Raw genomic sequence first — 72089 nt, forward strand, 5'->3', positions numbered from 1 at the left:
GAATTTGGAGAGTCCAAGTTAGGGACATCCTCATCCAACAAGGTTTACACAAGGCTTTAAAAGGGATTAACTCAAAGGCTGCGACTATGAGTAATGATGATTGGGAAGAGTTCGATCTACAGGCTTGTTCATCAATCCGGTTATGTCTTGCTAATGAAGTCATGTATAGTTTGATGGGAGAAAATACCCCTGCCGGTATTTGGCTCAAGCTAGAGTCTATGTATATGACCAAGAGCATGACGAACAAGATATACCTTAAGAAGCGTCTTTATCGGTACATAATGGTGGATGGTTTAACAATGCAAGAGCACGTTAGTGAGTTCCGTTGATGCCTAGCGGATTATTTGAATGTTGGCATAAAAATGGATAATGAGGATAAAGCGGCATGTTTAATATTCTCTTTGCCAGAAATCTATGAGCATCTAATAACTACATTTATGAACAGAGAAGATGCTGATCTTGATGAAGTTCAGAGTGCACTTCTTTCTTATGAGTTAATGAAGAAGACACATGTAGAGAATAACATTGATGTAGGTCAGGGGCTAGTGGCAAGAGGAAGGTCGCATGAAAAGGCTTCTATAAGTAATGAGAAGTCTAGGTCCAAGTCAAAGAAGCCTTTGACACATGTGAAGTGCTACAATTGCGATGAAAAGGGACATTACGCAAGTTATTGTCCTCACCTAAAGAAAGAGAACAAGAGAGCTGGTAAGAAGAAAGGTAAGGCAAAAATTGAGGCAAGTTATGCTTCAGGCTCTGAAGGGGACGAGTTGAGTCTCTGTGTGTCCACACAAGACTATATGGCCGAAAGGTGGATTCTTGATTTCAGATGTTCCTACCATATGTGGTCGAATAGAAAGTGGTTTACTTCTTATGAGAGCATTAATGGTGGTTCCGTTTTGATGGGTAATGATGTTGCTTGTAAGACAGTAGGAATTGGAACTATATAGGTCAAGATGCATGATGGTATAGTGAGGACTTTAACTGATGTGAGGCATGTTTCTGAGCTAAAGAAAAACCTTATTTCTCTTAGTACCTTGGATTCCAAAGGCCACAAGTTTGTGGGCGAAGGTGGAGTCTTAAAGATTGTTAGTGGCTCTTTAACTGTTATGAAGGGTCAAAGACATGGAACCTTGCATACTTTGATGGGTAGTACGGTGATAGGTGATGTAGCAGTGGGTGCATGTAGTGATGATTCTGAGTGCACTAAGATGTGGCATATGCGACTAGGGCATATGAGTGAAAAAGGTTTGTCTGAGTTGTGCAAGCGAGGGTTCTTGAAGGACTTGAAGAAGCCAAGTATGGGGTTCTATGAGCATTGCGTCTATGGGAAGCAGTGCAGAGTCAAGTTCAAGTCAAGCAAGCACACGACAACAGGCATCCTTGACTATGTGCATACGGATGTTTGGGGACCCTCCAGAGTAGCTTCTAAAGGAGGTAACCGATACTATGTCTCATTCATTGATGATCATACCCGCTATGTGTGGGTGTATATAATGAAAACGAAAGATGAAGTGTTTAAGACATTTAAGAAGTAGAAGGTAAGGGTTGAGAATTGTACAGATAGGAAGGTAAAGACACTACGGTCTGACAATGGTACTGAATATACCTATGGGACTTTCCAAGAGTTTTGTGCACAACAGGGAATTGCCAGACACTGGACAGTCAGGGGCACCCCTCAGCAGAATAGAATGGCAGAGAGGATAAATAGAACCTTGCTTGAAAAAGCAAGATGTTTGTTGTCTAATGCTAGTTTAGGCAAAAAGTATTGGGCAGATACAGTGTCTATGGCATGTTACCTGTATAATAGGTCACCAGTTCCAGCTATAGACTGCAAGACACCTTATGAGGTGTGTCAAATAACCCAGCTAATTATAGTATTATGCGAGTATTTGGGTCGACAACTTACTACCATGTGAGGGAGAGCAAGCTAGATCCTAGAGCTAAGAAAGCCATATTCTTAGGCTTTGCAAATGGGATAAAGGGATACAGATTATGGTGTCTAGAAGACCACAAGTTCCTGGTCAGCAGAGATGTTACCTTTGATGAGACTTATGTGTTATCTTTCAGTAAGCCGGAAGGAGCTGGGCAGAATGGTGAGTCTATAGAAGTTAGCCATTGAGCTTGAGTTATCTGATGCAACAGATGACTGGTTGGTTCATGATGAGGTACCAAATCATAGAACCACACAGCAACAAAAAGAAGAGAAAGAGCATCTGCAACTTGTATTGGCTGACCCTAGGCCAAAGAGATAAGTTAAAGAAGTGCACAAGTATGGGCATGAGAAGCCGGTGAAACACTATGGTCAGGTGGATTTAGTGGCATATGCACTGAATATCGAGGATGATGAGCTAAATAGCTTCAAAGGGCAAAAGGGCAATCTACAGTAAATCACACATGGGACCTAGTTTTATTGCCAAAGGGCAAAAGGACTATCTACAGTAAATGGGTGTTCAGAAAGAAAGAGGTCCTTCCTGAGTCCGACAGTATTAGGTACAAGGCAAGAGTTGTATCAAAGAGTTTCTCACAGAAGGAAGGAGTCGCCTATAATGAGGTATTTTCTCTAGTGGTTAAACATATTTCCATTCGTGTGTTATTGAGTTTAGTTGCTCACTTCGACTTGGAGTTAGAGCAACTTGATGTTAAAACTGCTTTCTTGCATGGGGACTTGGAGGAAGAGATCTATATGAGAAAACCTGAAGGGTTTGTTATTGTTCAGAAAGAAGATTATGTATGTAAATTGAATCGGTCACTGTATGGGTTAAAGCAATAGCTTAGGCAATGGTACAAGCGCTTTGACACATTCATGATGCAATATGAGTACACCCGAAGTAAGTATGACTGTTGTGTTTACTTTCGTAGGCTTCGTGGAAATGACTTCATCTATCTCCTGCTTTATGTGGATGACATCCTTATTGCTTCCAAAAGTATGGTGGAGATAGACAAGTTGAAATCTCAACTTAGCTCTGAGTTTGAGATGAAAGACTTAGGTGGAGCCAAGAAGATATTGGGCATAGAGATTGACAGAGATAGGAAGAAATGACAGATAATTGTATCTCAGAAGAAATACCTTTAGAAAGTAATTTCTCATTTTGGTATGGAGAATGCAAAGTCGATTTCTACTCTTTTGGTTGGGCATTTTAGGCTTTCAGCTAAGTTCTCTCCTAGTTCGGTGGAGGAGCAAAAACATATGGCTAATCTTCCTTATGCAAGTGCCGTGGGCATTTGATGTATGCTAGGTGTGCACACGCCCAAACATTTCCAGTGCAAAGTTAGTGTTGTAGCGGTATATATGGTAAATCCCGGAAGCGAAGATTGGGAAGCAAATGAAATGGGTACTAAAGTACTTGAAGGGTACCTTGGATGTGGGATTAGTTTATAGTGGAGGCACTTGTTATGTCAGTGGGTATGTGGATTCAGATTATGTAGGTGATCTAGATAGACAACAATCGACTACTGGTTATATGTTTATGATGCATGGTGCACCGGTTGGTTGGAGGTTTATGCTATAGGCTACAGTTGCTTTATCTACTACTAAGGTAGAGTATATGGCAGTGGCAGAGGTATTGAAAGAGGCACTATGGCTTCGAGGTCTTCTGGATGATATGGGTATTAAGCAGAATAGTGTTGCTTTGTATTGTGATAGTCAGAGTGCTATTCATTTGGCAAAGAACTAGGTTCATCATGCTCGGACCAAGCATATTGATGTCCGTTATCACTTTATACGGGATGTCGTTGAGGATGGTGATGTAGCACTTGAGAAAGTGGACACCCATGACAATCCTGCTGATATGTTGACAAAGGTTGTCACCGGAGTTAAGTTCCAACATTGTTTGGACTTGCTCCAAATCCTACATGCTTGAAAGGGCCCTTTGTGGGCATGGCCTTTCGGGGCGGTTGACTGTGAGTTCTGGATGGATGTGTTCGGCTCGGTTTTATGTGTTAAAACCTCACCAAGGTGGAGAATGTAGAGAAAAAAAAGACATTTTTCTCTTTCTGGTGTTAAGGGTGCACCCGCGCTCTATGTATGCCTGGACAAGGCGCGCTCATGCCTTTGGCAATGTCACACCCCGAATTTCGACAAAATTGGAAAAACAATATTAGTTTCCGACTCTTCGATTTTTGAGGTATGATGCACTCTCCACTTCCAAAAAACCCATCGTCTATTTAATTATTCTAATAATCTAAAACCAATAAAAATTTTAAATAAACAAAAGTCCTTTTCATTAAAAAAAAATGCACAAATATGATTAAGTTACAAATCTCCTTTCAACAACTCGTTAATTATAATTACAACTGAAAATACAAAAATATTGTCTTAATGAAAAATCTATTGCACCTCAAGGGAAAACCAAACATATCCTGTAATGAGACGCTACGCGAACCACAAGCAGCACCCAACCTTCTTCCACACTAATCCTGTCAAGACTTATCAACTATATTCATTTAATGAACACACCCGATAAACAAACATGCAAATCGGGTCAGCATTATAAACAATGTTGGTATAAGTAGCCCTAAAATACAAAATATACTTACACATACATATACACAATCCATAAGGTAGTTAGTTCCTCCACCGAGGTGCCTTAACTTCCAACGACTAATACAACATTCTTAAATACAATAAGTAAGGCAGTAAGTTCCTCCACTGAGACGCCTTAGCTTCCAACTCAATAATAATAAGGCATTTAGTTCCTCCACTGAGGTGCCTTAACTTCAAACCGTACTAGATCAACAATATCTAATAATATAATGGCCACACTAAAACTTACTCTATACTTATACTGGTGTAAGCCAAATCACAGAGTGGGTTACACCTGCATAAATAATCAATTCAACCTACCCTTCTGCAAAACCATTGTGAATGCAACCTAAATCACAATAAATCATTTATTATAGATTTAACGTACACTTTGATAGATCATCACAATCATTGTTTAGAGTTTCTTCGAGTGTCTCTAGAATCACATCGTCTCTATGTCTTACCTAGTTTCCCTGGCTACCACAATCGCTTTTCAACGCCGAATATGTACATCCACATGCCTCCCCTCACATAATGAACCACTCCGTGCGTAGCTACCCTAAGCGGGATATCGCATACCAGGTAACCCTCACACGAAAGCCATTAGGTGAGTACTACCACTATTCGGTATAAAATATCGCGCGTCTCGTTCTAAAGTTTGCTAACGAGATAATCAAGCCACTAGTCGGCTATGCCAGAAGGGACATTCAGATCCACTGAAACACCAGAAGGGCCATTCAGATTCACTGAAATGCCAGAAGGGCCAATCAAATTACACACGCCCTACACAGGGGCTAATCACATGAGTTGTGGTAGCTAGGTTCTAGGATTTTCGTTACGTAATTTATTTAAATGTCATATATTAGTATCTCATAACCATTTCACTCTATCACGTGCCAAATAAATTATTACACTAAGCTACCATATTTGAAAATATCTCAATACATCTCATAACAACTTTCATTCTTTCACGTGCCAAATAAATTATGGCACTGAGCCACAATCCCATGGGAAATATCCATAAATATTATACTACCTCATAGTAGCATCTCACAGATATAATAATTGAGCGTTTATATCAATTTCTACAAAAGTATTGCATTTAATATATATATTCCAACATATTATATAATGTCACAATTGCTCAAAACGTACCGTATAACATTTTTATAGCGTTTTAGGAATATTATATCTCCTAAAATTTCACTCTTGTCACGTGTCAAAAATTACACAATATCAACGTCAAATCTTTCTTAGATAATGACGAACCAATTTATGTAGGCTTCCGCACCATTTTAACATTTGATTTGTCCATACAATTTAATATATAAAAACGTAGCACAATTAAACGATCCAATGATCAAAAGGTCAAACCCAATGATCCACCCAAAACCAAAGCCCAAAAGTCTAAACATCCTATTTATTCAACCTGACCCAATTGGGGACATAAGGACCAGCCCACATAAAATTAGAAACCGACCCAAAGAAAACTAAAGAATAGATTTTGGCCCAACAAAACAATCTAACTCAGTTCCGGCCCAAAACAAAAGAATAGAATCCGACCCAACAACTTAAACCAAACTGGCCCAAAAACAAAATAGAACTAGCCCAAAACAACTAATGTGGTCTGGCCCAAAACAGTAGAAATGAAACTGGCCCAAAACAAAAGAAAAAGAGCTGGGCCAAAGAAACAAAACTAATGTGGTGCTGCCCAATAACAAAAGAAAAAGGAATTGGCCCAACCACAAACTAATGTTTAGGCCCAAGCCCAACCAAACACAGAAACAGTATCGTTTCCACCTCTTTCTTCCTCCTCCAACTCACCACCTCCACCAAATCAGCCACCACAAACCTTCACACACCCCCATACAAAAACCAATCGAAATTAGTTAGGGTGAAAAACCCCACAACTTTAATTCACCAAGAAACTCCAAATTTTAAGTTTCGAAATCACTCCCCCAACCATGGATCTGGATTCTCGACGCCATTAATACGTTTTCAAGCTCCCAACAGCCCCCACTCGACAGCCCTCACACACACTACACTACCCCACTACAACCAATCATCAATCAACCAACACAATCAACAAAATAACAGTTTAAAATATTTTACGGGATGATGTTTGGGCGAGCCGCCATTAACACTTCCTTCAAGCTTCGACATCACTCAAACCAACGTCAATACCACATACCCAACACTTCACCACAACCACCAAACATCATTCAATCATAACCACATCAGTAAGGGTTCAAAACCACAACCATGAGAGTTCAAATACTAGACAGGACCGATTCTTTCTTTTGGGCGTGGCGACGCCATTAACGGGCCCAATCAAGCTTCGACAATTCAATGTCGATTTCAGAGTTTCAACAGAGTTTAACAATACAACAGGACGCTGAATAATAACAGGAGAATGAGAAGTAAAAATAGACAGAAACCTTAGACAGAGAAATATGTTTGTATACACCGATACACGTAAAACTATAGGTTCGGTGAAAAAGCAAAATAACAACTCACATTAATTAAAAGCTCTACGAATCCCTCATAGTCCGAATCGTTGCGCTCCAACTCTCTAGCAAGCGAGTTTTTTTTTTTATCTCCGCCTTTATGTTATTTTATTTTTATCCAAAAACCCTATTATCTGGAAAAATATGAATATATATACCTGGGCTTGAAACCTAAGCCCAACACAGACTCGGGCCCAGAAATCAGGCCCATATATCCCAAATCCAATCCAACAAATTTTAAATAAAAATAAATAAAAAAAATAAATAAATACAGATTATAAATACGAATTCTGAGGCAACCTCCAAGATTTTAGGGCGACCAAGGATCGACCTGGCTTTCGACTTTTGCACGGTCGGCCCCGCCATCCCACCATTTTCAACACGAAATTCACTGTTTCGGAAGTTTTTTGAAACAGTATAAATATAGGTTTTTTCTGTAGAAACCTAACTTAACCAAAACCATGAAAGAGAGAGATTATAAGATAGCAATTCTTTGTGAGTTGAGTGTTCATTCTTTGTGAGTGAATTGAGAGACTTGTAATCTGTTACTCTGGACATCTAGTAAAGCTTGGAACTCTCAGTGTGGATGTAGGCAAAATTGTCGAACCATGATATATCTCGTCTTGTGGTTTGTTCTTCCTTTACATTAATTGTTTTACTTTAGATACTTGTTTATTTGGTATTGAGAAGTGTTGGGATTACTTTAGAGGGTGTTGAAGTCTTGTCTAGTAAGAAGGATCGATTCTTGTGTAGGATTGATCTATTTGTTGTGGGTAACGTCGTTTCCGCATTGTCCTATTCACAATAAATCCTATTGAGTTTGCCAATGATTAATGGAGAAGATTGACAATGATTAATGGAGAGGAGAGAGAGTGAGCATGGGAATTAAAAATATAACCTACGTTGGGTTTTCTATTCCGAATATATAGGCATAAAAAAGGAGATATAGTTGTTGCTTATCCGGATCAATCTCTCTAAGTGTTTTAGATACACTGCAGACTTGAGTCCTTATCCAACACACATGTGGACGTACGGCCCAAGTATTACAGTTCTCAATTTAAATATTCCATAATCCATGTGCAATGGGATTTAAAGTGGTTTATATATCAAAACTTGTCTACCAAAATCCCCTTCTCTACTCCACTCAACTCTCCTGACCCAAGGGACTTCTCAGGGACTAGGTTTTAGACTTTAGTGCCTTTTGGTTTGTAGGCCTACAGTTCTTTATAAAGTGGAGGACCCCATAGAGTAGGATCTTATTCAAAAACTCTTTCAATCGATGTCCATTGTAATCTCTCCACCAAAATGCTAATAAAGTCATCATTTACACCAGACACATTAAAATGGCATTTTCAGGTGATTAAGGCTGGAACCGATCACAGACACATGTCGCCTGCGTAACCTGCGTTTAATGCGACTTCACCTGGTCCTACATATATGGTATCAGGAGAAGTCGTACATGCATTTTATTTTGCATGTTCGACTCTTGACTACTGGCACAATGCTCATAGAAAGACTACGTGATTGGTGAAAGATTTCACGTTGCACATAAAGCTGGACACATAAGTAAGCATTTTTCCCACTGGTGATTTTATGGGCATAGAAGGATAAACATTATAGAGCCATTAATCATCTTATCTTACCTCTTTAAAGATTCAAGGTTTAGATGAACCGAACAAAAATTAGAAAAGAGAAATATTAAAGATTTGCATTAAGAGAGACACGAATGAAAGGAGCTACCTCAAAGTGTTCGTGGCCTCATACAAATACAACAGGGTTGCTTGTTTTACAAGTGCGCGCGTGTTTCGAAATACATACTGAAAAACTCTTTTACCATGAACTTCACTTATGTATATATAGTCACTGAACAGCAAGAGGTCTGGAGTACAACCAACAACATGATATGGAATGCTAATGGGATCGGAGGAAAACCGGTACGGTAACACCACACAAACCCAGTACTGGGTGATTCAAACAAACTTATATACAGTAATTTACAAGGAACCATACGAAGCTTCATTCACAGATGTCTAATTGGAGGCCCATACGACATCATCCTCGGGAAGGATGTGGCAGATAGGAACAGAACCAGGCTTAACCTGGAGAAATTGGAAAGCCAGGCGATTTGGATTCCAATTTGAGATGTTAGTATATGACATACAGCGAGTCCACGGCTTTCGCCCATCATCGCCCAATCAATGGTACTGTTGTAGATAAAATACTGCGGAAATAACGTTACTCACAACAAACGGATCAATCCAACACAAGGATCGATCATTCTCAATAGACAAGACTTCAACACCCTCCAAGCATTATCCCAACACTTCTCAATATCAAATAACAAGCATATAAAGTAAAACAATTAATGCAAAAGAAAACCAACCACAAGACAAGGATATATCGTGATTCGACAATTTGCCTACGTCCACACTGCGAGTTCCAAGCTTTACTAGATGTCTGGAGTAACAGATTACAAGTCTCTCAATTCACTCACAAAGAATGAACACTCAACTCACAAAGAATTGCTCTCTTATAATCTCTCTCTTTCTTGGTTTTGGAAAAGTTAGGTTTTCCAAAACCTTGATTTTGTTTTTATACCAAAAAACAAATTTCGCGGTTACTGTAGCGAGGCCTACTTAAAAAAAATCTTTGAAGCGCAGTGTCGCGTTCCCTCGGCGGTGTGGCTTTGTCTCAAGGCTTTTGGGCATGTAATGCTCTTTTAGTGCAGGTGGCTCTTGACTCCGTGCTCTTGGGTGCGGTGCAAAAGCCTTTTGAAGCGCAGTGTGCTCTCTGAGCGGAAATAGAAAAAAACATCCCTTTTTCTCTACATTCTCCACCTCGGTGAGGTTTTAACACATAAAACCAAACCGAACACATCCAGCAAGAACACATCCAGCAAGGAAGACTCGCAGTCAACTACCCCGAAGGGCTATGCCCACACAGGGCTCTTTCAAACATTTAGGATTTGGAGCAAGTCCAAACAGTATTGGAACTTAACTCCGGTGACAACTTTCGTCAGCATATCAGCAAGATTGTCATGGGTGTCCACTTTCTCAAGTGCTACATCACCATCCTTAACAACATCCCGTATAAAGTGATAACGGACATGAATATGCTTGGTCCGAGCATGATGAACTTGGTTTTTCGCCAAATGAATAGCACTCTGACTATCACAATACAAAGCAACACCGTTTACGCTTTCAATACCCATATCGTCTAGAAGACCTCGAAGCCATCTTGCCTCTTTCATCGCCTCTCGCCATATATATATACTCGCCTCGGTAGTAGATAGAGCAATCAGAGCTGTAGCATAGACCTCCAACTAACCGTGCACCATGCATCATAAACACATAACCAGTAGTCGATCGTCGTCTATCTAGATCACCGCATAATCGGAATCCACAAACCCAATCGACATAACAAGTGCATCCACCATAAGCTAATCCCACATCCAAGGTACCGCTTCAAAATACCTTAGTACCCATTTCATCGCCTCCCAATGTTGCTTCCCAGATTTGCCATATACCTGCGTAACACTAATAACTGCAGGAAATGTCCGGGCGCAGTGCACCATATCATACATCAAACTACCCACGACACTTGCATAAGGAACATTAGCCATATGCTTTTGTTCCTCCACCAAACTAGGAGAGAACTTAGCTGAAAGCCTAAAATGCCCAGCTAAAGGTGTAGAAACCGACTTTGCATTCTCCATACCAAATCGTGAAATTATTTTCTGAAGGTATTTCTTCTGAGATACAACTATCCATCGCTTCTTCTTATCTCTGTCAATCTCCATGCCCAGTATCTTCTTGGCTCCACCTAAATCTTTCATCTCAAACTCAGAGCTAAGTTGAGATTTCAACTTGTCTATCTCCACCATGCTTTTGGAAGCAATAAGCATGTCATCCACATAAAGCAGGAGATAGATGAAGTCATTACCACAAAGCCTTCAAAAGTAGACACATCAGTCATACTTACTTCGGGTGTACTCATGTTGCATCATGAATGTGTCAAAGCGCTTGCACCATTGCCTGGGCCATTGCTTTAACCCATACAGTGACCGATTCAATTTGCATACATGATCTTCTTTCTCAGCAACAACAAACCCTTTAGGTTGTCTCATATAGATCTCTTCCTCTAGGTCCCTATGCAAGAAAGCAGTTTTCACATCAAGTTGCTCTAACTCCAAGTCGAAGTGAGCAACTAAACTCAATAACACACGAATGGAAGTATGTTTGACCACCGGGAAAATACCTCATTGTAGTCGACTCCTTCCTTCGTGTGAAAACCCTTTGCTACTACTCTTTGCCTTGTACCCGATCTTGTCGGTTCGAAAGGACCTCTTTCTTTCTGAACACCCATTTACTGCCGATAGTCCTTTTGCCCTTTGGCAATAAAACTAGGTCCCATGTGTGATTTTTATCAAGAGACTCCATCTCTTGTTGCATAGGAACCAACCAATCTCTGTAATGAGCATCTCTAACAGCTTCCTTGAAACTATCTGGCTCATCATCTTCGATATTCAGTGCATATGCCACTAAATCCACCTGACCATAGTGTTTCACTGGCTTCTCGTGCCCATACTTGTGCACTTTTTTAACTTGTCTCTTTGGCCTAGGGTCAGCCAATACAAGTTACGGATGCTCTTGCTCTTCTTCCTGTTCCTGTGAGGTTCCATGATTTGGTACCTCATCATGAACCAACCAGTCATCTGCTGCATCAGACAACTCAAGCTCAGTGGCTTGAACTTCTATAGACTCACCATTCTGCCCAGCTCTTTTCGGCTTACTGAAAGATAACACGGAAGTCTCATCAAACGTAACATCTCTGCTGACCAGGAACTTGTGGTCTTCTAGACACCACAATCTGTATCCATTTACCCCATTTGCGAAGCCTAAGAATATGGCTTTCTTAGCTCTAGGATCAAGCTTGCTCTCCCTCACATGGTAGTAAGCAGTCGATCCAAACACTCGCAAAATACTATAATCAGTAGCTGGGTTACCTGACCACACCTCATAAAGTGTCTTGCAATCTATAGCTGGAACTGGTGACCAATTATACAGGTAACACACCATGGACATTGCATCTACCCAATACTCTTTGCCTAGACTGGCATTAGACAACAAACATCTCGCTCTTTCAAGCAAGGTTCTGTTCATCCTCTCTGCCATTCCATTCTACTGAGGCGTGCCCCTGACTGTTCAGTGCCTGGCAATTCCATGTCGCGCATAAAACTCTTGGAAGGGCCCATAGGTATATTCTGTATCATTGTCAGACCGTAGTGTCTTTACCTTCCTATCTGTGTGATTCTCAACCTTTGCCTTCCACTTCTTAAATGACTCAAACACTTCATCTTTCGTTTTCATCATATACACCCACACATAGCGGGTATGATCATCAATGAATGAGACATAATAGCGGTTACCTCCTTTTGAAGCCACTCTAGAGGGTCCCCAAACATTCGTATGCACATAGTCAAGAATGTCTGTGGTCGTGTGCTTGCTTGACTTGAACTTGACTCTACACTGCTTCCCATAGACGCAATGCTCACAGAAACCCATACTTGGCTTCTTCAAGTCTTTCAAGAACCCTCGCTTGCACAACTCAGACAAACCCTTTTCACTCATATGCCCTAGTCGCATATGTCACATCTTAGTGCATTCAAAATTATCACTACATGCACCCACTGCTACATCACTGTACTACCCATCAAAGTATACAAGGTTCCGTGTCTTTGACCCTTCATAACTGTTAAAGAGCCACTGACAATCTTTAGGACTCCACCTTCGCCCACAAACTTGTGGCCTTTGGAATCCAAGGTACCAAGAGAAATAAGGTTTTTCTTTAGCTCAGGGACATGCCTCACATCAGTTAAAGTCCTCACTATACCATCATGCATCTTAACCCGTATAGTTCCAATTCCTACCGTCTTACAAGCAATGTCATTACCCATCAAAACGGAACCACCATTAATGCTCTCATAAGAAGTAAACCACTTTCTATTCGGGCACATATGGTAGGAACATCCGGAATCAAGAATCCACCTTTCGGCCATATAGTCTTGTGTGGACACACAGAGACTCAACTCGTCCCCTTCAGAGCCTGAAGCATAACTTGCCTCAATTTTTGCCTTACCTTTCTTCTTACCATCTCTCTTGTTCTCTTTCTTCGGGTGAGGACAATTACTTGCGTAATGTCCCTTTTCATCGCAATTGTAGCAATACACATGTGTTAAAGGCTTCTTTGACTTGGACCTAGACTTCTCATTGCTTGTAGAAGCCTTTTCATACAACCTTCCTCTTGCCACTAGCCCCTGACCTGCATCAATGCTATTCTCTACACGTGTCTTCTTCATCAACTCATAAGAAAGAAGTACACTCTGAACTTCGTCAAGATCGACGTCTTCTCTGTTCATAAATGTAGTCATTAGAAGCTCATAGGTTTCTGGCAAGGAGAATATTAAACATGCCGCTTGATCCTCATCATCTATCTTCATACCAACATTCAAATAATCCGCTAGATGTCGACGAAACTCACTAACGTGCTCTTGCATCGTTGAACCATCGACCATCATGTACCGATAAAGACGCTTCTTGGTACATCTTGTTCGTCATGCTCTTGGTCATATACATAGACTCTAGTTTAAGCCAAATACCAGCAACGGTATTTTCTCCCATCACACTATACATGACCTCATTGGCAAGACATAACCGGATTGATGAACAAGCCCGAAGATCGAACTCTTCCCAATCATCATTACTCATACTTCATACCTTAGATTTAATCCCCTTTAAAGCCTTGTGCAAACCTTGTTGGATGAGGATGTCCTTTACTTGGACTTGCCAAATCCCAAAGTTATTCTTCCCATTAAACTTCTCTACTTCAAACCTTGCGTTTGACATCTTGGAAGCCATCTTTCAAGTTACACACAATAACCAAAAAAAAAAACAGTTTCACCTAGGAATTTAATCGAACACCTTGTCTACACAAATTTCGAGCACTAAACTCAAAATCCTAGGTCGTATACCTACGCTTTGATACCAATTGTTGTAGATAAAATACTGCGGAAACAACGTTACCCACAACAAACGGATCAATCCAACACAAGGATCGATCATTCTCAATAGACAAGACTTCAACACCCTCCAAGCAATATCCCAACACTTCTCAATATCAAATAACAAGCATATAAAGTAAAACAATTAATGCAAAAGAGAACCAACCACAAGACAAGGATATATCGTGGTTCGACAATTTGCCTACGTCCACACTGCGAGTTCCAAACTTTACTAGATGTCCGGAGTAACAGATTACAAGTCTCTCAATTCACTCACAAAGAATGAACACTCAACTCACAAAGAATTGCTCTCTTATAATCTCTCTCTTTCTTGGTTTTGGAAAAGTTAGGTTTTCCAAAAACCTTGATTTTGTTTTTATACCAAAAACAAATTTCATGATTCTTGAAGCGAGGCCCATGAAAAAAAAGATCTTGGCGCGAGTCGCTCCTCTGGCCAGTGGGCTCTTGTCTCAAGGCTCTTGGGCGCAGGTGCGCTCTCTTTAAGCGCAGGTGGCGCTCTTGACTCCAGGCTCTTGGGCACAGGTGCACTCGCTCTTGGGCGCATGTGCGCTCTGAACGTGAAATAAAAAAAAACATCCCTTTTTCTCTACAGGTACTTTGTACGCGTTTGTGAATGCGTTCCATGGCAATAGAATACTGCATACGCATAGGTTTGACCACCCATCTTTGTGACTCCTTGGGAAACAGTATAGTGTTGCTTTGGTATCTCTTCTTTGTCTATCTCAGTGGACATTAGCTGAACTTTTTTCCCCAACATCGATGTGCTGAAATCCACCATAGTTTCAAGTGATGTTGCACATAATTTTATTTCTCCATCTAGATCAGGACTCTCGCACAGCTTGAGCGTTTGCCTCATGCCGTCGGCTACCGCTGATTCGGTGTCAACCGAGAATTGGTTCATTACTTTAACCAAATTTTTGGATGAGAAGGGGATAGATTCGGCAACATAACGTGGTAGAAAAGCAGCTCCACTTGTAGTTTTAGTGAAGTAAAGATTCATTCCCGAGCTGTAAGTCTTTCTCAAGGAAAAATAGAGCCACATCACGAGTAAGTTGATCTTCTGGCCCCTGACACTGGTAGTAATTGTCAAGTGGGAGACCTGCGGGATGTTTTCTCAATGGTTTCCCTACAACAACACCAACCTTACAAGAGTACGGTAAAGCCGTAAAGAAATTTTGATAATCATTAGAATGGGTTTTATTATTAGAATTGATTCATATTTTCAGCATTCTGTTTACTTTTAAATTGAGTTGTACGTTTTTTGGTCATAGATAATTAGAGGTAATGAATAAAATGGTTCTAAAAGAGAGTTTTTTTTTTCCTCTTCATTTTTTTGTTTGAGAGCTTGTGTTCTTCAATTCTTTGTTGGGTTAAGGAATATTACCCCCCCGCTAGATGAGCCAATTAGGATTTCCCCCCACTAGATAAGAAATTAGGGTCTCTCTCCTAATACACACAAAAAAAAAGAGTTGATTTGTTTTTTGTGTGTACTTAGAAAGGAGACCCTAATTTCCCATTTAGTAAGAGGAAAATCCTAATTGGCTCATCTAGTAGGGGGTAATACTAGTTAACCCTTCTTTATTAAACTCGATTATTCCACATATACTTTAGAATGCGCATCAAATACCCCCATTTTAATATATATGAAAAATGCGCTCAACAGCTCTTCAATTTTTACAACAAATTGATATTTTAGTGTTAAAATATGTCAGTATTAGAATATGTCAAATATGGAAAGTCCCATGTTTCTATAAGTGTGGACATTCATATTATTATCAGGTTTTAGTTTAGTATAAGTATGTAACTCTGGGTAGAGAACACTCAATATACAATGACTCTAACCCTATTATTCTAGCCTACTTTCTTCTAAATTCTTTTTCTTCTTGGTTTTTCTCTCATTAGAACAATGTCACAACTCTCCTAGCATCACCACTAATATGGAATTCTACATGATATCAGAGCATTAGGTTCAAATATAAGTTTAGTGGTATGCTAGGAGAGGTATCTCCTAAAATTGGTTTACAAGAAAAAGAAAAAAAAATTAATTCTTTTCCAGTTTTTTAGTATTCAATTAAGTTTCAAGCTTTTTCACAAGAAGAAGGTCTTATATCTCAATTGAAGTTTCTTTCTCTGATAGATTATTTATGTTCGCGGGTTTACTGTTCACCGACACTGTTCATTGTCATGTTCGAAGTCAGTATTCAAGATTCTGCTGATGTTTAAAGTTTGTTTGAAGAATGCTAGGAAAGTGATCCGAAGTTTCTCAGTATTGGTTTTTTAGTATTGTTTTTCTTCCGCAGTCTACGTCTTCCCCAACCTTTTTGTCTTAGTATTGATAAGAGGGGCACAATCTCTCTGTATCCTAGAGTCTCTGAAATTAGTATTGGATGAGACACGCATGCACTTAGTCTAAGCCTTCTGCTAGGCGCGCACACCAAAGGTTGGTTTTAGTATTCTTCGTCGTTTTTTATTTGAGTAGAGGCTAGCTCAAGTATAGCCAGTCCAAAGCGCCTCGAAAGTACTAGAAGTTGGAAGAGTATAGATAGATAGCGCGCCAATATGCTCTCGACCTTAATGAAGAAGCCACACGCTCTAGCTTCCACACATTAGGTTCTGAGATTTTTTGAAGTATCAAGCCTTTGGAAGGTAGTTTACACTCATCGTCTAGGATTGGAGGGGTAGTATCGTTTGTATGCCGTTATGGATGTTTGGGTTTCTAGCTTCCGCGCAGTTGGTATTGATACCGTCTTCTGTCTCAATTACTAGAACATGATCAAGTTGTTTGTTTGAAGTATTATAGGGGCACACGACCTCTATCTCATGAAAAATTATTCTCTCTATTTCCAGTACTGTTTCAGAGATTCTCCACCGGTGAAAAAAAAATTGAGGTTTGTCCTTGCCGATAGTTACATATTATCAGCTCATTTCTATATGGAGTTTGATTATAGGTTTGTTGGGTGTTGTGATATGGTATTGTGAGTAAATGGGTAGAGAAGAAGGTCAAATTGGGCCACGTTGAGCTATTTCCTATGTGGGTTATCATGTTCATGTTACTGATTTAACTCACTCAAAGAACACCTAGCCGGTCAAATTGGGCCAGATTCGATCCAGTCTGCGATTTTTTATCCCCATCATGTTTGGGATTATTCTGTCCGCGTTTTTTTTATCCTCATCATGTTTAGGGTTATTCTATCCGCGTTTTTTTTTCCTCATCATGTTTGGGGTTATTCTGTCCGCGTTTGTTTGTTATCCTCATCATGTTTGGGGTTATTATGTTTGCATGTTTTTTGTTATCCTCATCATGTTTGGGGTTATCCAGTTCGCATTTATTATTTTTTTTATTCCTTTTATGCCGCAGTGGTGCTCGGTGCTCAGTTCAAGTTGGAATAGACAAGTCTTTGTGTGTTCCAACTCCGTCTTGTATATTCCAACTTGAGGGGGAGATTATGGAGATATGAGGATCCAGAGTAGTATATAAGGCAAGGAGAATATGGAGACGTATGTAGAAGAGTACTCATGTCTCCATATTCCATCATGTCTTGGGGAATTCACTTCTTGCATCTCAACAGTGTGACATCCCCACTATTCAACACTCATGTTTTCAGGTAGCAGTCAAACCTAAACTGCACTCATGTTTCATATTCTGGAGTACCTAGAACAGTATTTTGCAAGACTTTAACAATGATATTGATAGTAGCAACCAAGAAGCTCACATCAAATCACTATTATTGTTTACAATTTATGTTATGCAAGACTTCAACAGTGATATTGGTAGTAGCTGCCAAGAAGCTCACATCAAATCAGTGCTATTGTTTGTCATTGTCTAAACTGACAGTTTCACTTCCAGAATGTCTCAACAGTTGTTCAAGTTCTTCAATGAAAGACAATTCTATGCGAAAGGGGGAGTTATATTCTTATCTTTTCTTTCTGCCATTTAAGCTACAATTTGCAAGTTTGCGGCATTACAGCTTGAGGGGGAGTGTTAGAATATGTCAGTATTAGAATATGTCAAATATGGAAAGTCCCACGTTTTTATAAGTGTGGACATCCATATCTAGTAGTTTCTATTATCAGGTTTTAGTTTAGTATAAATATGTAACTCTGGGTAGAGAACACTCAATATACAATGACTCTAACCCTATTATTCTAGCCTACTTTCTTCTAAATTCTTCTTTTTATTGGTTTTTCTCTCATTAGAACAATGTTACAACTCTCTTAGCATCACCACTAATATTGAATTCTACATTTAGAATGGGCTTACTTTAGTTTGGAGACAAGAGAACATACTCCAAGTGTAATTAACTTAAAAAGGAGGCAGTGAAAATCTCTGCAGCATGCATCTGCTTTGTGAGTGTGATAGTGCAAGGACTAGGACTGAGTGGCTAAAAGATAGTGATTTTAGAAACTTCTAGAGTGATTTTCATATGATTTTCACCTTACCAGGGTATAAAAAAGAAACTTCTGGAGTGATTTTAGAAACTTCAGGAGTGATCTTAGAAACTTAAAAGGAGGCAGTGAATATGGGGGAGGGGCATAACTCCTTGATCAAGCACTTATGGGTGGTAGCTACTCTATCCAGCTTCGTTTCCAAATGAAAGTATAGAAACAATGGCTGCGTTTGTTTACACCTTTACTTAAGGAAAGGAAGGGAAAACTCAATAGTGGTGCACCGTGCACTCTAGAATAGAAAGGGAAATAATAGAATGGAAAATTTTCTTGTTGTCGTGTATTTGGAAAAGGAATGGAAAATCAGTTTAAAGGCTCGATTTGAATTTTGTGGGAAAATTTTGTTTGCCGGCAAATAGAGAATAATGTTTGTCAATGTCTTTAAAAGTACCCAAACACTAGCAAATGGTGCATCTAATGGGAAAATAAAATTTGCCACTAAACAAACACAACAATTTTTGAATTTTGTGTTAGTTAGGGTATTTCGTTTATATAAAGGCTGATAGTCTGTATTTGGGTTTCAGTTTTTCATTGAGTTAATAATATTGGGAACACAATTTTATATGGACGTTTTTACCACTTTCATGGATTTTTAGTGCATTGGACAAAACTACCCCTAAGTATAATTTGATATGAAAATATGAAATGTACTCGCTATGGGAACAACCTATTTTGTGTTGGGTGGACCCAAAAAAAAATTATTTTACAAATTTGTCATTGACAAAAAAAATCGTAATTTATGTTGGGCACCCCCCACCTACATCAAAGGTAACTTGTTGCAACTTCCTATTGCCCTTACCCTAAAAGACCCCACTTCCAAAAAAAAAAAAAAAACTAATTCCAAAAAACAATTCTCAGTCCAAGAATTTCCAAAAACAAACATATCTAGACAACCATAAATACTACTATGTAGTTCGCTCAATCGACCTAGTGAAGTCGTCCAGGGAAAGCTAGAGAGACACTGCTAAATTGTTGGGACACCATTAAGTATTGAATCCAATTCCCAAACGACTCGGCTAGGTCCCAAAAGCTAATCCCAAATGACACTGCTAAATTGTTGGGACATCCAATTCCCAAACAACCCGGTTGGGTCCAGAAGCTAAGCCCGAACGATATGACGGTTTGCCACTTGAGAGTTTTGGCTGGGTCAGCCACATCGCACGAATCAGTTACTACCGACTTCACCACATCGCTGGGGTTACTAAGGAGCCAAGCTCCGCTTAGAAAACCAGCACTCTTGGAGCTCTTTAAGCATACACCTCACTGATTTTCGTTGCGACATCAATAAATGGTGATAAAATCCAAATGGTTCGTCTCCACAGCATACCGAAGAAGTGTTTTGCCTTTCACATTATTATCAGCCTTTAGATTATTGATTTTGCCCTGTCTGCATTATAACCTCTTTGTAATATTTAGGAACGCGAGAGAGCCTTAAGCTCCTTCAAAACCGGTGCTACTCCATTAATAATGGTTGTAACAGATGTTGCTGCTCGAGGGTTGGATATTCCTAATGTGGCTCATGTCATTAATTTTGATCTGCCGAAAGACATTGATGATTACGTTCATCGAATTGGGAGAACTGGTCGAGCTGGCAAGTCTGGGTTAGCCACAGCCTTCTTCAATGAAGGGGACCTGTCCATGGCAAAGGCACTTACTGAATTAATGCAGAAAGCAAAACAGGAGGTTCCTGCTTGGTTCAATGAATATGCACAAAGACCCTGCTATGGATGTGGAGGTAGGAGTCGCAGAGGTGGGGGAAGGTTTGGAGCTTTTGACTATCGCCAAGACCCCTCTTCAGGCTACTCAAGTCCTTAAGCTGCTATTCATCCTTATGCCACTGTTGCGGCTGTTAGAAATTGATCATTCGTAGAAATATGATTTGGGCTGAAAGAGACGAACCGACGTAGAGAAACTGGTTGGGTGGTGTAACTGGTTGTAACGGGTTATTTACAGTTTATTTTTGTTCAGGGATTTGGTGATGGGGTCTGCCCAAAATTCAATGTTTTGCCCAACACAAAATAGGGTCTGTCAATAACAGGACCCATATGAAAAGAGTGGATGAACTGAAAATCCGTGGAAGTGGTAAAAACGTCCATAGAAAATTTAGTTTCCATAATATTAAGAGTTTCTTCTCTTATTTCCATTGTTTTAGTATTTCTTGTGTGTGAATCAACAAACTTTGAAGCTATTAATCCATGACATTTCATAAGAAATCACTAAGGTTTATTAATCTGCAAGTTATAAGTTCTTCCCTAAGTCACTGCCATTTATTGATTGTATGTGGGAAATCATACTCGTCTACCCTTGTTTAGCCAATTCACATGTGCTTGGTTATTTCAATTAGCGGTGGGCCTGTATGGAAAGTTTGTTGAAATCTAAACTACTTTAAAAATCACCACCCTCATCTACAGTCCCACAATAGTGACAAATTAATTTTTTTTTATGTACTAGGGTATGCCCGTGCCGTACGACACTGATAGAGAGTCGCTTGCGGCACTAACTCTGTAGAAGCAGCCTAAACTTGAAACCTCCCTTTTGATTGTATTATACTGGCTATTGTTCTATTCATGGTCAAGAATAATTATTAGGTTAAGAAACTTGACATGACACTAACTTGAACCACTTTAGGGGTAATTTGGACAGAACCTCCCCATTATTTGATGACTTTCCAATGTTTTGGATCCTGTTAAAAGGCTAACTGTCATTCAATAAATCCGACAGTGATTTGCACAGAACCTCTAGACTCATTCATCTAAATGGATTTAAATATGGAAAAACAACAATTAAAGCAAATGATCGAATAAGAACAATATGAGAAACAAATACATAATCAGACTTCCACCAGTGGTTTGAAAGAGGACATCAAAACAGTACCAAAATAGCACCCACAAAAGTATGCTAAGTACAAAAAAAAGTAGCAAAAGTACAAATAACATTGTTGACAATCATAACTCTTCCATAAACCACATCCTCATTCACCAATGTCAAGGTCATTATCGTAAATCCTGAGCCTTGAGGATACTTCATCGAAGAAGTATGTAATTGTCTGTTTCAAATTCATTAAATAGAGTAAGTAGGAAAGACTATATACTGAAGGGAAGAAGAAATTGACAATTTAGAAAATGAAGGACACACAGAAACTATCAACAATTTGACATGTTTGGTATACCTGTATCTCTGGAAGCATTCTAGTGTTATATGCAAAAACAAGATTGGCAGCTAACGTAATGTACTTGATCTAGCATCAGTACATTATAACCCCAAGGCAAGGTAACATGTTACATGAACAGATCATTGAAGAATGTGTCAAGTGAGAAATCAAGAAATAGACTGCATGTAAAGTTGCAAACTGAACTGCCATGATGTAACTATAAAGCTTGGAACAATGGCCTTTTTCAAAAATAAATAAGAAAGATTCTAGAAACTATTCTTTATATATTAGTCATTCCACTCCATGTAATGCATGAATAAACAACCTGGTCCTACCAAACATAATGTAATGACAACAAATTTTCATTATTATCTCCTTAGTCCTTCTTCATACCAAAACAAAGAAAAGTACAAAACAAAGTAAGCAATATAACAGTAAGTTTGGGATAAGGTTCAACATTTTTAATAGGAACTACTTGCTAGGATAAGAAATTATGAATACTCCCTTCCAGGTTATACTTTGTATATGACTATGGGTACCGTCATGGGGCTATTTCACATCAAGAGTTAAAAGATAGATACCACAATCTGTTCTACTGCACCTCAAAGATAGTATGGAAATTGATAGCCCTGAGGATCGGTCCTACATCAGCCTAGTTTTTACATCCTTGTTGGTAAAAAACAGATGGATAAGGCAAGTATCTTATCTTTTCTTGGCCACTCGTATGTAGATCAAAAACCGTTTGAACTAACTTCCTGCACATCTAGAGATTTCCATGACCAATTGCTACGTTCTACTACACCTCCCCCACCATCACCGCACCTCATGGTATATCTACTATCACCAGAGTATTATATAAAAACTTCAATAAGCTCCTTACTTTGTTTCCATATACATGAAAACATGAACTAAGAAATAATAGTATGAGAAGTAAGAGATGAAAAGTTTCAAAGTATAACAGAACCTGAATTTCACATATACAATATCATAGGATAGCATATCAAATAGGAACCGAAGAGAGATTTAATTAAGCGGACAATAATTTGGGAAAGACATCACATACCATCTTTAAACGATAGCACACATGCTATGACGATATATATTAAACTCAAGACTATTGAAACTCCAAGCCAGATTCTCAAAGCTGACAAATGGGGAATCCCAAATGCAAATAGGGCGCAAACAAATCCAGCCATCGCAATGAAATACAGGAGCTTTAAGGCATGATCATCTGAGTACAGTACATACACAGCCTGCATTTCACAAGAATATATAGTCTCATTCCATTTTCTAACAAGCAAATTCATTCAACAGCTAACATCTACAAATCATACCTTCAAAGCCTGTCCAGCCAATCCTGTAAAAGCACCAAAACCAAATCAAATCTCAAATCAATCAAAATTAAGCTCAAATCAATGGAATACTCTCTGCAACCAATTAGAGAAAAAGTCACTAACCAAGGTGCGTAATGGAGTCTCCAGCGCAAAAACGGACAAAATGGAAATACACTCCAAGTCGCAGAACTACATAAATAGAATGAAGGACATTAACCAAGTTAGAGCCAATACACATGTATAAATTTGATGATCATAAAGTCAATGAGAAAGTAGTCAAAGTAAATGGGAAAAGAACTCACGAATTATAGTAAGACTTCTGGGTATACAAACTTTGGGGTGTGACTTTCTAAATTTGGAGGGAGGAGAATATTGATTCTGTCTGAAGAAGTGCACCTTGATAGTGCGACATATAATTGACCGTGGCTAAAAACTTCAGTACGAATATCAATCCCCACATACTTCGCTGATTGTCCTTGTGACTTATTTATAGTCATTGAATAAGCAACACGCACATGTACAGGAAACTGGCTTCTTGTCATATGAAAAGGAAAATCAGAAGACGACGGTGACAAAGAAATTCTTGGAATAAATGCATGATTATCCACTTTTTCACCAGTCAAAATTCTTGTGAAAAGAACGTGAGGTCGACAATAGACCACCATCAATCGGGTTCCATTGCATAATCCATCTTTGGGAGCAATATTTCGCAACAACATTATAGGACAACCGACTTTTAGGTTGAGACGAAATGGTAGTAGACCAGTTGGATCAAGTGAGTTTAGGTACTCATTTGGGTATTGATTAATATTGGCTAGATTCGTTGCATCCTCGTTGGTCATCTTGTCTGTAGCTAGAAAGAGAGTAGTTTCCCCTGGGAACATATTTAAAGCTGCTGTATTAATATCATTGACATCATCATTGCATGCAGATAGCATTGTGCGCTCAGTTAAATATTCCGGTGTAACAGTGGTAGGTTGATTCAGCTGAGGATATGTAGTAGAAATGAGATCTTGAAGATTTGCACATCGATGAATTGTTGATGGTAGTTCAACTGTCTCACTTGGGTCACTTCCTATCTAATTAACCAGAAAATAGTAATGAATATTAGTGTGAATAAAAATAGTACAAAGAATGATGCAAATGAATATCAGTAGCAAGCAAAATAGTACAAAGAAAAATGCACAGTTTGGTACCTCCATTAAGAAATTTGCAAACACAATATTTGCAGAGTTTCCATTTTCCAATCGCATGTTTTGGGTAAGAGTTAGAACATGAATGTGACTCCAGAGGAAGGAAGACCGCAAGGAAGCACGAACAATCTGTTCTTAAACCCTTTTGGGTATAACTGGAAGGCATTGGCGGAAGTCACCACCAAGTACAACTGTTATTCCACCAAAAGGTTTATTATTGTCGTGAGTATCTTGAAGTGTGCGATCAACTGCCTCCACACAAAACTTATTTTGCATTGGGACTTCATCCCAAATAATAAGTTGAGCTTCCCTGAATAATTCGGCACGCATTGAATTCTTACTAAACCCACAAACAGAGGTATCAAGAATATCTAGTGGGATGCAAAAGGTCGAGTGAGTAGTACGACCGCCAGCCAATAGTAATGAAGCTATTCCAGATGAAGCGACCATAATAACAATATGCCCCTCAGCACGACACGTAGCAGCGATTGTGTTGTAGACAAAAGTTTTACCTGTTCCTACTGCGCCATTCAAAAAGAAGAGTTTCCCTAGATTTTGGGAAACTGAATCTATCACTACTTGATATGAAAAGCGTTGCTCTGCATTTAGGAGAACCCTATTGCCATGTGCTTTTGTATTTTGAGGATCAAACTGAAATTGTCGCTGGTCCCATATGAGTCGGTTTGCAACAACTAAGTTCCATCTTGTAGTTAACAGAGGCAGCGGCATTGAAGGGGAATTAGCCAGTGATTTACCTGATTCTATCAAAATCTCATTTAAGAGAAATAAACCATAATCTTGCACTTCAACAGGGGTAGGTTCTGGAATGTTGAACATTGTGCGAAGCTTGTGTGGAAGGTCATCACATATATTTTCCCAAAAATCATTCCACAATGTTTGGGGTTGCAAAGGATTGCACTCTGCGAGAATAACACAGAATAGTCGGCAAAGATGATATCCAGTATGCATGACTGAAGCTTCTTGTAGACATTGCACCCATTCGCTGTCATCTTCCAGAAGTCCGCGTGCAACACATGCATATTTGAAAGTTGGAAGTGGAGGACCATTACCAATCCTTTTCAGATCATCAAATGATTGAGGTCCTTTTACAACGGTTAGAAGTAAGCGTAGGTAAAATCACTCACCGAAATTAGGACTGGTGAAATACATTCTACCAATAGCAAATTTTCCCTCTCGTATCCTTCTTGTCCAAGTTTGAGACTGTTTGTTCCAGACATAGTATTCGGGGAACTCTTGATAAGTGAGGCTTCTTGCTCTTAAATCTGATGCACAACAATAAAAAAAGGCAATCAAAGTTGACTTTTGGAGCTCTATCCTTGATAGTATATCATGTATTGGTTCTTCAGTTTTATAAACTACGCGGTGCATTCCAGGGAGATGAAGTGCCAAGCGCACAACTGTGGGAATCTCCTCGTGTAGATGGAAACTTAACAATCTCCAAACTATTTCCGGTGGGCCAATGTATCTCGCATCCAAGTATTGTTGGATCTCATCCAACTCATTAAACACTATTGTTGTCTTATCATGCCCTTTAAATATATACTTGTGAATGTATTTAACACAATGAATCCCAGCACAAACTTCGACATTAATATGATAGTTGAACATCTTAGAAAGATAAGGATTATAAGGAACAACATCCCTGTTATCAACTGTATGGCCCCTCACAATATATGATCTACCATTGTCACGATGACGGTAGATAGGATATCCATCTTTATCCTTAGTGGTAGCATCTGCAAAAGCCCTGGGATAGTGATGCTTGCATCTACCATTTACCATGAACGGAGAGTTAGGATTATTTAGTCCACATGGACCATGAACCATACATGTGAGGACGGTCCGAAATAATTCAGGTTCGGTTTCTAGATCAGGAAACTCTACACATACAATGTGATCAACTTGAGCAAGTATACAGATCTTGTCGGAATGTCGGAGATATATAAGTGCATGCATATGGGGCAACCCGCGTTTCTGGAACTCAATGGTGTAGACATGTGCAACGGCAGTACCAAGCACACATTTCTTTTTAATTTCCTTCATCAAGGCCTTTCGCTTTAGTTCAAAGACATGTGCCACGACCTCTGGTCGATGAGTTGCAGTTTGGTGCTCATATAATGCCTCAACAACTTCGTCCCAATGTGGATTTGCAGTCATTATGAGAAATATATCAGGATGCTTATTGTGACGCGTGATGGACATTAAATCCTGAAAAATTTCGAACATGTGCCTAGGACTGCCGACACAAGATGCTGGTAAGACTACTCGTCTTCCAATCTAGTTTGGGTCGAAAGCTTCAGTTGCAACATCAGTGATACCTTGATAAAGTTCAACCCGAAGTTTGTCTTGCTGTAGCCTATAATATCTCATTTTGTTCTGTTCAGTCGCTGCCCATCCATCCACCAAAAACTCTTGAAACAGTTTGTGCCCGCGTAAGATTGCAGAATATTCTCCAGGGTGTTCAAACATCCGATAAGAGTAGAAATCCATCTATGTCAATCGGTCATTAGTGTTTGAACGCCTCATATCAGGTGACCACCCAAACTCTCCATAAGGAAACATTAACACATAATGCAAAGGCAAGTAAGCTGGGTGACATTCACTGATCTACATGAATTCTTGCCCTCCTTTAAGATATATCACAATATCCCGCATATTATCCCGCTCGCTGCCATCCCCAGGTAAAATGAAAGCAATCTCATCTGCGGTTGGCAAGTTGTAACGACGTCTGTCTCTAGTAGTACTGTAATGCAAATAACAGGTACATTGAAGTTCTCACCATGTTGAAGAGAGGCAGATCTAAGAACATCGTATGCATGGCAAAAAGTAGCAGAGAAGCAATTATACTGGAGCATAGTTGCATGAATTATCTTCAGAACATTTGTGTTCAAACGGGGATTACGAAGTTGACGTATATCCAATGCAACACTGGGGTCATATATGTAAAGCTGAGAGTAAGTTGGATGCCGCCCAATGTCAAGAATTAGAGCTCCAGTTCTATGATGCAACTGACCATGTATAGTAAAAGGCCTTGGACCTCGTCCAGTAAACACACACTCATTTCCTCCAAGGCTCGTAAATGCGAAAGCTTGGTTATATTGTCTTATGTACTTCCGAAATGACTTTGACTTACGATCATTTCCATCATATAAAGCTTTAAGGGCTAGAGGCAATGGCCGTAGTGGAGGCAATTTTACTTTCCCTTGCGAACAACAAGTCCCAAATCGAGGACGTGATAATGATGAATCTTTTAGTCGTTCATCCATCCAATGGAGTGCACTACAAAATGGACACTGAACATCCATTCTCCCCAAGGAGTGTCTTCCTTGTTCAATCAGATGGTTAGAAACAATATTGTCAACTTCGTCTTCATCATCACTTATGTTAGCATTATTAGCAGAAGTTGGACGGTCAAAACCATTATTGTGAACCTCCTCACAATATTGAACAGGATCCCCAAATGGTTGTTGTCTACAAGAGAAATAATTGTATATATTTAGACAAAGGTGCCATTTTTTTGGTATTCCAATTTCAATAAGTGTGAAGAAGTATACTACGAATTTCGGTTAGTTGATGATGATGCAGAAGCTACATTTGTCGAATGTGATATTGGATGGACAAAGGATGAGGTAGAAGACCTGCAGTTACGCATACTGCAAAGAAACTTGTGATGTTAGGTAGGATCTTATGGTAACCAAACCACAAAGAACCAAGAGAAAAATGTAATAAACCACGTACTAACCTTGCATTTTGGTGAGACGGTGTTGGTACAAAGTTCTCATTGGTTGAATGTGGAATTGCATGAGGTAAGGATGAGGAAGAAGAAAAGATACATGTACTGCAATGAAACTTGCACATGTGAGTTATATATAGATTTTGATTAAAGAAAACCGCTAAGTGAACTACTCACGTGTGTTTTGATCCGATGAATCAGCATGGGTACTTGATGTGACACGTTCTTCGGGGAGCGTAAATAGCCTTACAGGATTAAGGAATGATAGAGATTTCCAAAGAGACTTTGAAGAAGAAAGACGTCGGTATGGTGTTGCATGAGGTGTAACTGGACTATTATGTGTTTGATACTTGTCAGCTTGAAGTGGAGTTTGTGGAAGTGAATGAGAGGCATTCAATGTTGAACCTTATGCACCTTGGATGGTGAAGTTTGTGCTGCCAATTAGTTTAGTGCTCCTTTCTCTTTCCCTTCAAGCACGATGTCCTAGTATTTTATTTGTTATCTGCACCTAATTATAAGTATAATCAACCGAATAGATTGGGAGAAAGAGGAATGCATGGATAATAGCAAAGATGGCAGTTAGTATTAAAATTAGAAAACGTAAAATGTAAAGATATGAAGAAAGTAGTGAAGGGTAATAAGTGATCGAAGACTCAAAAGCAAATTATAAATGAATAGATGGATGACCACATGCAACACAGTTGGTGGGTAAATATTATACATATAAGCAAGCATTAAATGGTAGTGAATTTATTATAATTATAGTGTACAGAAACACCTTTTGGACAATGCATGAGCAATCATAGTATTATTTTAATTACAGCTCATCTTACATGAGAATCGGATGGCGGGAGAAGTGTTTGAAGTGGAGTCTGTGGAAGTGAATGAGAACCATTCAATGTTGAACCCATCAGTTGGTGGTCAATGACATGACGTGTGACTACTTGTGCACCTTGGATGATGAAGTTTGAGTTGCCCATTAGTTTAGTGCTCCTTTCTCTTTCCCTTCGAGCATGCTGTCCTAGCATTCTATTTGTTATCTACACCTAATTATAAGCATAATCAACCGAATAGCAAATATGGCAGTTAGTATTAGTGGAATGGAAATATATGAATAAAGTAGTCAAGGATAATAAGTGATCAAAGACCCAAAAACAAAAGCAAATTATAAATGAATAGATGGATGACCACATGCAACACAGTTAGTAGGTAAATAGTATACATATAAACATGCATTAAATGGCAGTGAATTTACTACAATTATAGTGTACAAAAACACCTTTTGGACAATGCATGAGCAATTATAGCATTACATTTTAATTAAAGCTCATCTTACATGAGAACTGGATGGCAGGAGATGAGATAGAGGAACACTATCTGATAGGTGCTGCACATTTATAAAGCAAAAGAAGAAATAAGACAATGCAATATACATAAGCAACAATGTAGAAAAATAAATAAGGCAATGCAACTTAGCATAAGACAATGCAAGCAAGAAATACCTGGAAGTCAAGAGGCGGTTGGAGATTAAGCCTATCTTGGGGGGCAACAAAGACATGTTTGTTTTGGTTTGAAGGTTCCTTAAAGGAGTCCATAGGGCGTTTTCCTTTGTCAAGAATTGGTCGCGTAGGAAGCTATACATATTTGAAAGAGAGTTCAAAAATGTGATGTGAAACCAATAAGAGTGTTAAGATAATTTGGGTAACTCAAAGTATGTTAATATAAGTTATCAATAATGTATATTGTTGATAGTAATACCTGGGAGCGAGTAGGTCGTTGAGGAGTAGGTGGCTGAAGGTAGAGTCCATCTTGAACTGGAACATAATTATTGTTTTTCTTGTAAGGGTCCTTATAAGGGTCCATTGGACGTTTACCCTTATCTATGGGATCCTGTAGAAACAAATAGAAATAGCTAGATACTCAATAAAACCTGTAGAAACAAACATAAAAGGATAGGAAGGGATAACATACCATTGAAAGTCAAATCTGCAACAAAAAATGGTGCCTAAAAAAAAGACAAAGCAGGAGTGATTATGTACTTGATCAGCTTCATCAAGACCTAAAGGTAGGGCAGGGATCGGGTTGGATATGGCTATAACCGAATCCGAATAGTTTCATAATATCCGAACCCGATTATATCCGAAATTTAATATCCGAATCCGACCAACCCGATCGGATAACACTAAAAATTCAAAAAAAGCCCAAAAAATATATCCGAATCTGAATCCGACATACCCGAATCCAAACCCGACCCGAATAAGTAAACGGATATAAAAATCGACCGAACCCGAACTATTCGGTTGGGTCAGATTCGGGTCAAACCTGACCCGATTCATTGCCCTACCTAAAGGCAACTTAAAAACACACTAAATCAGTAAATTGATTAGAGCATCTCTAGGTGGTGGTAGCATACTCTTCAAATTTGAAGAATGCGACCACAGAATCTGGTAGCAAATTTCGACCAACTCTAAGTGGTCGCAAATTAAAATGGTCGCAAAAATTCATTGGAGATGACCACTCCGACATTATTAAATCGCCCGCTATCAAAGATCAAGCGACATTACCACTGTCGCCCCCAAGTTAAGAAAAAAAAACTCACGCGACATTCCCACTGTCGCACCAAATTGAAAAAGTAAAAAAAAATAACTTGTGCGACATTAGTAGTGGCACGCGCCAGTACTACTAGTGCGTGGTGTTGGTCAAAGTCAAAAAAAACTTGGGGTGACATTAGTACTGGCGCGCAACATTACTATTGTCGCTCCGCATCCGCATCCAAACCTCCAGATTTGCGAACAAGAATGCGAACAAACAGGTTATGTGACCATGAATGAGGCCACCTAGAGATGGAATTCCGAGAAATTCCGAATTTTTTCTTCAAATATGAAGAATTTGACAGGTTATACTACCATCTAGAGATGCTCTTAGCACATGTTCTATCCGGAACAATCATAGATAAACGAAAAGAATTTTCTTGTTCATAACCATCATCTCTTATATTGCAATCGAATAGTGTTCACACCTATGTCTCCACCATGACACACCCCCCAAGGAGTAGAGTGGAATTACTGTGGCCCCTATCCAAACCCACGGTCACATTCCTCCATAGGGTAAGCTTCTTAACTTATATAGAACAGAGCACCTGGACTCCACCGGTTGTAAGTTCAATTAATGTAGGCTAGTTGGCACTTGGGCATAAGCTTGGGCAAATTTTTCAGGAAAAGTCCATCAATATCCCATGTAAGTTACTTGCTTCATCATAACCTGACCCATTAGGAATTACTGTTTCTCTCCTGCTTTCACTACACCATAACAGGCTATTTGCAACGGCAAAAAACCGTTGCTAATAATTTTCGCAACGCTTTTTAAGCGTTACAAATATGGCGTGGGTAAAGTGTTGGAAATTTTTTGCAACGGTTAATAAGCGTTGCAAACAAAAATTTCCAACGGTTATTAACCGTTGCAAATTGAAATTTCCAACACTTATTAACCGTTGCAAGAAAAACTTTCCAACGGTTTTTAAGCGTTGCAAATATTATTTGTAACGCTTGTTTATGCCTGTTTTGTACAAAATTTTAGCAACGTTTTTAAATTTGTAACGGTTATAAACCGTTGCTGATGGATTGCAAATAAAAAAAAAATCTCATATTTTGTAGCAACCAACTAAACCTGCCCCATTTTATTAGGACGCACTTAACCTGCAAAATTAATATTACTTGTTCTATATTGAAACAAACATCTCATTTCCATATTTAAACAAACATCTCAAAATATACACTCCATTCATTCTTCAAAACACCAAAATATTCTAGAATATAACTTTAACATTGAGTTTTTCCTACACTTCATATGATCTTCAAGTGTACAAAATATCCAAAAGAAAATTGGCTACACATAAAAGTTAATCAACCTTTATCAAATGGGCTCAACAAAAGTCTTGGGCCATTTGATTGTATCGCCGATTGAAACATCGCGCCAAGTGTTCCTTCCCAATATACAACTTCGGTAGTATAATCAAAGATGTCGATCAACTTGTGATACTATATGAATCTGGAAGTAAAATCACTAGACACACTTCCAAGTTCAACAGGCTAGATTCCCTTGAAGTTCTTTAATAGACATCGTCCGAATGGCATAACATCTGATTCTTCATCAACAACGGTGAACGACATCTTGCCTAAAACATATAAGAGTATTCATGAATGCAAAAAACAATTCACATAAGCTATATATTTCATAACAATGCTCTATCTATTTAAATCAATATAGTATATGAGTACTATATCGGGGAGATGATATGTGTAGCATGCGACCATGGAACTCCAAACGAGAGTGTATCTGATATATGTGTTCGAGTAACACAGCTCATGTCGGTTATAGAAACCCAGAGTAGTTTAGTAGGACTGGACCTGCGCAAGTAAGCTTGATTAACAACTACTAGATACTACCACTTCAGAGTAGTTATGATTATATTTATACTGAATTTAGTTGTCAATGTAGATATGATCTTAAATACTTGCATTTGCCATTGGCGGATTACGATGATCTATCTTTTGGTCCCGAGAAGTCGGATATGTGGATGCCAATGACATTCCTACATACAAGCAACCTGCCTCGGTAATTACCAGTGTTTGAACCCACCAAGCTGCACCTAAAAATTTAGGACGCATTCTATAGGTCATGTCGTCCTTTCATACTAAAGAAGATGCGGGCAATGCCATTTACACTTAAATATGTATACAGCATTTATATATTGTTACCAAGAAAGAGTAATGTAATATAGCTTTGTACATGACTTTCATGGCATAATAGTTTATATGTTTTCTTTATTAAAAACAAAAAGCAACTTGAAGGATATTTCTCTTGATCCTTGTTGCTCTAGAATTTCAATGTATCTTTTGTTAATCAAGGTTTCTAATTCATGCCCTAGTATATAATCAGGAAGTGTTTGGTAAAGATCCAAGAGCAATTTTGATAACAACAGATAGACAAGCTAGCAAAAAGGCAAGCTCTTCATGTCAAAATGTTTGATCCAAATTCAAACTCCAACTCATGCACATGGACATATTTCTTGAACTTGAAGTGAAGAGCTAGACATATTACATAAGTACCTGCGAAATATTTTCAAACTCAGGTGGGTCACGTGCATAAACCTCCAACTTTTCCTCCATAATCTTATGCGCCCTCGACTCTTCATCAAGTCGTTGCATCACTAGTTTGAAGTTTCCATATGTTGTTTCACGCTTTCTCTTTTCTTCTTCAATAATTCGATTGTAAGGAAAACCGCCTTTGAAACACCAGTTCTAATCCTCGAACTTCGGCCCTTGCCATCACGACCTAAAACCTAACCAAAGAGCAAATAAATGAACAAATTCAGACAAGAATTACCCTAACAATACTGCATATAAGATATTGTGCAGTTTAATTAAGCGTGAATCAGTAACATATTTGTCTTTTGATGTTTCGAATATCGATTATAAGGTCCAGTACCAATTTCTCTTGGGAATAGAAGTGGGAATTTGCCCAAGTTCAATCCAACTTCATTTCATTGGTGTAATAGCTTATAGCTATTATCGCCCGCTCGCACCTTTTAACTTTTTACGTCAGATTGATTGGTGTAGTAGCTTATAGCTATTATATCCGATTAAGCAAAGACTTAAACTGCATAGATAAGATACATATACCATGTGATGGGAAAAAGAATCTATACAAACAACAAGCATCATAGAAATTGAACACATAGACCTAGTGTGCGCAAGTAGGTCCCATATGAAAGAAACCAAACAATGGACTCATTTAAACATTCAAAAGCCGGACCCGTGCATTTACATGTACCACTACTTATTATGCAAGGGAAAACTAAAGGTTTAAAAGGATATACCTTTGCCACAGGGTCATTATCTAAATCTTTATTTCCCAAGAAAGGGTCAAGACTCACAAGCCGCTTGATTTCATCCTATAAACAAAAATTATAATCATATACAATAATCTAAATGCAAATGACTTCATTAAAAGTAAAAGCAGAACCTTCCGAAGTAAAACATGAAAACAGATAAAGAACAATACATAAGGTAAACCTTGACCAGACTAAGCTTCACTGCTGGAAAACAGGAACCATCCTTGCTTGTATGTGTAGCGACAAATATCTGCGTCCTTGTGACCTTACCATCCGGACTTTCCTTAATCTAAAACGAATAAACAAACCCATAAGCATATAACATTACTGCAATAAGTCTAGAAGATATTAGTAAATAATAAACAGTACCAGATCATCTTCAATCCTAGCACATCCATGTCTACCGGATGTGTGGCAACTTCATATTTTCCTAGAAGACTTGCCTTTTTTCTCACTTAATTTGTCTTCATCCATCGAGCAAATTTCTATAAATCTTTCCCAATCTTCTTTCTTTATAATGCTTTGGTATATTTTTATATCGCTTCGGCATTAGTTGAATATGCATCATATACCTTCCGAAGTCTGTATTTCCATCCTTTCCAAGCTATGTTGGTTTTAGTAAAACCCGGCTTAGCGATCGAGTGTAAGATCATACTCATCCTTAAATATGATACCTGAAAAGAGAAAAATTTTCATTAAACTTTATAAGAAAAAAAATCGAATTTAGAAATAAAGTATTGAACTTCTTGAGGCGTTTTCCCAAAGGTGTTTTTTATTTCTTTTCGTTTATTAATAAATCAATATCTATAAGAAATTTATAATTATAACTATATGCCAGCTATAATCACATAATTCTTTATGTCACTAAAATATACTTGCATATGATCCCACGGAATAATATCCAAAAGATTCGAGTCTCATGACACGTAAACCAAGACACCTTTGGGTAAAGACCACATTCCATACACAATTAACTTTAGAACCTGCATCCAACTATATATGGTGCATTTTGAGAAATCCATCATGGATTCATAGCTTATAAAAGCGGAGAAATGGCCGCAAAATTACTTGAAAAACTAAAAGTGCACTTACAGAGTGCTTCATGGGCTGTTAGCCGCTTTTGGGGGTCTCTTACAAGCATCTTCCTCACCAAATCTTTTGCACTTTCAGAGATACTAGGCCATGGATCTGATACAAAGTCAAGCTCCCCTTTTAAAACCTGTTCAAATATCCCCTCGCCTCGTTTTACGCACACGGAAAACGCGTTCCAAGAAAATAAGTTGCGGTGTCTTAATAGGGCTTCCAAATTTTACAAGTTAGAACTTAGCAATCCATACAAATAGGTAAGGCAAGATATGCAAATCCGCGAAACTTACCATCCCAAAATGAAGGGACCCCAATTAATAATATGTATATGATTACCCCAAAGACTCCAAACATCACATACTTGATCAACAACATAATAAGGGCTTCCAACCACATCGTTGAATGTTTCACTGAAGTAATGGATCGTTGATCAAACCTAAACAAGGATAGAAATATGTAGACTTGATAACAAAGCAACATGTCTTTTATTATAATAAGTTAATAGTAAAATGAGAAGAAGAAGGTGAATAGAAGAGAAGAGGTGGCAGTAGATACTAGAACACCCTCCAAAAAAAAAAAAAAAGTTTGTATTTGAAGTTTTACAATGGCGTAACTGCAAAAGGGGAACCAAGATTTCGCTATTATTATAAAGGATTAAAAAAAGACATTCAAAAGATCGAAAACGAGCCTACTAAAACTTTGTGATAATCCTTGATAATAATGAACAAACAATTTGCAGAATTATGAAGAGGACAATAGTTTGGATTGTGACTCTACTGCGAAAACGGTGTTAGCATTTCTATATTTTGTGTATGTGAGTGTGCGTGTCTATATCTGTTGCATGTAGGAGGTGTAAAAATGTGGGTCTAGTAAGTTGTGTGTTGTAACTCTAACCACTATATTAGAGTGTATATAAGATATGTAGTAGTTCCAAGAACAAGCATCATATGAGTCGCAAGTATTTAGATGCCATTAAATCGAAATTATTAGTTCTACCTTGATCCATTGTGAAACGTGATTTGATCCCACGCTTCTTGGACCATGGAGCTCTAGACCCTCGCGATGCTTCGTCTTCTACTGAAATTTGGAACCACGATTCCACAGAAGTATGAAAATACCAACTCGGAAATAAATGGAGAAGACGGGCGAGACAAATTGAAAGTGTTAAGAAATTTAACTTGATCAAATGTAGAGGCACAATGTGCGGAAGATTTATTTGAATGATCTCTTCAGTCAGGGGAATGTGAAATTTCTGAAAAATTCTGTTTTGACATAGTGTACCTTTAATAAAACAAAGTATATTACAACTTGATCTATTAAGTTTAGACATTCACTGACCTGAGTTTCCTAATGATAGTCGTCAGTGTTAGCAAGCTGCGGTTAATATGAGAACCTTCCATGAGCCTAATACCAACCACCTTCGTTTGCAAGGCACGTTCACTTCCTGCAAGGTCCACTAGATTCTGCAAAAACGTGGATAGTTGATGAGACATAATCAACTCCAGAGAAAAAACAAAGAAAGGGTTACTTTAAGTCTTTAACCCCAAAAAAAACAAAGACAACCACGTAAGGAGAAGAAGAAGAGGGAATACCGGTATAAGATTTCACAGAGCACGAGTATTCGCAGAGTCACGTCTGAAAAAGGAGAAAGCAAAGATGTTAAAAAGTGTTAACCTCGGGTTGGCTTACTCAAAACTATATATGTATATGGTGATGTTAGGGTGTCAAGGTTTACTAGACTACTAGAGGCATACACCAAAATATGATTTCAAATGAAGCATGATGCACGTGAGACCTCATCCATAGATTTTATTAATATAACTCACCAGCTTAATTATCTGATGCGACCTTGAGCATTTATGATTTTGTGCAGTTTCCCCCACTTGCCTTTGAGCTGGAAATTGAAAAACAAAATGCGAGTAGATACTTATTAAAGGACATCAGCTAAATAACACACACACACACAAAAGCAGAGTGCAATTGTGTATTTGTCATGCAATGTAGCAAAAAATCCAAAATACATGACCATCGATCATCAATGGAATGAGTATACTACTTTAAGATAATGACAACATTTGATGCAATTAAATGGTCTCACTAATCTAATAAAGTATTCCACTTTCGTCCAAAAACCATAACCATCGATCATCAATGGAATGAGTCTACTACTATATACGATAATGACAACAATTGATCCAATTAAATGGTCTCACTAATCTAATACGACATTCCACTTTCAATTAAAAGACAATAATTGGTCTATTTCGTATTTTTTACTTGGACAAAAAAAATGTCTCAAAGAATGGTTGATAAGTGCAGAGAGTCCTACGGATGTGCCGGGTAAAGTCAAGTAGATGATAGAAGTGAGCAGCTCTTGATAAAATTAACTACAAAAACATGGTCACCTTCACAAATTGCAATTAAGTTCCTCAAATCTTGAAAGTCTTTAGCTACTTCTTAAATTTGTTTTTCTACGATGACCCTTTTCTGCATTCAAAAAATGAACTTCAAACTCAGACGACTTATACAAAAAACACTCGTTAAAACTACGTATTAGTAAAATCATCTTCCAAAATACCTCAGGATCATCCAAAAGCCGAAGAGGGCTAGAATCTCGATTCAACAAGTTTATGACAGTTTCATTGTAGATCTCCAAAGCAGAAAATTTAAGTACGTAATCCCTCTCTGGAGTCTTTGTTGAATCGATCAGAACCAGCAAAGATAAGAAAACCCTAACCTAGCGGTTGTGAGAGAGAATGAGAGGTTTTCTATATACCGAAATTTCGATGTTGTTTTGGTTTTTTGGATTTGTAACGCTTCTCAAACGATTTTCAAGCGTTAGTAATTAATTCCGGAAATTCACCAAAATAAAGTAACGTTTTACAACATTGCTAACGCTTATATAGCGTTGGCAACTTACTAACGGTAAATAACCGTTGCAAAGCAAAAAAGGTGTGTGTTGCAAATATCCTATTATGGTGTAGTGTTTTAAATTTCAACTGTCACATCGCTTCTGGTAGAAATTTGATTTTCCCTCCATAAGAAAGAAAGAGTTTTACCTAGATTAATTGAGTGACATCTAACTCGGCCCCTATATTTTAAAACAATAGAATTAACACATTTAAAATATGACTAAATTGAGTACTAAAAACATATAACTACATACGGGACACTATTCAGGGTGTCATCTGCTCTTATTTTGCTTTTCTCCAACTCAAAGTTTCATTTTTTTTAACCAAAGACAAAAAAAATACATTTCAAACTTTAGGAGAACTAACATAAATGTTGACCATTTAAAGGTTAAGCCATATCCAAACATAATTTATCTAAAAGGTTTCCTTGCTTACCTTCCAGGCCAACTCTAGCTCCTATACGCCCATGAGACTTTTTGGAGAACTGGTGAGTATAATGAGCTGAAGTCCCAAACTACAAAGGGTTGAACAGGTTTGGTAAAACAAAATAAATTAGGAAAACAAAATAATCACGCATTACGTTAAAGAATATTTTCCGTATAATTATTAGTTGGAAGTCCACTCTATAAGGGATACATACATATTTAACATTTCAGCATACATATAGTACAACTTTGATTACTATACTCAAAAGTCAATCCAATCTTCAAGCTAGACAAAAAATCACTGCCATTTGTTCGAGTTTAAAAGAAGGTGGACCCCAAAGAAGAGCATTTGGAAGACAATCCAATATCCTCATGCATTTTTGAAGGACAGAAGTTTCTATAAAAATCCTGGTGATTTTTGAATCTTGTACAAGTCAACATTGTAAGTGGGAGGAGCCTATAAGCCGAAAGGACCACATATATAAAAGTAGTGGGGTTGTGGAGGGTGGAGCACATGTATATAAAAGTAAAAGAAAGGAAAAAAAAAACATTTTATTTTTTGGAGTTTGGTAGACATTGACTTCGATAAAGTTTGGAAGTTTGGTTCCTGTTGTTATTAAAGGTATTCTTTACTTCAGCCATTGAGAGTGAGCTCTGGAAAAAAAAAAGTGGCGCAATCAGGTATTAACCTTTTGAGGAAATTCCTTTGTGCGTCTGATTTCTCTGTGCGAGCAGAGTTGCCTCTGAAAGTGGTAAGTAACTAAGGTGATAGAACTTTTTGAGCCCACTCTTGCTGGCTTCGCCTTCTTCGATTTAGAGATCCCTTCTGCTAAGAAACGCTACTGGTGGTTGGTGCTCCGACCGCAGTTGGTGAGCAGCTCTTAAAAATGGGGAGTGAGTGGCGGGGAAAGAATAGGGCATAGATGTTTTGCTCGAAGAATATGAAGAAAGAAGATCCAGTAGATCCGAGTATTGGATGTAAGGAAGCACTTCTTAGGAGCGGCTGATTATGCTATGTCACAACTTGGTAAAAGATAATGACAACCATTGGATGGAGGCCTCTGCCCCAGACCATTGCTTTTTATTAGATAGAGATCTTTAAATCTCTTAGAGGTTTTTGTTTTGACTATTTTACCCATGTTCTTTTAATAGATTGATGATATTACCCTTCTATGTTTTAAGCAAATCAATATAAGTTGTTTAAAGATCTTCCAAAAATTCTGTTTCCATCGTATTTTCTCTCAAAATCAAAATCCCAAAGTTACAAGCTCGCTTAAATCCCACTCCGATCTCACTAACACCTCTCTCTCTTTCGCACTCACTTTCCGTATCACCAAAACTACAAATTTGGACAAAACTTTGTGTAAAGGTTTCCAAATTAAAACTTGCACATTTGCATCTAATTCCATGAAGCCGAGCAACAAAAGTTAGAAATTCGAAAAATTAAAGAAAATCAGATTTCATCCTTGCAATTTTTAATATCACTGGGAAGAAAATACTTGAAAAATCAAACAATTGTTGAGACGTCCCTTGAACCAACGCCGGAGTTTTTTTTGGTAACTGAATATGAGAATTTTCCACTTGCTTTTTTCAGATTAGTGGTCTAAATTTTACATTCAATACTGCCTAGAACCCCCATTGGAAATTCCCTTAGTATAACCATCTTATCTGTGTTAGAGAAATTTGTTTGTCTAGCTATTATAGAATGATAACACTGAGAGAACTGATTTTTTATTACAGTAGTAGACTTCTTATTTTTATGGTCGTTGTTAAGTTGTAATCAAATTTTTGTTTATGTAACTATGGATTCAAATTTTTGTTTATGTAACTATGGATGGAAATTGAAAATAAGATTACAAACATAAAAAGAGAAATATTGATTATTAATTAAGTAATATTATGGGCAACATAATTTCCCATTAGCTTTTACCTATACATTTACCGAGCAACTATATGACGGTAGTACAAACAACAACACTTAAACTGGTGCTAATGGTGGTAAATCATGGTACTAGCGCAACATCTAGTTTGCGAGGAACAAACACTAGAACTTCACAGAAGACTTTTAAAAATCTAGTTGGAAGTCCAAACAATATGATCCTCAGGAAGGAAGTGGCAAATTGGTACAGTTCCCGGCTTAACCTTGAGAACTTGGAAGGCCAAGTGCTTTGGGTTCCATTTCGAGGTATCTGTATGGCACACTGCGACTGCTGTGGCTTTTGTACCATCAGCTCCAACCAATGGAACTTTGTATGCCTCTGTTGACTTTGTTTTGTGGCAATAGAAGACTGCATATGCATAAGTCTGTTTGTGGCAAACAACAGAGTTTTCACCACCCATCTTCTTCACTCCTGGCGCAATGATGTATTTCTGTTTCGGTGTCTCTTGCTTGTCTATCTCAGTTGACATGGGCTGAACATGTTTCCCCAGCTTGGATGTACTGAAATCGACCATAGATTCCAAAGATGTTGCACAACTCTTTTCCTCTTCTTCTTGGGCAGGCTCCTCACACTCTTTAACTGTCTGCTTCATTGCCTCGGCTTCCATCGATCGGGGCTCAACTGAAAATTGCTTCAAGACTTCAGGAAATTCGTTAGATGACAAGGGAATAGCTTTGGCGACTTTGCGTGGTAGAAACCTGGCTCCATTTGTAGTTCTGGTGAAGTGTAGGTTCATTTTTGTGCCAGATTTCAAGTCTTTCTCAAGGAAGAAGAGAGCTACGCTAGGGTCAGAATGAAGCTGATCTTCTGATGCAGCATACAAGTAGTCGAAATCACCGGCTCTGACCACAACAGGCTTTCCTTTATGGCCTGTATTTACATCTACACCACCCTTACCAACGTTGACAGTAGTCCCGCCTCCAGGCTTTCCAGTGCTAACATCAACACCACCTTTACGACCACCAACGTTTACACTGGTACCACCACCATTCTTGCCTTTAGTGTTTACATTTACTCCACTCTTGCCTCCAACAGTGACAGATGTACCTTTTCCACCGGGCTTCCCAGTATTGACAGCTACACCGCCCTTCCCGACGTTAACATTAGTACCTGATTTGCCAGGCTTCGTGCTATCAACGGCTACACCAGCCTTCCCTACATTAACAGAGGTGCTCTTCTCTTCTTCCAGATCTGAAATTTCAATTTCTACAAAATATAAGAGCTTATACAAGTAACTAGCTATTGTATTAATATACTAAAGTGATAACTTGTGCGATAGATATGGTACAATTTTCATGAGAATTGCATGAAAAGCATATATAATGGCTTATTAACCATATTTAATACAAGATCAGCTGAATACTCTTTTAATAAGAGTGGCGACCTAAGATTCCCAAAATCATTTAACACTTGAATCAGGGGAAGAGGATGTATGGACGTATGGTCAGGTTGGTTATGTTAGAGAAAATTAGCTAATTAAAACTTTCAGAAAAAGTGCGTGCATATTCACATTCAAACCTTAACCTTATTAGGCCGCATAGCAAAGCCAGTCATACCATTGGTCCATTGCCACTGACTTAAAGTAGAGATATAACCTAGTTGTTAGCTTACGTGGTGCAACAAAGTCTAGACACGAGCATTTAAGTACAGTTGAATAGTTACATAATTAAGGGTGTGACAAATTTGCTCTAAGTCTTGTTGTGGGTGGAGTTCATAGAAATTGTAGTGCGTAGTATTATTTGGAATTCTCCCTTCCAATTAGTTCAGTGATTTGCCGGTTCGGCCATGACAGGAGCTTGGTTTGAGATTATTCGGTTAAGGATTTTGGCTTAATGGTGATGCAATCAAGTGCAAACCTTATTAACAAATAAACAAAAGAAAATGGCTTGGGTGTTAAAACAAACCAGGACGTAAAAGCTCTCGAACTGCTTTTGGCATTGGAGTGTTAGGCAGCACTTTGTCCCAGTAAACCTCCGAAGGTAGAGCAGCATGGCTGACTACCACTGCAATCTGCAACAACCACTTAAACCAAGTCAATTCAACAATAAGCAAATTTACACGTACATATAAAAAAATCTTCCCTGAACTACTAAACCATCCTTGTTGCTTCAAAAGTTCTTGGACAACTTTTGCGCAAAAATATATATATATATATGAACTTACCAAAAGAATAGCAAATATAGGTAGTAAACTTGACCCCATGGTTACTTTGAAATGATACTTCAAGAAAGAGAAGAATGTTAATTTTAGTGGAATGAGTGGAGTGGATCCTCAATTTATAGAGATATTATTAAGTCTAAAACTCTAAAAGCAATGCACAACATCTATCAGAATGAATTGATTAATATGCACAACTACCCCTGGTTCAAATTCATTCAATGCTACTAGTTGTACATGTGGAGAGATGCAAGAAGTCTAGTTTTGATGATGTCAATTAAAAATGAGCAAAAAAAGGGTGTTGGTTTTGAAGTTGAAATCAAGGGGGTGAAGTGTGCAACCCAAAAACTGACATGCTTACTTACTTCAGATCTTTTGATGGGATTCCCCCATTACTTCAAAATTTTAGGAAGGTTGTTAATGGCGTGTTAAATTTAGAACCAGGGATCTAAGGAGTAACCAAGGACTTGACGTGACTTCTTGGTTTAAAAACTAGTCATTCATATTTGTGGTCATCTTGAGAGTTGAGACAAGATCATGATTAAATACATCAGAGGGCGTAGTGTCACGGACACGCTTGGATGTAGTGTGTGTCGTGCAGCACTTGGACGTAACTTGTTCCAAGCAAGCTTGTTATTTGACGGAGCAGTGCGAGCTAGTGGTGTTTGAGTAAACAGTAATCAGATCACAATTGTACGTAGTGAGTGGAAGTAGTTCATAAGAAGGCAACAGTTCATAAGAAGACATCAACTAACTTTCATTCGAGTAATCAACAGTACAATTGTGGCAAGCGAGAGTCTTGGTTGTAGATGATGGTTGCTATTCCCCTACATATATGTCAAAACTATTTTTTATATACAATCAAAAGGGAACATTGAACCAGGTTGAAACTTCAACTAGGCATAACTCCCAACTCGATGCTCCAATTTGTATGTTCGACCACTCTATTTTGGGTGTCTTGAAACATACTAAAAGATGGAAATGAATTTGGGAGCATGTGAGAAGGTTTGAACCTCCAAAACGGCATATATCTGCCTAATGTCATTTGGAATGGTTCAGACTCTAGTTTTGACATATAGTTGACATATATATACACATTACATGACTATTACAATTGTACATCCATTACACTCTCCCCCACTTAATGCGCAGACGTCATCGTCGCGTTGTTGTCCTTGAACTCTTCCATCTTATGCTTGAATGAGGTGAGAGTGGAAACTGGTTCCCAACTGGCTTCTGAAAGTGGCAAATATTTCCACTTGACAAGATACTCCAACTACGACTTATCTCCTAATGCTTGGGTGATTGTTATGGCAGCTAGAATCTCCTCGATCTTTCTATCTGGCTTGATGGTGGCATGCTTGAATCTTCTGGTGGTGATGCTTCTTCTTGGATCGTCCTTGTCTGCATGGTACACCTTCAAATAGCTAGCATGGAATATAATGGGTACATTTTTCTGAGCCAATGTGGTAGTTGGAGCTTGTAGGAGACTTGGCCAATACGGTTCAGAATGGTGACTGGTCCAACATAGCATTGTAAAAGTCCTTTGTGAGCTATGTCTACTCTGTTGAAGTGGCGGATTTGATCTGTCTTGAGGAGGACTTGGTCACATACTTGGAAAAGGATCTAGGCGGTGGTTCTGATCTGCAAACTTCTTCATCCTGTGTGCGTCTTTCTTCAGATAGGCTTTGGTGAGATCTACATTGGTCTGCCATTCCTTGGCAAGCTGGAAAGCTCTAAGGCTGGCGTTTTGTACCCGCTAACGACCATGTGAGGTGCTAGCTAGTGGTTGTTATCATGTGATGAGTTCAAAAGGGCTCTTGTTGGTGGCTGAGCTCTTTTGAAGGTTGAAGCAAAATTGTGCCACATCAAGTAGTTGTACTCACGCTGACTTGTTGGTACCAATGAAGTGGCGTAAATACTCTTCTAGCATGGAGTTGAATCTTTCTGTCTAACCATCACTCTGAGGGTGGTTGCTGGTGGAGAAGTTGAGATGAGAACCTAGAAGCTTGAACAATTCGATCTAGAATTTTCCTGTGAATCTACCATCTATCTCTATCAGTGACAATGTTGCTTGGTACACCCCAGTACTTGACAATGTGCTTGATAAATAGCTGTGCGGTTGCATACTTGGAAAACCTATCAATGACAACTACTAAGATAGTACCATAGTTATCCCCACTGGAAGCCTGGTGATGTAATCCATAGATACACTCTCCCAAGGACGAGTAGGTACGGGTAGAGGTTGTAAGAGGCCAATCGGCTTGTGTGTCTCCACTTTGCTCTGTTGGCATATTAGACATGTGTGAACATAATCCTAGATGGTGTCGTGCATCTTGGGCAGAAGTAACCACGTTCTAAAAGTGCCAAGGTGTGGTGCCAACCAGGATGCCTAGTCCATAGAGAATCGTGACACTCCTTGATGAGATCTTTGCGCAGACCACCATTGTTGGGGACATAGAGGCGAGTCCATGTGGTGTATAATAAGTCGTCCATCATCCAAAAACAATGGGTCTTGCCACTCTTTACTAGATAAAAGAGTATTTGTGCTTGAGGATCCTTGATGTAAATTATGCGACAAATGAGATCATTGTTTACAGAAGAGGCTAAACTTTGGTGGTTAGCTTGTATGGCCACAAATTCTGCTTTGCGGCTGAGAGCATCCACAACATTGTTGATTCGACTCGGATAGTACTCTAGCACTATATGATATTCACCCAAGTATTTTTGCCATCGGTCTTGCGTTGGAGATAGGGCTTTCTGACTCATGAAGTGACTGGCAACAAAATTATTAGTCTTGACCAAGACTAGTGATCCAAATACATAGTGTCACCAAACACGAAGACAATGTATAATGGCGAGAAGCTCCTTTTCCTATGTAGTGTAATGACGTTCTGTGTCATTAACTTTCCGACTCTCATAATCAATCAAATGTTCTTCTTGGAGTAGTACTCCTCCAAGAGCAAAATTTGAGGTGTCAATCTGAATTTCAAACAGTTTGTTGACATATGGCAGTGCGAAAACTAGATTAGTCATCACTGCATGTTTAAGATCTTCAAAACCCTTATTGCAAGGCTCTGGCCAAGATCACGATCGGTCTTTCTTCAGTAGATTAGTTAGAGGCGTTGAACGTTTGGAATAATCCTTGATGAACTTACGACAGTAATTCACAAGACCAAGGAAGGATCTTAGTTGAGATGCTGAAGTAGGAGGTTTCCATTCTTCGATGGTACGAACCTTGTCTTTATCCATACTAATACTTCCTCTCCCAATGACATGAACGAGGAACTTGATTTCCTTTTGAGCGAAAGAGCATTTCTCCATCTTGACATACAATTGATTCTCCCTGAGGATCTGGAGAACCAAACCAACATGCTGGACATGCTCTTCCATGGAGGAACTGTAGATAACGATGTCATCCAAGTATATCACCACGAACTTGTCTAGGTACTTGCGGAAGAGTTCATTCATGAGTGTACAGACAGTGGTAGGAGCATTGGTCAGGCCGAATGACATGACTAGGAACTCATATGCTCCATATCTGGTGGATCATGTAGTCTTGTGTACATCCTCCATAACAACACGAACTTGATGCTGAGATCTAACTTGGTGAAGTACTGAGTTGGTTGAAGCTGGTCGAGAAGATCTGCTATCAACGGTATGAGGTACTTGTTCTTGACCGACACTTTGTTAAGGGCTTTATAGTCCACACATAACCGCAAGGAGCCATCATGTTTCTTCTGAAATAGTACGGGAGCACCATATAGAGATTTTGACGGTCGGATAAATCCTGCATCCAATAGTTCCTTGATTTGCTTCCGAAGTTCTGCAAGTTCTAGAGGACTCATTTGATATGGTGCTTTAGCAGGTGGTTTGGCCTCCGGTTCCAGTTCAATTTGATGATCGATATCGATAAAGCTTCTCGGAGGTAACACCTCCCAAATGTACATTTTATTACCTTTATAATGCTTAAATTATGCCATTCTTATGCTTAATGAATAGACAACTTACAGCTTTTGCTACTTTTTGCAGGATACAAGCCATTTATGACGTATATTCCTAAAACGTGCATTTTAGCGCAAAAATGATTGTTATTGACGTTGCTTAGAAAGATTCCAGTTTAGGAGCAAAAGTGCCGAAAAGTCAAAGTCAACTCTCAAGGACTCAGGACTAAAAGCTGAAGACTCGAGGACTCAAAGCTAAAAGCTATGGACTCGAATACTTAAAGCCAAATCAAGAATTCAATTATATGGGCTTAAGTCAAAAGCCCACAAAGCTTAATCTTATCCTTAAGGTGTTTCTAGAAGAAGGGGCAAATATGTAATTGGTGTCCTATATAAACCAAAGAAATGTAGAGAATTAGGTATCCAATGTTTTAGGGTCCAAACCATTTGGTTTGTTAGGAGTAGTGTAACCTAAATTTACATATAAGTCATTTAATTTCAAGTCTTTTTATTTTATTTTATTTGTTTTATCTTAATTTCCATTGTTGTTCTTCATGTTCCTTTCAATCCAAGTTTGATTACAAAGTTCTTCAATCAAAGTTTCTAACAAGTTTTTATTCTCTACAAAAGTTATTTCAAGTCATTCAACCTTGTTTTCATTGTTAGTTCATTTCATTCACAACCCACATCCAAGTTGTGTTCATTTGACAAGTTCAAATGGAGACAACTTGGTGATTTAGATACCTTTTCAAAAACCAATTTCATTCATGTTTTAATCTAAACAAACAAGTTACAAAGCAAGTTTTAATCATTCTACCAATCAAACAAAAGTTTTACATTAAGAAAGTGATAAACATAAAATTGAATAGTTCTACTAATAAATAATCGATGAAACTAAATGCAAGTAAAACTAAAACTAGACTTTACGTGTGATGTTTATCAAAGATTTCTACTCTTGATTCTATCGAAATAGAGTGGAGTAAAAGATTCGTTCCACTCCTAGTTCTTTAGCATTCAATGTTTTATACTATTATCAGTCCTAGCCAAAGTTAGTGAGAGTAATGGTGGGAATTTATACTACGATGTGAATTCAACTAACAAGATACGAATACTTCAACTACGAAATGCTAAGTTTTGAATCTAGATAAAGAATTAGGGGGGATTGAATCCACCTTGAATCCAACTTAATAAACTAGCATAGATTGTCGTAATCTAATTCTTACGTTCTTATGATAAGAATTGGTCGTTCTAATCCCTAATCATTCATGGCAATCTCTACCAACTAATGACTAGCATGTGAGGAAGTTCAACCCATTCTCATGGCGAATCAACTACCTTCTAGAGTGGAATAAACTCTTACAACTATTTCTACACTACACAATCAAGTTTTCATCAAGGCTTCATCAAACCTCTCTAATGGAGGTTTAGCCTAGAATCATCAAACTATCATTTCCATATGAATTTAAACTAGACATCATATAAAAATTCTAACTTTACTAATATAAACTACAATAGTAATGATTTCAATCAAATTTAACAATACTAAAACTAAAATAAGAATTTAATTGATAAACTAAATTAAGATGAAAATGAATACTTTATTATGAACTAATATTTGATTCTAAAATAACAATCTACTTGTTCTAACTAATCTATTGCAAAGTAAAAACTAGATCTAAAACAATAATTGAAAACTAATTAATGGAATGTAAAAAAACTAAATCTAAAACTTCTTTAATGGCTACTTTCTTCCCCTAACCTAATTGATGCTTAAGAGTTAGGTCTTGTCTATTCAAATGGAGGAGACAAGATCCACATTTTCGTGCATGGGCTGAGGAGCCATGTTTTGGGTCGGAAAATCGAACCCAAAGCCCAATTTCTTTAGTCCACAAACCCTTTTCCAGCCAGATTTGACTTCAGTTGACTTTTCGTCAACTTTTTCTCATGTGATTGGGTCAAGGCTTAGACCATTGCAAATCTCTTTCCGAGCCAGTCGTTTTGACATAAGGTAAGCCCAATTCCGAGGTCTGAGCCCAAAGATACGGTATTCGGAAGTTTTGCTGACTTTTGTGTGTTGTTTCTACCCGCGTTGACTTTGACTTTTCAGCTTTGACCGGGACTTTTAAAGGCTTTTTCTCCTTCAATCTTGGCCTTTAATCACACAACTCCTTAGCAACCAACCCTTGTTCCTTTATCTTGCCAAAGTGACACATTTCTGCGCATAATTGACTCCAAAGCCTGAAATGTATAAAAACACGTAATCAGCATTAACTCTTATTTATTACTCGCATAATTGGTCTAAAAGTATTATTGTTAAGGGGTTAAAACTACAGTTTTTAGCTATTATCAAACCACCCCCAAACAGCATTTTGCCCGTCCTCAAGCAAATATGAGAAATTAGAATAAGTGACCAAAAATGGAGTTGTAACTACTCTCGTTTCGCCGAGTGCGATTGCATTGACCATATGCAACAAGGCCTTAAACCACTAGGAATTCCCTAGTAGACGAGTTATAGCCTCGTGACAGTTTTCCAGTGAAGGTACTCACAAACTTCATCTATACTACAACGACTAAGAAATAAAACTATTGTTTCCTTATTTATACCTCAATTATCTATACATCTCACTAACAATGAATACAGAATAATCAAGTCGAAACCTAAGCTAATATGTGCATAATAATCAATCATCTACTAATAAATATATATACAATGAGTAATACTATGAAATGCTCTAACAGGTCCATTTCTGAAAACTCGGAATAACGTCCTTACGTAGGTCCTCACATAAATGTCAAGATAAACCACTTTGATTTTTCTGCTCAAGTTTCGCTACTCCAGTGTGCCGTGGGCACACTATACCTTACAATCTCAATGGTACACAAGGAAGCCGGATTCGATCAAACACATCTGCCACTTACTATCACACTAACCTATTCCTAATTGAGCTAGAGGTCTTTATTAGGTGTTGCGGGGATTAGGAGATGGTTTAAGAAGGAAGGAAATGGATATTCAAAAAGGACAAGTCTGAGATAATAGAGTCTTCATATTATGTAACTAGAGAAAACCTTGTTCTTTACTTTTACTTCTACACTTTATTTCCATCCTTAGCCATATATTTTTTTTTTTTCTTTGGCTTTTGACTCCTTTGATTCTATTTTTGGAGTTCTAACTCTTTATTTTATTTTATTTTATATATATATATATATATATATATATATATATATATATATATTTTTTTTTTTATTTGGATGGAAACTTTCTTTTCTTATTCTGAAGCGACTAACAAATTCTTGATTTCAAAGGTCTTTCTCTTTTATATTCTTCATCTCTATTCTCGGACTCATTCAAAGAATGGGTAGGTGGATATATATATATATATATATATATATATATATATATATATATATATATATATATATATATTTTTGTTTTTTTGCAGGGTAAAGGATTTGCGGTTTATGAAAGGCTAAAGAAAGGCTTAGAGGGAAGACTAGCGGAAAATAATTCATAGGTTTGAATTTCTGGCTATATCGATCCAAAGAGAGCCTAAATTCTTGCTTAGGATATGGTATAGTGATCAAGCAAGTGGACGTGTGATTTCTCTATCCGTATTTTACTTCTCCCTTGTGTCATTTCTCAAATGTTTCACTCATATAAGGTCTTAGGCTATATTCTCACAGATTTGTAGAATCATGACTCTAGCCTAGATTTGAAAACTTCTTGCCAAAACAATCATAGATACTCATGTAATATATTTATAGATAGATGCAAAGATTATTACCTACATATTAACTTAAGTTTCTAAAAATTATTCTAATGCAAAAGCTACGTGAGACTTCTAGATTATTCAAAGCATAGAGAAAGAAAACAATACCAATATTCCTAAGTGTATAGCATAACTTTTTATTTATATTTTTGAATTTTTTGAATTTTTACTAGAAAACAAGTGCATACTGTACATATCTATATCCTAACAGATGCCTTAATTACACGTGTTTCTATGCCCCCCACAAACAAGAAGCATGCTTTGTCCTCAAAGTATTTAAATATAAAGGGTAGTAAAATACCATGGAAACGCATAGAGTTCTGGAACATCTGTAAAACAAGGTACAACATACTAATATAGAAAAAAGAAAAACAGACGCATCTCTATTGGAGTTACACCCGTTATGGGGTTAAAAAGAATTAAATTGCTTGGGACATAAGCAGACACTAACTGAAACTAAAAACTTAGCTCATCTCCCATTTAATCGTCATCTTCCTCATCATCCTCTTTAAAGAGATGAGGTTCCTTCGCGTCTTGCCATGCCATGATAACTTGCCAAGCCCGTCGTCGTGTGTCATCAACACGTGCTGACCTGTCGAGTGTTACTATGTTTGATGGGGTGTAAGGAGCAAGCAAAGGAGGTTGCACCTGCCATCCCGGCCAAGTCATTACTCGAAATGAGTGAACCACCCAATTGGTGGGTCTTATGATTTCAACCCTTTTCCAATCCGTGAACTGGGTATAGAAATCAGGTAAACAATCGCGCATGATGCGGCCAACCAAAACAGGCATAAGAAGATACTTATGCCTCATGCTTTGGGCTTTCTTAAGACTAGCCACTAATACTTGGGGAATGTCATATCGGCGACGTCCCACAACTAAAGCAAGGAAAACGTCACCAGCGGTACTATTTGCAGAATTAAACTGCCACTCCCCTAAAATATTCATCAGGATGAATAACATGGTGGTGCCTACATTGAGGGACAGGCTACCAAAGGCTATGTTATAACTCCCTTGGTCCATTATACGAAATACCCCTCCCCCATAATACTCATGGAAATATGTATAGTTATAGAGGTATGGATTATCGGTCATATATCCCCACATGTGCATAGGATCAGGCAAGGGCAATCCCGAAACTAACGCTACCAAATACTTACTGAATTCCATTGTTGTGTCATTAATTGCAAGGGAAATTTTTTGTTCTCTGTCTTGGTTACAATAGAAGGTAATATTATTGTAGAAAAATGCAGTAAGCTGAGGTGAATATGAGTCGTCATCACTTACCAGTAGATGTTGCCATCCTAACTACAAGATCCTATCGCGGAACCAATGTCCATTAGTCTCGCTTCCCAATAAGTGTTCGAAAGACTGCTCTGGTATGACAATAGGTGATGTCAGCACAAAACTACTCTCTAGAACAGCTGGAACTATCCTGGAACAACCCACAAAAAGTAAAAAAATTTCGTGCCTTTGGATGTTAGGGTGCAGGGGGCGCTCAACCTAAGCCTTGTATGGGCGCGGGTCACGCTCAGGAGCAATCAGACTTACAGTGTTTTGGGCGCGGGTTGCACTCAAAATTGGTCAGGGTAGGCGCTGGTCGTCGCCGGTAATTTCGAAGTTACAGGTGGTTCAAAGCGCGGCGCTTCAACTCAGGCGCAGCGCGTGCTCGGCGTTGACTTAAGTCTTTGAAGTGAAGAAGAAAAAAGAAAAAAATTGGGAGTGAAAGGTGAGAGATGAAAGTGAGATGTAGTGTGGGTTGTGAGTATAGAATGAAGGAAGTTTATATAGGTTTTGAGTTTCCAAAACGAAGCGGGAAGTTGCCAAAAAGCTTTAAGGCAATTGCCGAAAACAAAAAAAAAATTCCAAAACCGAAAACGAAACAACCCATATTCTTGATTCTAAAAACAAACATAATATCTTTTAGATTGAATTTAGAATAGTAACTTCTAACTTTTTTAGATTTTATCCTACCACAATATCTACTCATAACCTTGCCAATATCGGCAACATTCCCAACAATCATCGTAAAATTACATAATAAATTTTGGATCATATAAAAACCATGCTAAAAGAAATAATACCATCCCCAAACAATTCGGGAAGGTGGGATTAACACAAGAATTAACGCATAATTTGAAAAGAACCACATTATATTAAAATTCAAATTCAAATACAATTAACTACCAAATACAAATTTAACTACTGAATTCAAAATTAACATCCGAACTAATAAAAACAATAAAAACAACTAAAATCCATAAATTCTCTGAACAACCCGCTACTGTTTGAAGATGGAACATGAGATGAAGATGGTTGGGCAATCAAAGATGGAATTACCAACACTCCACCCCCAAACAAATTTTATAGAACAGGGTTTAGAAAATTTGTTTTAAACTTGGGTCTTTTAAAGTCAGATTCCCGAGACGTCCTAGATTACTATTTTTATGGTTTTAATTTTTTTTTTTACTTGTTATGAATACGGATTAATATAAGGAAAAATAAAAAGCAATAAAGACATAATTCACACCATAGAGGAACATGACTAAAAAACCGAGAAAATATGCAAGAGTGGAAAACGTGAATTATGTTAAACGTGGTCTTAGGATCCGGTACTTACAGCCACACACTCCATAGGGAGGGCTCAGTTACCTGAATGGTGCACTTACCAATATATGGAAGTGAAAGGAAGTACACCGAAGAACAAAATAAGTCTTTTATAGTCAGATACTCAAGATTATATCTAACACATATGTATATACTGAACATGTAGTTTACCATATATCAATAACTTAAAGAGTTGTGGGTCTTTCCATAAATAAATAACATGGAATGCACCCCCAAACAGAATAAAGCACCAAGATTTTTGACGATGCAACTTAGTGAAATGAAAGCGAAGTCTGATAGATCTAGAACATAACAGAGCATGCACCTTCTTTTTCCTCCAACAAAAAGGTGACCAAATGAATAAGTGTGAAAAAGTGGATGGTTGTGGAAGATATGGTGGATATGGATGAATTTTAGAAGTAAGGAATTGAAAAAATGAGAATGTGGTTTTAGCATAAAACTCATTTGTGGCATGGGTTGGTATTATCACACAACTGAAAATGAAAGTGTCAGGTGGCTCTTTAGGTAGGATTTTCATAACAAGAGAGTTTAGAAAATCATGAAGCACATGAGAAACAAGAGAATCAAGTGCAAACTCTAGGTTCCTTTAAAAGGGTGGAAAGAGAGGAATCATGGCGGATGGTGTGCAAGGTAGTTCTTGATCGGGTGATTCATCACCTGCTCTAAGAAACTCATCAAATTCCTCATCAAGCTTGGTCACATCTACATTACTATGGTATTCCTTTGTATCCTTGAGAAAGTCATCAATCTCGTCCTCATCCATAAGATGGGTATCGACTAGTGTAGGGACGAAAACGTCAGAGTCTGAACTTCCAAAGGGAAGAAATTTGGGCATCTGATTATCAGGAAACGTGTTATCAAAATAATCTTGAGCGAAGCTCTCGATCATGCTAACCTCTCCATCGACATTGTATCTGGGTACTGTTGAATCGTCTTAAAAACATTTACCTCTGCAGAAAGATGGCCAAAGGATAAGGACATCGAACCATCGCAACAGTTTATGAGTGCGTTGGCAGTAGCCAAGAAGGGATGCCCTAAAATGATAGGAACAGAGTCGTTAGCGACTTCTGTGTCGAGGATAACGAAGTCGGCTGGGTAGTTAAAATTTTGAACTTTAACTATCACATTTTCAACCACACCCTTAGGATACTTAATAGAACGATCCGCTAATTACAACGTCATTTTTGTTGGTTGCATCTCTTGTAGACTGATTTGTTTATATAAATAATAAGGGAGTAAGTTAACACTCGCCCCTAGGTCTAATAGAGCAGTTGTCATGTGATTATCCCCCAAGGTGCATTGTACAGTAGGACGACCAGGGTCTTTGTACTTAACGATTCTATTATTTTCCGATATAGTTGGGAACTGTTCAGTTAAAAAGGCGTTTTTAGGAATATTCGTCTTGCGCCTAGTAGTGCACAACTCTTTAAGAAACTTAGCATGGTGAGGTAACTTTTTTATCGCTTCAAGAAAATGAAGGTTTATCGTTAGATTTTTGAAAACTTCCCTAATCTCATCAAAATTCGTATCCTGGGTTAACATTGCTAATCTCTGGGGAAACGGTGGTTTTTCTCTATATTTAGCATAAGGGTCAACAGGATGTTTAACCTTGGCTTTTTGTTTCTTAGGTTGTTGTTTAACTGGTACCTCTACAGGGGTAGGATCTTCAGTTTCCAGTTTGGTATCTAGTAGAATATCAGGTGTAGAGACCACTGGTGGGGTAATCACAGACATACTTACGGCGTTATCAACCACTCTGCCAGAACGGAGAGTAGTGATAACATTTAACTCACCTACGTTTCTATTTTCATTACTAGTATTACCGATTACCTCAAAGGCTGTGTTTGGTGTTTTAGGATTAGGTAACGCTTGACCTGGAAACACGACATTTGGTTGGGCTTTCTCTTGGGCTAGCTGTTGGGTTAAATGATTAATAGATTGTAAAACATGTTGGTTAGATTAAGCCATGGATTGGAAAAGTTGTTGGTTAGATTGAGCCATGGTTTGGAAAAGTTGTTGGCTAAGCAGTATGAAAGTGTCAAGACAATCCGGTTGTGTAGGTGTAGTGGTCACAGGTGGTGTGACTGGAACTATCTCACATTGATTATTAACAGGTGGGTTGTGATAGTTATTATTAACCGAAACGATACCTCTATTAGCATTATAATTATTATTGTTATAATTATTATAATTACATTGTTCTTGTCCTTGTCTCTGGGGAGCTTGGTTGTAATTGGGTGTTGTCCTAACATTTTGATTATTATACCCTAGAGGTGTAACTTGTTGATTATTTCGCCAACCGAAATTGGGGTTTTGTCTCCAAGGTGCGTTAGGTTCGCTATTAATGGAATAAACATTGTCCAGCTGTACGGATGGATATTCATAGACTAGAGGACAATAGGAGTCGGGATGCCCAGGACTCGAACAGAAATTACAGGGAATAGAGTTGACATTCATGACAGGGGTAGGCTTTTGTTGAACAACAATAGCCTCTACCTTTTTAGTGAGAGATTCGATTGAGTTTTTAAGCTCAGGATTGGGTTTCCTCTCAAACATCTCGGCGGCCTTAACTGTTGAAGAAAAACTAGCGGAACGGGGGATATCGTCACTACACCCCCCCCCCCCCCCAGTTATTATTATGCTTTGTTTGATCTTCTAGAAATTTATAAGCCTCTGAGGCTCCTTTACTGAGGAAACCACCCCCGTTCATTATGTCAAGCACCGCTTTGTGGTGGTGTAACAGTCCCTTGAAAAAGGCATGACCTAACGTGTCTTTCGCGAGGTTATGGTGTGGACACTCTATAAGAAGATCGGTGAAACGATTCCAAGCCGTTGAAAAAGATTCATGAGGATTCTGTCGGGGAAATGAATCTTGGAAAGCATTTCATCCGTCTTCAGTGGTGGGTAAAAATGTTCCATAAATAGTTAAACAAGTTTTGCCCACGAGTCCACAGAATTAGGCACTTGGGCAGTTAACTAAGACGTTGCCTTATCGGCTAAAGTGAAGGGAAATACCCTCAGTTTAATTTGTTCAGCACTAACCTTAGGATGGTGGAATGTAGTAAGGACTTGGTCAATCCTACGCATGTGCTGATAAGGTTTTTCATGGTTTAACCCATGAAAAACGGGTAACAAATTAAATATATTTGGGGGAATTCGGAAATCCCCCACTGGGTCTGATAGAATGATGCAAGATTTTGGGCTATCGTTCAAGGCTTTGTAAAAGTCAGAGAGAGGAGACTCTCTTTCTTCAGCCATTATTTCAGGTGTGGTGTGTGGTATATTAGCTAGAGGTGTAGTGAGTGGTATACTAGAAAGGCGTGTTTGTTAACGTTGCCAGTTGATTACGTTAGGCGTTTTTCTTCGGCCTAACCTTAATCTCATGCAAGGCTAAGACCAATCCTAACTAAACACGACAACACTCCAAACAATCCTGATATATTAGTATGAACCTCTAACAGGAGTTGCGAGGTGTGGAAGAAAGAAGTACATGAATGCCTCCTTGTTTCGCTTATGAATAGCGTCTTGTATACGCGTGCTCAGTGTGTAAAACGAGTTAGAAACAATGAATAACTTGAAGTAATGGAAGTTTGAACTAACCTGTGGAAATCAGGCATTTTCTGAGTAGGGCGCGGGTCGCGCTCAAAATAGGCCTAGGTAGGGCGCGGGTCGCGCTCAGGTCCAACTCGAGCTCTAGGCGTTTAGGTGCATGGTGCACTCAGTTTACGCCTTGGGAGGCACACGGGCGCCAGTCCAATTGAGTTCCAGGCGTTTGCTGGTGGCTTTCGGTTTATGCCTTGGGAGGGCGTGGGGCGCGCTTAGGTCAAACTGGAGTTTTAGGCGTTTGGGCACGTGGCGCACTCAATTTATGCCTTATGAGGCCGTGGGGCGTGCTTTGCTCCAGTGATTTGGGCACGGGTGGCGTTCCAATTTAGCCTGCCTAGGGTGCGGGTCGCGCTCCGTGTAATTCTGCGAGGAAAATTTCAATGTTGAAATGGACAACCACAGTTAGAATCAAACAAGGGTGGGTGGGTTATGGGACTTTGGAAGACTAACAATTCTAAAGAAAACAATACTAAAAGGAACTAAGATGGCAGCGGCGCCATTTGATAAACGTAAAAAGAATACTTCTACTCACAAATAATCGATGAAACTAAATGCAAGTAAAACTAAAACTAGACTTTATGTGTGATGTTTATCAAAGATTTTTACTCTCGATTCTATCGAAATAGAGTAGAGTAAAAGATTAGTTCCACTCCTAGTTCTTTAGCATTCAATGTTTTCTACTATTATCAGTCCTAGCCAAAATTAGTGAGAGTAATGGTGGGAATTTATACTACAATGTGAATTCAACTAACAAGATACAAATACTTCAACTACGAAATGCTAAGTTTTGAATCTAGATAAAGAATTAGGGGGGATTGAATCCACCTTGAATCCAACTTAATAAGCTAGCATAGATTGTCGTAATCCAATTCTTACGTTCTTACGATAAGAATTGGTTGTTCTAATCCCTAATCATTCATGACAATCTCTACCAACTAATGATGAGCTTGTGAGTAAGTTGAACCCATTCTCATGGCGAATCAACTACCTTCTAAAGTGGAATAGACTCTTACAACTATTTCTACACTACACAATCAAGTTTTCATCAAACCCCTCTAATGGAGGTTTAGCCTAGAATCATCAAACTATCATTTTCATATGAATTTAAACTAGACATCATATAAAGATTCTAACTTTACTAATATAAACTACAATAGTAATGATTTCAATCAAATTTAACAATACTAAAACTAAAATAAGAATTTAATTGATAAACTAAATTAAAATGAAAATGAATACTTTATTATGAACTAATATTTGATTCTAAAATAACAATCTACTTGTTCTAACTAATCTATTGCAAAGTAAAAACTAGATCTAAAACAATAATTGAAAACTAATTAATGGAATGTAAAAAAACTAGATCTAAAACTATCTCTAATGGCTACTTTCTTCCCTAACCTAATTGATGCTTAAGAGTTAAGTCTTGTCTATTCAAATGGAGGAGACAAGATCCACATTTTCGTGCATGGGCTGAGGAGCCATGTTTTGGGCCGGAAAATCGAGCCCAAAGCCCAATTTCTTCAGTCCACAAACCCTTTTCCAGCTGGATTTGACTTCAGTAGACTTTTTGTCCACTTTTGCTCCTTTGATTAGGTCAAGGTTTGGACCATTTGAAAGATCTTTCCGATCCGGTCGTTTTGACATAAGGTAGGCCCAATTCCGAGGTCTGAGCCCAAAGATCTGATCTTTCTAAGTTCTCATTGACTTTTTATGTGGTGTTTTACGCCCGCGTTGACTTTGACTTTTCAGCTTTGACTGGGCTTTTTATAGGCTTTTTCTCCTTGAATCTTGGCCTTTAATCACATATCTCCGTAGCAACCAACCCTTGCTCTTTTATCTCGCTAAAGTGACACATTTCTGCACATAATTGACTCTAAAGCCTGAAATGCATAAAAATACGTAATCAGCATTAACTCTTATTTATTACTCGCATAATTGGTCTAAAAGTATTATTGTTAAGGGGTTAAAACTACAGTTTTGGGCTCTTATTAGAAAACATTTGAATTAATCATTAGAAAGTAGGAAAGAAGAGTTAGAAGTCTAGTTTTTACACCACCAAAACCATTCTCCTTATCATAGATTCAAGATGAATATGACAACCCAGCCCACTCACCACTTTACACCTCTTCAATATGTGGGGCATTTCTTTCAAAGTTCTCGATTTAGCTGCATAGCAGATAGTAGTTTGTTGTTACTTCCTGGCTCCTTTGTAGTAATAGATAAGAAACATGGGTGGTCGCCAAACATGCCCATAGAGTTCATGAATGGCATGGGTACCGCTTTGTTCGCGTTCAGGAAATCTAGTCCAATGACTACTTTGAAGTCGTTCATGGTAATAGCAAGAAGGTCAATGGTACCTTCCCATGAACCAATTTGAATAGGTACAAACTTGGATGTACAGTGGGCTGGCATGGATTTCTCATTGACAGTCTTCATCTGTCCTACATCTTTGGCTTGTAAATGGAGACCAATGTGTCTTGCTTCTGGTTCGGCAATAAAACTATATGAAACACCAGTATCAATCATGGCTTTGGTAGGAGTTCCCGGTATAATTACATCTACATACATAAGACCCTTGTTTAAGGAGGCACTTTCTTTTTGTGGTTTAGGAGCTTGCTGAGTAGTTTGGCCCTTGATAGCATTTAGTAAGTGCATTGCTCCCATATGAACATCTTCTTCCACTTCCTGTTGCTCAGGTTGGGCAACAGGTTGTTGAGAGGCAGCATAGAAAGCATTCATTGTTGCTCTTTAAGGACATTTGAATGTGGGATGTCCTTTGTTACATAGTAGACAACGAACAAGACAATTATTATAGTTTTTGTTGTAACTGTTATTCCCATTATCTTGTCAAGGGGGAAACCTGCCATTATCCCTCCTGTAATAGGAGTTATTGCCATAATTTGAACTCTGATTGGTGTTGGTATTTGTATTGGAACTATCTCGTCCACTTTTAGCTTTGTTGGGGTTTGTCGAGGTCATGCCTTTAGGTGGAACATACTTCTTGGATTGGTCTGTTCTGACAGGAGCATAATCTGTCAGTCGCTCTGCGACCGCAATGGCAGATGCCAGGTCCTGATGTCTTCAAGTTCCATCTGAACCCAATATTTGAGTTCCTTAGTGAAATGGAACAACTTATCTTCTTTACTCATGCCATTGATGTCAAGCATACAAGCAGAGAATTGCTTGACATATTCATGGATTGATCCAGTCTATGACAAGTTTTGTAGTGTTCTCCGGGCAATCATGCCCACATTCTCGGGGAGGAATTGCCTCTTTAGTTCTTTTTTAAGGTTTTCCCATGAGGAGATCACAATCTCTCCTTGTTCGATCTTCGCATATTTAGTATGCCACCATAGTTTGGCGTCTTCGGACAAGTACATTGAGGCCATCGTGACTTTGTCCGTTTCAGTTTTGGGCTTCACTACCCGGAAGTATTGTTCGATGTCAAAGATGAAATTCTCTAGTTTTTTGGCATCACGAGTATCGTTGTATGCTCAAGGTTATGGAATCTTGATCTTGGGACAATCGCCTAAGAGTGAGGATGTCACGTGGTCATGTGAACCAACAACTTTCATAACTAGGTTCAACTTGAAGGTGAGATCCTCCACTTGTTGCTGGAGGGAGGTAACCATCCCTCTTACTTCTTCATGATCGTCCATCATACTGTAAACTTGTTCTTCCAATATGCTAATTCCATCTAGAAGTTTGGCAGTGGCAGTCATTTGCCATTTGATAAAAGTGAAATTGATAGTTTTACTAATGAATAAAGCGATGAAACTCTAAACACAAGTAAAACTAAAACTGAACTATACTCATGATTATCAAAGATTTCTACTCTCGATACTATTGAAGTAGAGTTAGAATAGAAGATTCGTTCCACTCCTAGTTCTTTAGCATTCAAGTTTCCTACGACTATCAATCCTACCAAAGTCAATGAGAGTTTTACTTAATTATACTACTTAAATGCTACTTTAATACTAAAGTTTGAATCTAGAATAAGAATTAGGGGAGAATTGAATCCACCTTAAATCCAACTTAAGAAACTAGCATAGATTGTTGTAATCCAATTTTTACGTTCTTACGGTAAGAATTGGTCGTTCTAATCCCTAATTATACATGACATCTCTACCAATTCATAACTAGCATGTGAGGACGTTCACCCATTCTCATGGTGAAACAACGACCTTCTAGAGTGGAATAGACTCTTACAACGATTCTATACTACACAATCAAGTTTTCATCAATGCTTCATCAAAACCCCTCTAATGGAGGTTTAGCCTTGATTCATCAAACTATCATTTCCATATGAAATTGAATAAGACATAATATAAAGATTCTAACTTTATTAAATTCAACTAAACAATAATTGAAATCTAAATTAACAACTAAGAAATCATTAACGACTAAGAATTGAAATTAGATCTAAGAAACTTTAAATAACAAAATTGAAATTATCAAGAACTAACTATTTTATTTATCTAATGAATGATAAACAATGATTCAATACTAAAATTAAAACAAGAATAACAACTAATTAATTGATTGAAAAACTAGATCTAGAACTATGCTTTAATGGCTACTCTAATGGCTACTTCTATCCTAAGCTAATTGATTCTTAAGAGCTAAGTCTTGTGTGTGGAAATGGAGGAGACCAGATCCACATTTTCGTGCATGGGTTGAGGGTCCATGTTTTGGGCCAGAAAATTGAGCCCAAAGCCCAATTTCTTCAGTCCACAGGGCCCTTTTCAGTTGGCTTTGACTTGAATAGGCTTTTCGTCCACTTTTGCTCCTTTGATTGGGTCACGATTTAAACCATTAGAAAGCTCTTTCCGAGACAGTCGTTTTGACATAAGGTACGCCCAATTTCGAGGCCTGAGTCCAAAGATACAATATTTGAAAGTTCTGCTGACTTTTGTGTGATGTTTCTGCCCGTCTTGGCCTTTAATCCTAGAGCTTCTTAGCAACCAACCCTTGCTCCTTTATATCGCCAAAGTGGCACATTTCTGCACATAATTGACTTCAATGCCTGAAATACATAAAAGCACGTAATTAACATTAACTCTTATTTATTACTCGCATAATTGGTTTAAAAGTATTATTGTTAAAGGGTTTAAAACTATAGTTTTGGGCTCTTATCACCATTCCAACGCCAGGAGGCGTTCTTTGTTTGGTCAAGTGGTGTTTAGATCAAGATCAATTTCGTCAATCTCAGGGACATCAGTTTCTTTTCATTTCGCCATGATTGGCAAATATCAAGGGAGCCAAATTTGGCTCTGATACCAACTGTCACCGACACACTTGGATGTAGTGCATGTCGTGTGGCGCTTGGGCGTAACTTGTCCTAAGTAAGCCTATTATTTGAGTGAACAGTGTGAGCTAGTGGTGTTTGAGTAAACAATAATTAGATCACAATTGTACGTAGTGAGCAGAAGCAGTAAGCTAAGTAAGCAATTCATAAGAATGCAACAGTTCATAAGAAGACATCAAATAATAAAATTGTGGCAAGTGAAGGCAACAATCTTGGTTGTAGAGGATGCTTGCTATTCCCCTATATATATGTCAAAACTATTTTTCCCGTACAATCAAAAGGGAACATTGAACCAAGTTGAATTGAAAACTTCAACCAAGCATAACTCCCAACTCGATGCTCCAATTTGTATGTTAGACCACTCTATTTTGGGTGCCTTGAAATGTACTACAAGATGGAAATGAATTTGGGAGCATGCGAGAAGGTTTGAACCTCCAAAATGGCATATATCTACCTAATGTCATTTGGAATGGTTCATACTCTAGTTTTGACATATAGTTGACATATATATACTCATTACATGACTATTACAATTGTACATCCATTACACGTAGGTTGTATGAAGTGTAGTATAGAATGTTGCATAATGAGATGCATCAAGTACGTTATCAACCATTGTAAATAAGTGAGCTTTGTAACTCTCGGTGTGTATTGATGTTTTCCCAGCATGTAAACAATTTTTTAGCTTGATTCTCTTTCTGATGATGATCCCTTGTTTCTATTTAATTTGAGGTCACACAGTATAGTTATGGTTGTAGGACAGTAGGACACTCATGGTTCATATTTAAATTTTGAAGAAGTGATCTCTATTCGAGTTGTGTGGCCCATTATGTATGCTATGACTACACTTTCCAAGTTACAAAAAAAAAGATTACACTTTCCATAAAATCTGGAAGATCATTTACGTACAACTGCCAATATAGGGTCTACAATGCACACGTCCAAGCAAAGCACTAGTTTATATGTTAATATTGGTTGCTAGAGGATATATCTTTAAATAAGTTTATATACCAATCCGTTTCTAAAAAATAGCTACTTAAATTAACTTAAAATAAGTACGTATGTATATATACAGTTATATATTCTCTAAAAAGTAGCTATTTAAGTTAACTTAAAATAAGTACATAAGTAAAACTTAACTTAGAAAATGAATTCAACCCTAGTTCTTTGTGGATATGATATACTCAGCATAAATATCATCTCCACAAAATTTTAACTCATTTGGAAACCTCTAGCATTGGCAAAAAATGATTGCAGAAACTCAACATTTCTAGACAATTAGATTTCTTTTTAATGATGACAACAATTTTTATCTATGTTAGAGGTTTCCAAATGAGCTAAAATTTTGTGGAGATGATTTTTATGTTGAGTGTTTCATAACCACAAAAAATTAGGTTTGAATTCATTTTTTAGATGAAGTTTTAGTTATGTACTTATTTTAAGTTAACTTAAGTATTAGAGAAAAACTGTATATATGAGAGAGAGAGAGAGTCGTTTACAATGGTTTATACCACGCCCCTTTACAAGACGAGTTAAGAGCTAATATTTTGTGGATATAATAACTATGGATAGCTACTCCACCAAAATTCAGCTAATTTGGAAATCTCTAGCCTAGTTAAAAAATATTGCCAACTTTGAATTTTTTTAGCTGCCCAGATTCTTCAATTTTGCAATCATCTTTTGATATTGTTAAACACCATCAAATGAAATGAAATTTTGTGGAGGTGATCTTTATGGTTTTTTGGACATATCTACAAAAAATTAGGTTCTAGTTCATCTTGTGGGTGAAGTTGTGGGACATGGTATAAACCATAGTATATTGATCCCTCCCCGGAGGGATATAGCCACTCCCACAATGTACAAAGCTATATCTCACCTACCAGTTGAATTAAAGGCTAATTTTTTGTAGATATGATCTCTCCAATATGAATAACATGTCCACTAAATTTCAGCTCATTCAAGTATGTATAACTTAAACAAATGTTAATATGAAATCGTAAAATTTTGGACCGTTAGATAAATACTCAAAATTGAACATTAGTTTTCGCAAGGTTAGATATATTCATATAGGATGAAATTTTGTGGGCATGCTATCCATTGTAAAAATATCATATTCACAAAAAATCGGGTCTTAATTCAATTTGTAAGTTGATGGAGTGGCTCTATGCCTTCCCATATATATATAGTCATTCTCTAAAAAGTAGCTACTTAAGTTAACTTAAAATAAGTACGGACGCAAAACTTTACCTACAAAATGAATTCAAACCTAATTTTTTATGGTTATAAAGCACTCACCATAATGATTAACTTCCTAAAATTTCAGCTTATTTGGAAACCTCTAACATAGATAAAACTTGTTGTCATCTTTGAAAAGAAATCTAACGGTCTAGAAATATCGAGTCTTTATAATCGTTTTTTGTCAATATTAGAGATTTCTAAATGAGTTGAAATTTTGTAGAGATTATCTTAATATTGATTAGGGAGGGGTTCTAGGGACATATTTTATCTTGACACGTAAACAAACTCAAAATCGTTAGGGTATTTATAAGTTTCAGATTAGGCTAATTTTTTGTAGATATGATCTCCCAACTATTCTAAATATTGTCATAAATAATCAAAAAAATAAAAAAAAATTCCAAACTTGCCAAATGTAGTTAACAATTTGCAAAATTTGGCTAATTGTAGACCGTTCATTTTCACCATTTTTGATACTATATTTGGCAAGTTTAGAAATTTTTGATTTTTTTGATTATTTGTGACAATGTTTAGAATAGTTAGGAGATCATATCTACAAAATATTAGCCTAATCCGAAATTTATAAATGCCCTAACGATTTTGAGTTTGTTTACGTGTCAAGATAAAATATGTCTCTGGAACCCCTCCCTATTGATTATATCATATCCAAAATATATATATATATATATATATATATATATATATATATATATATATATATATATATATTTTGAATTCATTTTGTAGATGAAGTTTTACTTATATACTCATTTTAAATTAACTTAAGTAGTTACTTTTTAGAAAATGACTATATATTTGACTATATGACTATATTACTATATATATATATATACCTTCAATACAAGTTTGACATGCTAAATGCCTAAGATTGCTATTTGTTAATACTCTTTGACAGTAGATTGTTTGATGATTTTTATCCAGACATATATTCACATTTTTCAGAAGAATTATTATAAACCACATCTCCGGCCTGAACCCCTCTTAGTCCCCTTTCGGACCTAAGTCAGCTCCCTATTTGGGTATTATACCTGCAAAAACAGTGTGTGTGGAATTTCTAAGAGGCAGGAGCTAATTAGACAGGGTGCAGTTTTTCAAAAGATAAGCTCATTTAATCCTGTCTGATATTGTAAAAACTCGCGTTCATGGTCTGGTAGATGATTTTCCAAATTTGCAAAAAATCGTCTCCAAAATAAGCTAATTTTTTTTTCGTGATGATGATCTTATAGTGGAAAGATCCTTTGAACAAGAAATAGCCCTTGAATTAGTTCAATACGTAGGTCTTGTTCCAAAATGAGAGTGTAATTAGAGATTGGTTACACTTTAGAGAGTGGCTCTAATCTGGTCCTTGATTCAGATGATCGAGTCTCATTGCAGGGAGTATAAATATTGATGCAGATACCTGTCTTAATCAGTTGGACTTTTGAATCAACTAGACAACCACCAAAATTTATTAAGGTTTAATATGGGTTGAGGAATATAGATATCTGTTATTTGTTAGAATTAAGTAGGATGTTCCCATCTAAGTAATGAATATGGAGTGTTTTGTATGCATGGAGAACTTCTACATGTTCCTGTATTAAGTTTGGGTAGAACACCCCATAAGAGAGATCTGTCTTTAGCATGGGTCTGTATCGATGATTCAATGCAGTGCCTTGCTGTGTACGGATTTTACATCGACTGTTCGGAGTATGTGTGCAATTTCTAACACAACACACAAACAGTGAGAATAAATGAGGAGAAAAAAATGTCAAAAGTGAGTTGTGTCTTGTCGCTGAAGATCCGAATTAGATTCCTGTTTTCAGAGTATGAGTAGGCTTTGATGATTCACTGTCCAAACATTTCTCTTTTAATGAATGTGTATGTGGTTGCAAATACCAAATAAGACCACTGCACATTGAAAGGTCGTGTGTACATTACATGGCTCTTGGTATTTCGACACTGCCACTATGACGCACCGCTAATGTATTTGCGTATCGCCACTACTATACGTCTATACTATATGTAATTGTGATAGGGGTGTCTCTTTTTGCGGAATTTTCGATTTTGCCGAAATCCGATCCAAAATTGATCCGGCTCTGGGGTAGTTTTCATGGTTCGATATCTGGGTTTCCGATTTCCGAAAATTCCGAAAAAAAAAATTGGATCGGAATTTGGATATAACTCTAAAACTGATCCGATCCGAAAGTTCCGATATATAATCAATTTGAAATTTCTGATATTATTACCGATTTATTCCGAAAACATGTACTTATAAACTAATAAATTTCCACTGTCCACTTGATTGATTAGATAACGACCGTTTATTCATTTTCTAGTTTTTGTATTTCCAAAAACAAAACAAACAACATAACCTAGCTATTGACATGTGAAGTCTTGGTTTGTAACATGTAAAGACTTAGCTCTTGACATGTGAAGTCTTGGCTTGTAACATGTAAAGACTTTTAGCTACTGACATATAAATACTTTTAGCTCCTGATATGTATTAGGCTTTTGTTAGTTCTTTACATGTAAAGTCTTGTTTTTTTTTAAGTTCCAAAGTGTTTTACTGCTATTGCATATGTAAATGTACTGAATTCTACCTACAAATTGAGATCGTGATTTGTGGGAAAGTGGACGTGCTCTTCCTTTGGAGAAGAGTTGCTTACGTATCGAGTAGTTTAGCCTAACTTGAATCAAGCCAACCGTAGTTCCATAGAGATTGATCGAAGATTGTGAATGTGATATGGAGAAGATGGAGATCCCTCAAGCATAGAATTCTCTCCCCTTTTATGGTTGTAGGATTGTCCTTTCCTTTTTTGCATGAAGTTTTCAAAGTAATGACTTGTTGAGTTTTCCTTTGATGCTTGCCTTTACTCACTTCATTACAAAGTAAAGTCTTCCTTCAATGCTATTGTTGACTATTCTTTTAGGGTAAGCGTCAGTTATAACCCTTTCAACTTTTGATGCAGTTAATGGATTGTGATTGATGAAGGATGAATTGTTCATAGCACGCCGTAGTCACCTTAGCCAGGTCGTATGAACAACCTAGAGTTCAAGAGCTGTCTGTAGATCGTAGTACCGATCTGTGGATGTACTTTGGGGTTTGGACACGTGGGCTGTAATGATTGGTTGAGAGTGGATGGTACTAACACAACCCCCTTTCTTTAGATCACTGTTTTTGGAATAGTGGTGTAAAGAAAGATAATAAATGAGACCACGTGTTAGACTTACTTGATTTGAAATGGAGATTGTTGCGATTTGAATTTCCCTCTTTTCTGTGTTTGTAAGTTGGATGTTATTTGTTGCTTAGAGCTTTGTTGTGAGTTGATATATTAGTTTGTGCTCGTAGTGCGTATATTAGATTTAACTGATAATTAACCTTTGAGTGGTAATTACAGTTGAATCGAACTTAACCCTTGTATAGGCCCTAAGTTGATTTGTGGTTCTTTTGAAGGTACTTTGGATTGGATTTGACTGATAATTAGCCTTTTGAGTGGTAATTATAGTTGAATCGAACTTAACCCTCATAGACGATAAGTCGATTTGTACGCTTTTTGGGGGCATTTTGATTGGATTTGACTGATAATTAGCCTTTGAGTGGTAATTACAGTTGAATCGAACTTAACCCTTGCATAGGCGTTAAGTTGATTTGTACGCCTTTTGGGGGGCGTCACTATGGTTGATTCCCGTTTGAGCGTCCTTGATTGCGAGTTGACATAGTAGTTCGTAGATCGAAATTGATCCTTAACAGGGCATCAAGCTGATTGGTTGATAGCTAGCCTTTTGGAGGTGTCACTATAGTTATTAGCCTTGAATTGGCGTGATTATAGCTAGCCCCATTTTGGAGCTTGAGTGACCTGTAAAAAAAAATGAGCTAGCACCATGGAGTTAGTACCAACTAGTTATTACACGTCAATATCGATTGTAATAATTTTGGAGATGTATGGAGTGTTGAGCCCAAATTATAACTAGACTGGACATGGGCAGATGGTCAGAGCTAACTTCGGTTCGAGATGGTTGAAGCTAGCCCCAGTTCATCATAGTGGAAGCAACCGTGTTGTTACGCCTTGGTCCATGGAAAACAACTTGTGATGGACCGCATCCTGTTTTGTTATTTAGGCGCCTTGTGGATTTGAACAAATCTCGGATCGTTAGTCTTTGGATCAACATTCACAAATTCACCAGACGTATTTGTCAAGTCGCCGAGACTTGATTTGTATCACATGTAATTTCAAACTCATATAAAGGTGGTCAATATGAGAGTAAATTAAAACTAGGGATAGTAGCTAGGGGCGATCCATTTGAGCTGGTGAGGCTCCTGGATGTAATTACATTTGAGCTCGCGTCAAGTCGTCGTAATTGTGAAAGGAATTATATAGGATTGGTAATAAACCAAGTCACTTCGACTTTGAGTGGAGAACACTGTAATTATGTCACACCCCAAATTTCCAGACAATATTTAAAACAATTATATTCAATTATCTGGAAACCCGGGGTGAAACAAAACCCAAAACCCTGTTATCAAACACGATATATACAAAACTGAAATCAAAAGAAACCTAAAAGGAACAATCTTTAAATCACATTATTAAACTACAAAGAAACTAACCAACTTTATTACATCTGTCTCAAAACAAAATCGTACCCTTCAGAAAATCTTAAACCAGAAGAGTCCAAGAGCAACTCCAAACCACGTGTCCTTATCCACTGCACTCCACTATCTATGTTCCGAAGAACACACCCACGTTGCAAAACAAAGCAAACATGGGTCAGCAAATTGAATTTGCTGGTATGAGTAGACTAACAACAAAATATATATAAAAGTCTTTCAAATTAATAAATATAACATTACCAACCATTTCAACTTGGAAGACAATATAGTTCTGTTTTCCAAAACGGCGTGTAGTTTCTTCCCAAGTAAGATTTCACCCCAATATACAAATTCCAAGAATCTCATATAACAGTACTCATCATTCCCACTTTCCAAAATAACTCACAACATAAATACCATTTACATTCCACTTATTAAATGCACATATGATAACCTAATTAAATATGAGTTTGGCATACCTTACCTTTAAGCCAACACGCCGCCTTAGGGTAGGATATTTACGTCCCTACGAAAAAGATTAATCGATCCTACCCTCCCCAAAAACAGAGTTAGACATCACAATAAAATGCTTTATCTCAACCAATCAAATTTCCATTCATAACCAAACCTCATTTAAGACATTTAAGTCTAATTGATATAACCTAGCTCGTCCCGCATATTCGAGGAATACCACTTATCATAATACCTATATCAAGGGTAGTCATTCATATGACATCATTACATCATAAAGTTTCTACGTGCATAACCATAGATCTCAGATTATCACAATTCATTAATATTTTCGGAATAATATATCACGTTATAGTCATTTTGCAGTCACATAGAAATCACAATCATTTACTAATATCATTCACAGTCACCACTTCACATCCATAATATTGCACACTTCATATATTTTTACTTAAAAACCACTCGTCTACTTATGAGAACGGGGAAAATATCACACCCAAGGAGTACATTCATCCCGTGTGAGTATCAATTCATATAAACCACGTATATATTTCTCATAAGAAAACATATACAGCATATGAAAAAACTCCATCACACGAAAAATCAATATTTTTACTTTGCTTATTAATTATCTTGTTGACTCATTTTTTCAAAGACACAGCCCAACCTTTAGATCTTACTCCACGATTTGCACTACACACATTTGCCAAATCACATATATCCGTGTGCCTCACTCACACCGAGTACCACTACAAGACATATGTCCCAAGTGGGATATCGCCTCTAGAAAACATACTTTCATCTTGTAAACTCGTAACTTGTGAGTCACAGCCATCTCTGTGCTTTCCATACACATAATCACAAAGCCTTCTTTGGGCATAACAAAATATCAGGTCATTCATGGCACATTCAATGAATACCTTGGGTCATTCCCGCCACATTCAAGGAATACCCATCATAACACTAACGGGCTATTCATGGCACATTCAATGAATGCCCTGAGTCATTCCCGCCACATTCAAGGAATACCCAAACCTACATTCCCGTACATTCAAGGAATATGACCAACCCGCAAGGCGAATACTTTAGTTCCTCTCTAGGGCAGTCCAAACTATTGGGTCATTCATGGCACATTCAATGAATACCCGGGTCATTCATGGCACATTCAATGAATACCCATCTATCACATGACATCACAAGTCATAATATCTCATTACTAAATCCTGAGGCATGGAGAGTTCTAAAGATGTGGGCGACACATTAAAACATTATTATCACTTATAATTATACTAGCATTACTCATGTCAAATTAGACCACACATGCAGAGAGTCATTTTCGCGCGTCAAGGCAAATCAAGCACTTAAATATCATTGAATGTAAACAGACTTATAATCAAATAAATACAATTTATCTAACCACACTCATATATACAATATCGTAAATAGATAATTCATTAGCCCAAATTCAAGTCCACACACACTAATGTCCAAAACATATCCACATATACTAAAGTCTATATTCATATACAACTTCTATCTCACACATATATATTTATGTAGTCTCAAAACAACAGTAATTTCTAACACAATTACATAAGGCTGCCTACGTATCCAATCTTTTAAGATTAGAATCAAGCCTTACGTAGCTCTTAACCAATTCTCCAAATATTTTAATAATCACGATAAAATAAAACATATAGATATATTTTCATTCCACACCAATATTTTCACGATAGTAAGAATATATCGAAAGTATAATAACCACTGACCATCTAATGCCATCATGTAACCACCCAACTATATCTATTTTAAACTTTAGCTAATTCTAACAACCTTGTTAATCCGTGCCTTGATAGACAACCCACCATTGGATCTACCTAAAATTTGTATATGTCATTTAACTGGATATCAAGAATCTATGGATTAAATTTGAGGTCAATCCGATAATAGGTTGATCTCCATCTAAACAGAAACAAATGACTGCACCCATCAGTTTTCTGGTGTAGTTTCTACTACGACTAGTCCCACTAATGGAAGCCTCGACAGATATCAAGCCATTGGATAAATCTAAAAATCTAATATGGAAGACTAAAATGTGTCAGGAAACTATAGATTAAATTTCATACAAATCCGAGTACGGAAAGGTCACCATCTAAGAAGAAACAAAAGACTGCACACTGCAATTTTTCTGGTGTAGAAACACTACGACCTGTCACGCTTATGCGCACCTCGACAGAAATCCAACCGTTGGATCTGTCTAAAATTTTAATATGTCAGACTAAAATGTGTCAGAAAACTATGGATTAAATTTCATACAAATCCGAGAATGGAAACGACACCATCTAAGCAGAAACAAAAGACTGCACACTGCAGTTTTTCTGGTCTAGAAACACTACGACCTGTCACGCTTATGTGCGCCTCGATAGAAATCCAACTTTGGATCTGTCTAAAATTTTAATATGTCAGACTACAATGTGTCAGGAAACTATGGATTAAATTTGAGAGACATCCGTGTGCGGAAAGATCTCCATCTGAACATAATTAAAAGACTGCGCAGACAACTTTTCTAGAATGGTGTTTACTATTAACTGTTCATCTTCTTCACAAAACTCTATACAATTTATTAATGTCTTTATCCTCCCAATATACAATCCATATGATCACATATAACAAACAACATATCCTATTTCTATGGAAACAATAAAAGAAAGAAATATAACTCACCTTATTAAGTTTACAAGATGTAAACAACTATGAATATCAATAGTGCGGTGAACCCAATAGTTTGCATTCCCTTTTTCTCTTTTATTCCTCTTCCCCTTCTTTTTATTGGAGGCTAGGGTTTTGATTTTGAATAATCATATTTTTACAGAGAAAATTCGCAGCTGTTCTTTATTCCATGTTTTAAGTCTGTTTAAGTTAACCTATGGGCTTCCAATGGGTCTAAAAACACCCAAGGTCCATACCTATATGAATGGGTACATTTTAACAATGTTTTCAAGCCCAAAATGATTATAAAATACCCACAGAAGTTCTAACAAACAATTCAAGTAAAAACATGAACTTTTTTAAAAATCAACAATAGCTAAACAAATTCTAGAATAAGCTAGACTTCATAATATAATAGTTATTTTC

General features: G+C 37.7%; 3 protein-coding genes, 2 long non-coding RNA genes and 1 pseudogene across 6 annotated transcripts; 2 read left to right on the forward strand and 4 right to left on the reverse strand.

The window, feature by feature from the left end:
* Positions 1–20023: 20023 nt before the first annotated feature.
* On the forward strand, positions 20024–20371 carry LOC147511172 (DEAD-box ATP-dependent RNA helicase 37 pseudogene; annotated as a pseudogene).
* A 2975-nt stretch (positions 20372–23346) lies between these two features.
* LOC147511173 (uncharacterized) lies at positions 23347–24294 on the reverse strand. Its single transcript, XM_086598381.1, has 2 exons — positions 24238–24294; positions 23347–24120 (listed from the first exon to the last, which is right to left on the reverse strand). The coding sequence occupies exons 1-2, from the start codon at positions 24292–24294 to the stop codon at positions 23347–23349; spliced, it is 831 nt and encodes a 276-aa protein (XP_086454507.1).
* A 75-nt stretch (positions 24295–24369) lies between these two features.
* LOC147511174 (uncharacterized) lies at positions 24370–26412 on the reverse strand. The gene is made up of 2 exons (XM_086598382.1): positions 25380–26412; positions 24370–25337 (listed from the first exon to the last, which is right to left on the reverse strand). The coding sequence occupies exons 1-2, from the start codon at positions 26410–26412 to the stop codon at positions 24370–24372; spliced, it is 2001 nt and encodes a 666-aa protein (XP_086454508.1).
* Positions 26413–33308: 6896 nt separating this feature from the next.
* LOC147511175 (uncharacterized) lies at positions 33309–34176 on the reverse strand. Its single transcript, XR_015217477.1, has 3 exons — positions 34069–34176; positions 33867–33941; positions 33309–33329 (listed from the first exon to the last, which is right to left on the reverse strand). It is a non-coding gene; the product is annotated as an uncharacterized LOC147511175 (long non-coding RNA).
* Positions 34177–40157: 5981 nt separating this feature from the next.
* RD22 (BURP domain-containing protein) lies at positions 40158–42904 on the reverse strand. Of its 2 annotated transcripts, none has more exons than XM_086602953.1 (3): positions 42767–42904; positions 42149–42254; positions 40158–41435 (listed from the first exon to the last, which is right to left on the reverse strand). In XM_086602953.1, exons 2-3 carry the CDS (start codon positions 42180–42182, stop codon positions 40378–40380), a joined length of 1092 nt encoding a protein of 363 aa, XP_086459079.1. In that variant the 5' UTR covers positions 42183–42254; positions 42767–42904; the 3' UTR covers positions 40158–40377. The 2 variants fall into 2 exon arrangements, with proteins under 2 accessions (XP_086459079.1, XP_086459078.1); XM_086602952.1 differs by lacking the exon at positions 42767–42904 and adding an exon at positions 42408–42624.
* An 88-nt stretch (positions 42905–42992) lies between these two features.
* On the forward strand, positions 42993–46861 carry LOC147511177 (uncharacterized). Its single transcript, XR_015219227.1, has 2 exons — positions 42993–46329; positions 46434–46861. It is a non-coding gene; the product is annotated as an uncharacterized LOC147511177 (long non-coding RNA).
* The last annotated feature ends 25228 nt before the right edge of the window (positions 46862–72089 follow it).

This window comes from Coptis chinensis, chromosome 3, assembly GCF_015680905.1.
Source record: "Coptis chinensis isolate HL-2020 chromosome 3, ASM1568090v1, whole genome shotgun sequence".
Lineage (NCBI taxonomy): Eukaryota > Viridiplantae > Streptophyta > Magnoliopsida > Ranunculales > Ranunculaceae > Coptis > Coptis chinensis.

Bases quoted from the DNA above. Each gene is read 5' to 3' on its own strand.
- LOC147511173 (XM_086598381.1), bottom strand. From the start codon at position 24,294: ATGCGATTGGAAAATGGAAACTCTGCAAATATTGTGTTTGCAAATTTC. The intron at 24,121-24,237 runs GTACCAAACTGT...CTGGTTAATTAG, and splicing joins TTGCAAATTTCTTAATGGAG to ATAGGAAGTGACCCAAGTGA.
- LOC147511174 (XM_086598382.1), bottom strand. From the start codon at position 26,412: ATGACTGCAAATCCACATTGGGACGAAGTTGTTGAGGCATTATATGAG. The intron at 25,338-25,379 runs GTGAGTGATTTT...CCGTTGTAAAAG, and splicing joins TTTCACCAGTCCTAATTTCG to GACCTCAATCATTTGATGAT.
- RD22 (XM_086602952.1), bottom strand. From the start codon at position 42,446: ATGGGGTCAAGTTTACTACCTATATTTGCTATTCTTTTG. The intron at 42,255-42,407 runs GTAAGTTCATAT...TGGTTGTTGCAG, and splicing joins CTATATTTGCTATTCTTTTG to ATTGCAGTGGTAGTCAGCCA. The intron at 41,436-42,148 runs GTTTGTTTTAAC...TTGAAATTTCAG, and splicing joins TCGAGAGCTTTTACGTCCTG to ATCTGGAAGAAGAGAAGAGC.